Source organism: Clarias gariepinus, chromosome 19 (assembly GCF_024256425.1).
Source record: "Clarias gariepinus isolate MV-2021 ecotype Netherlands chromosome 19, CGAR_prim_01v2, whole genome shotgun sequence".
Classification (NCBI taxonomy): domain Eukaryota; kingdom Metazoa; phylum Chordata; class Actinopteri; order Siluriformes; family Clariidae; genus Clarias; species Clarias gariepinus.
Genome location: NC_071118.1, coordinates 2,572,172 through 2,642,724, shown reverse-complemented (window position 1 = coordinate 2,642,724; position 70,553 = coordinate 2,572,172). Strand labels below are relative to the sequence as shown.

General features: G+C 38.5%; 5 protein-coding genes across 19 annotated transcripts in view; 1 reads left to right on the top strand and 4 right to left on the bottom strand.

Moving 5' to 3' along the window:
- The window catches only part of mntb (MAX network transcriptional repressor b), a 15,500-nt gene extending 11,581 nt beyond the window's left edge, over nt 1–3,919 (top strand). For both annotated transcript variants that reach the window (XM_053479092.1, XM_053479091.1), the window contains 2 exons: nt 1,752–1,944; nt 3,244–3,919. In XM_053479092.1, the coding sequence (XP_053335067.1) occupies nt 1,752–1,944; nt 3,244–3,818 (768 nt within the window). In that variant the 3' untranslated portion in view covers nt 3,819–3,919. The remainder of the gene's footprint in view (nt 1–1,751; nt 1,945–3,243) is intronic.
- Nucleotides 3,920–5,074: 1,155 nt separating this feature from the next.
- On the bottom strand, nt 5,075–11,406 carry LOC128507936 (septin-5-like). Its single transcript, XM_053479096.1, has 10 exons — nt 11,172–11,406; nt 10,940–11,036; nt 10,736–10,844; nt 9,752–9,871; nt 9,111–9,245; nt 8,900–9,017; nt 8,728–8,829; nt 8,472–8,568; nt 7,382–7,544; nt 5,075–6,120 (listed from the first exon to the last, which is right to left on the bottom strand). The coding sequence occupies exons 1-10, from the start codon at nt 11,376–11,378 to the stop codon at nt 5,958–5,960; spliced, it is 1,311 nt and encodes a 436-aa protein (XP_053335071.1). The 5' UTR covers nt 11,379–11,406; the 3' UTR covers nt 5,075–5,957.
- A 2,758-nt stretch (nt 11,407–14,164) lies between these two features.
- On the bottom strand, nt 14,165–18,604 carry LOC128507935 (septin-5-like). 3 transcript variants are annotated; one of them, XM_053479094.1, is made up of 13 exons: nt 18,493–18,604; nt 18,268–18,324; nt 18,116–18,141; nt 17,780–18,016; nt 17,559–17,655; nt 16,960–17,046; nt 16,743–16,866; nt 16,358–16,492; nt 16,041–16,158; nt 15,842–15,943; nt 15,643–15,739; nt 14,840–14,988; nt 14,165–14,723 (listed from the first exon to the last, which is right to left on the bottom strand). In XM_053479094.1, exons 1-13 carry the CDS (start codon nt 18,512–18,514, stop codon nt 14,718–14,720), a joined length of 1,257 nt encoding a protein of 418 aa, XP_053335069.1. In that variant the 5' UTR covers nt 18,515–18,604; the 3' UTR covers nt 14,165–14,717. The 3 variants fall into 3 exon arrangements, with proteins under 3 accessions (XP_053335069.1, XP_053335070.1, XP_053335068.1); XM_053479093.1 differs by lacking the exon at nt 14,165–14,723 and having other exon boundaries at nt 14,807–14,988; XM_053479095.1 differs by lacking the exons at nt 17,780–18,016; nt 18,116–18,141; nt 18,268–18,324; nt 18,493–18,604 and having other exon boundaries at nt 16,960–17,628.
- A 6,268-nt stretch (nt 18,605–24,872) lies between these two features.
- Nucleotides 24,873–35,093, bottom strand: limk1b (LIM domain kinase 1b). Of its 2 annotated transcripts, none has more exons than XM_053478908.1 (15): nt 34,786–35,093; nt 30,977–31,115; nt 30,493–30,602; nt 30,194–30,370; nt 30,003–30,108; nt 28,518–28,699; nt 28,212–28,401; nt 28,035–28,121; nt 27,815–27,946; nt 27,656–27,715; nt 26,648–26,713; nt 26,179–26,350; nt 25,991–26,046; nt 25,744–25,901; nt 24,873–25,606 (listed from the first exon to the last, which is right to left on the bottom strand). In XM_053478908.1, exons 1-15 carry the CDS (start codon nt 34,827–34,829, stop codon nt 25,423–25,425), a joined length of 1,863 nt encoding a protein of 620 aa, XP_053334883.1. In that variant the 5' UTR covers nt 34,830–35,093; the 3' UTR covers nt 24,873–25,422. The 2 variants fall into 2 exon arrangements, with proteins under 2 accessions (XP_053334883.1, XP_053334884.1); XM_053478909.1 differs by lacking the exon at nt 34,786–35,093 and adding an exon at nt 34,156–34,709.
- Nucleotides 35,094–37,383: 2,290 nt separating this feature from the next.
- elnb (elastin b) lies at nt 37,384–68,271 on the bottom strand. 11 transcript variants are annotated; one of them, XM_053479250.1, is made up of 72 exons: nt 68,159–68,271; nt 66,786–67,055; nt 66,656–66,697; nt 66,325–66,528; nt 65,533–65,559; nt 65,303–65,380; nt 64,893–65,198; nt 64,666–64,692; nt 64,324–64,551; nt 63,887–63,913; nt 63,298–63,310; nt 62,921–63,255; nt 62,729–62,815; nt 62,603–62,650; nt 62,468–62,518; nt 62,350–62,382; nt 62,199–62,276; nt 61,854–61,895; nt 61,470–61,724; nt 61,145–61,339; nt 61,029–61,064; nt 60,513–60,884; nt 60,370–60,405; nt 59,906–60,217; nt 59,755–59,784; nt 59,318–59,509; nt 59,180–59,215; nt 58,755–59,036; nt 58,603–58,632; nt 58,058–58,429; nt 57,922–57,951; nt 57,344–57,685; nt 57,207–57,236; nt 56,659–56,970; nt 56,526–56,555; nt 55,920–56,291; nt 55,782–55,811; nt 55,251–55,556; nt 55,132–55,161; nt 54,767–54,952; nt 52,894–52,968; nt 52,483–52,512; nt 52,131–52,382; nt 51,931–51,963; nt 51,551–51,616; nt 51,120–51,197; nt 50,980–51,012; nt 50,749–50,862; nt 50,621–50,674; nt 50,429–50,530; nt 50,208–50,243; nt 50,051–50,074; nt 49,899–49,958; nt 49,676–49,759; nt 49,436–49,462; nt 48,722–48,736; nt 48,530–48,559; nt 48,019–48,066; nt 47,460–47,939; nt 47,202–47,342; nt 46,713–46,763; nt 46,559–46,597; nt 46,406–46,438; nt 46,165–46,326; nt 43,497–43,550; nt 42,659–42,781; nt 42,494–42,553; nt 42,334–42,375; nt 40,731–40,790; nt 40,280–40,336; nt 39,833–39,889; nt 37,384–38,543 (listed from the first exon to the last, which is right to left on the bottom strand). In XM_053479250.1, exons 1-72 carry the CDS (start codon nt 68,232–68,234, stop codon nt 38,497–38,499), a joined length of 8,355 nt encoding a protein of 2,784 aa, XP_053335225.1. In that variant the 5' UTR covers nt 68,235–68,271; the 3' UTR covers nt 37,384–38,496. The 11 variants fall into 11 exon arrangements, with proteins under 11 accessions (XP_053335225.1, XP_053335219.1, XP_053335220.1 ...); XM_053479244.1 differs by having other exon boundaries at nt 62,921–63,310; XM_053479245.1 differs by having other exon boundaries at nt 42,503–42,553; nt 62,921–63,310.
- Nucleotides 68,272–70,553: the final 2,282 nt, after the last annotated feature.

The following is a 70,553-nucleotide window of genomic DNA, read 5'->3' as shown; positions in this document are numbered from 1 at the left end:
TTTTCTCCCCACAAAAGCATGTGACTGGAGTTTAACGTGACTCTCAAATCTTGAAAATGACGAGCATGGATATGATACTAGATATAGAAAAAATACTGTACAAGGGGCGTTCAGGTCAAACCGGGACTTTTAATGGTGCAGGAGACAGTAATGAGTGCATCTTTATTTCTTTAGCTCTGAAACGTGGTTGTTGTTGTTTTTGTGCCTCTGCGAGTCCCTGCCCACCTCGAACCCTGTTTACTTTCGTGTTAGTCCGGTTAGCATGACGTCACTGTTTCAGAAGGAACTATTTCTCGCTGTAGCGTGAGCATTTAACGGATGGGGGGGAAAAAATTTTTCTTCTTGGTTTTGTCTTCTTAGTTGTAGACGTCCTTAGGCTGGGGAACCGTATAATAATTAACGCTCGGGTGGATGATTACTGTAACTGTCGCACTTGTTTGCTAGCCTGTATGTTCCCCTGACTTGTTTTTGTGACCTGATAAGATGACCAAAGGTAATTCTGGGTCACCAGGAAGCATATCCTGCATCGCTCTTCCTTTTATCTCTCCTCAGTTCATGGTTTTTGTTTAGATTCTGAACATTAAAAACAAAATACAACCTCGTGACTTTGAAGTACGAGTGCTTTGTAGTAGTCCGGATTTTAAAATATATTAAGACGATAAACTCTTGGAGAGAGTTTTCTTTTAAGACGCTTATTATGTGGCCTTTTTTTTTTTTTTTTTTTTTTTTTTGAGTATTTGAGGAACGCGCGAGGTTACGACATACAGGAGACGGCACACCCGCTAGCACAAAGCCGACACGCACCTCACACTCGGCTGAGACAGCGATGCGGAACTCTCTCTCTCAAGCGGTCAGGCAGGTTTTCTCCAGACGAGCCGATTGGCTGAAACAAAACGCTTTATTTAATCCCCGAGGGCCACGCCGCTCCACTGAGGATGTTGGGAGGAGGCGGGGCTTCGTCAGGGAAGGAAGAGGAAAAGCAGAATAAACAAAGGAAGCACGTCAGTAACCATATACAGGCTTTACAAAACATGCCTGAAAGAGCTGTGTTATAGGGATTTCGCCACGACCAGAGTTTTTTTAACCCAAATATACAGTATAATGTATGTAATATATTTTATTTGTGCAGCAAAAATCAGCAGATCGACACTATAGGGAGACTGAAGTGTAAAAAGCTTTTTTTTTTTTTAACGGAAGGCTTCAAACACAGTACAGTGATGAGACTCTTGGCTGCAATTAACGTTTGAAAGGTGCAAACATTTTAAAGAAGGCCGTACGTCCCTGAATGACGATCCCAGCCGAGATGGCTCGGAGCACACTGCGCTCGTGAACATTCAGCGAGTGGAACGCCTGATCCATGAACATCAATGGATAACTTTTCACCACACATTACAGGAACCCGGCCACGTCCCCCGTACAGTCCTGACCTCACTCCATGCCGTTTGTTACATGTTTAGCATTAAAGGAGTTCCTGGGAGGCCGACGTTTCAGATGTAAAGCAGAAATCAGAAAACTTTTCTACCTTGATGGTGCTCGAGCACCAGTGGAACATTACGATAAGTGCATTAGTGTAGTGAAGGATGTTTTTACTCTCAGGACTGTGCAAATAAAAGTCCCACTTTGACTCGAACGCTTTTGGTATTCCATGTCTTTTGTGTTGTATAAAAACCAGAAATATCCAGTACAGATGTGGAGTGTGGCGAATATACTGTATATTTTTAAAAACATTATTTTTGTTGTTTTGCATGCAGACCCTCAAGCGTAAGGAGAAAGACTACGAGCACGAGATGGAGAAGCTGGCGAGGGAGAAGATCGCCACTCAGCAGAGACTGGCCGAGCTGAAGAACGAGTTGGGCCAGTGCATGGACGTCGTGGAGATCGACCGCATCCTCAGACAGACGGTCCAGCCCGAAGACGACCAGGCGTCCACGTCGACAGCATCAGGTACTGCGCTTCACATTACCCGTCTGGACGAACATCACCATCTACGCTACGTCTCATTTATTTCAGTCTTAGGGAACGTATTCAGTCTCTTTATTCGTTAAGTAAGGTTGCTTGGATGATTTATTCATTTTTTTCCCCGAGCTGAACTGAACATTTCTGCTAAATTTGGGACCGTTTCTCAACGTCGTTCTCGAGCGCAGGATGAAATGCTAATTGAAAGCGAATTACTAAGCGCCGTTACAGCACATCTGAGTTGCTAATAGTGGCACCTAAACAACTCGGTAAAAAAAAGTGAAGCCTAAAGAGATTTAAGGTGGATTAAATTTCATAGTAAGGCAGCTTAGCCATGTCTTCTTAAGGGTTAAGGCACCGAGTTACTGAGCAGAAGGTCGACGGTTCGAGACCCAGCTCCACCAGGTTGCCACAATTCGGCCCTTAAACAAGGCCCCTAACCCTGTCTGCTCCAGGGGCGCTGTATCCTGGCTGACCCTGCACTCTGACCCCGCACTCTGACCCCAGCGACTCTAGGGTATGTGAAGAAAGAATTTCACTGTGCAGCAACAAATAAAGGCTTAAGCTTCATTTCTGGATTTATACTAGACTGCAGGCGATAAATACAAAGTGACAGTTACACTAAATATTCACTCACTTCAAAGGATAAGCAGTTTAAATTTGTTACATTGTTGTATAATCGGTGCAGTAACTCATCACTAATTATACGCTTTGAACCTAATTGATCAAGCTTCTTTTTACAGAGACGTATATACACACACACACACACACACTGTATCCTCTCTCTTAGGATACAGAAACGTTTCCAAACTACATTTCCCAAATACCATATTCTTTGTGTAAATGCTCCTGTGAAAGATTTTCGATTAGATCTGCTTCCTCGCATCATATCTTTAAAAGGTGGAAATATTAAATCAATAGAAATGTCTTTGTTTTATTTTTTATTATTTTTATTCATCGTGCCAGCTGTTGTAATAATACAGTCGTACCTCGGCATACGAGCTTCCCGCCTTAAGAATTGTAATTTTGCAAGAAGTTTGCCTCGGCATGTGAAGCGTTTTCGGTCAGACGAGCGGCCGAACCAACACCGCGTGCACGACTGAGAGCCGTTTATAACTTGTCTGCGTCAGTAAAAAGCCAACCAAAGTAAATTTTTGTGGTTTAAATTTTTTGGCATTTTGTGCAAGACTGAGCACCATGGGATTTCCAAAATGTTAGACCGGATTATCTGCATTTACCGTTCTAAACCGCCTGCAGATTAACTCCAACACTTTTGTTTTTCTACAGAAGGCGAAGACAACTTCGAACAGGATGCGGAAGACGGCACCCCGTCCTCGTCTCGGCCCTCAGCCCTGAGAGTTCCGCCGGCACCGTCTGAGCCACGCGGGCCTGTCCTTCCTCATCCTCCACCTCCTCCCTCCATCCTCCCCTCCCACATCACCTTCCAGCACAAGCCGAGCGCCCCTTCACAGCCCCAGAACGCAGCCATCGCGCCTCAACCCAGCGTCATCGCGCACGCCTCCGTGTCTCACGCGTCCGTCATCCAGGCGGTCAATCACGTCCTGCCGGCTGCTTCCAAACCTATCGGCCACATAACCGTGCACCCGGTGGCACTTTACCAACAGCCGGTGGCCGTCTCGCAGGCTCCGGTGCTGGGCCACATCACACAGACGCTGGCTCAGCAGCCCCAGAGCCACTGCCACGTTAACGGTGCGGCGGTGGGGCAGCAGGGCGCCGTGATGGGGAAGCCCACGGCTGTAGTGGCCCACCATCACGCGGGTCTCGTCGGGCAGGCTGTGCTAAACCCAGTGACTATGGTGACCGTACCGCAGTTTCCCGTCAGCACACTTAAACTAGCATGAGGTTAGTGTTTATGCGCGTGAATATGTGGTGTGTGTGTGAGAGATCTGTGGCATGTCAAGACCATCCGGATGGTCAGAAGAGCACAGGACGTAGTTATTGGTTTAGCATCACGGACTAGCGTTATCGGTTGTTCACACGGAGTGATGAAGGTGCTCGAAACGGAGCACTCTTCCTGTCCGCCGTTCAGTCCTGCTCCTCTGATTAGCTAACAAACTTGAGGCGCCACTTTCTCACACAAGAATAGAAAAAGGAAAAAAAAACAGATCAGTGAGATTGCATGATTCGGTGCATTATTATCAGAAATACGATCCATTATTGGGCTGATATTTGATAATCCCGAAGTCTAGAAGTGCCTAACCTGTGGTCGAAGTCTAATGGCGCCCTCTGCTGCTTTAAACATGGTCCTGCCGAGCCTTTTTCGGGACTTCTCAACACGTCCTTTCAGCAACGTCAAGCGTAGGGCAGCGGTAACGGGGACGACGGCAGGACGCTCGGCAACGACGGAAGCACTGAAACGCATCGAATCGAGCAGTTCGGCAACAGCCGCGCTTCTTCCAGTACAATATTCCAGTGTCGGTGATGTTTCTCCGCTGTGAAATCTACCACTAAATTCCTTCCCTCGAAGTCTTCTCCCGGACGCGCGCTTCACTTTTCACTTCCGCAGGGACGCGATCTGTCGTGGCGCCTCGAAGTCAGGATGTCGATTATGCTGTATGCGAGAGCTCGTCCTTGGATCCGTTTTTTTTTAATATTTTAAAAAAAGCCTTTTTTTTTCTTTCCCCTGTGTTGAGCGAGCTCACTTTAAGGAGATAAATATCGTTTTTTTTTTTTTTTATTACTCCTAATTTATCTGCCACTTCAACTTCGTGTACGCCGGCGTCAACCTTGTACACGATGCTTGATGATCTTCACAACATCCATGTATCATTTAACACTCGCGTGATACCGTCACTGTGTTGCTATCTTATTATGGTACTTTTTTTGTTCATTCTTTTTTTTCTTTCTTTTTTTTAAATATATTTTTATCTTTATTATCCGCAGTAATCCTATCCTCCAAAAAAAGAAAAATCTCCCAAAAAAATCTGCTAAGGCTAAGGATTCGGCGCTCTGATGTACTGCTGTGTGTCATTGCTACGTACTATCAGATTTAACCAGAACACTGTGATACCCTGCTCTTAATTTACAGTCCACACCTTCTACTTTAAAAACAAAAAAAAGAAAGAAAAGAAAAAAAAAAAAAAGCACACAAGCAAAAGCAAGTCTGAAGCTTAGATTTATTATTATAATTTTTTGGAGTCATGTCCACTTTAGATGTGAAAACTTTTCCCTAAATCTGACGACGGAGAAGAGTGAAGAGGAGAACGATTTCATGCTGTGCTTTATATTCGGGAAAAGAAAAGGAAAAAAAAATTCCTTTTTTGTAAAAAAAAATTAGTAGTATTTTCTTTTATTTTTTAAAAAGAATTGTCTATGTATGTGTGTGTGTATATATATATAAAAGTGATGGATATGCACGCGTTCACATGTACGTGTATGTATTTGAGGATGACACTGTTGCCTGGTTTTGCATGTAGATTGCATTATTAGTTTTCTTTCTTTCTTAGTTTAGCATCAATCCCCTCCTTTATTATTATTATTTTTATTATTATTATTTTTTTTTTTTCGGGACCATGTCTAATACTGTATGATGTGGTGGGGACCATTAGACCTCATTCTAACATTGATATTATATATACATATATAAAAATCTGCATTTTTCCCTATGGAGAAAGTTTAAGTTATATATAAATTTATATATATATATATATATCGCCTGTACATTTTGGGCTGCATTTAAATCTAATTGTCCACCATGAAAGAAAAGCGGTAATATTGAAATATGCTAGGTTAATTAAAAAAATCAAAAACAAAAAACATAATGACTATTCATAATAAATCTTACATTTACAAAACGAGTTGTCCTGTATTATTCGTCATTTACTTTCGCATGCAAATCATCAGGGGTGTCAATTATTATTGTTTTATTTATCTATCTCTATGACTGATCTTCTGTTTCAGTTTCCATGCTGCTGCATCTGCTCTTGCATCCTTTGTAGCATCTCTTGCATTCTTTGGAGCTGCACACACACAAACACACATCAGATTAAAAACCAACTCCATCTACAGGAGTAAAATTCATACCCAAGGTTTCCACGAACATCTCTCACCTCTTCGTCTTTCTGCCAGATGAGACGCTCCGTTTCATCGTCCACAGACACCAGGGGTAAATCTGTCCTGCTGTCTCTCAGGTGGTCACACACACTGCCATGAGCGGAGAAAAAAACAACAACAAAAAAATCCAGTTTGGTCGTAACCCACTGTTTAGTGTCTTGTTTTTTTTTTCTCCAGAGACCTTCATATCCTTGAATTCTACATAAACACATTTTCGCAGGCCTACACAACCATGGCTGCTGATTTCACCCTCGTCGATGGACAAGTCAGGTTTTGTGAGCAAAAAGACTGGAATTTAATTTATTAAAAGGTTATAAGGCGAGTCATTGGGGTGTATAGGAATGGCAAATTTTAATTCTTTCACTGGGTGAAAAAGGACGGGCATGACATCATCAGATTATTAGAAAGTGTTCGGAGCGAACCCTGATTCCTAGGAAGGCGTGTTTAACGCTCACATTTGTTACTCCTTTCCAAAGAATTACGCCCAAGTCTTTGAGTTTTTCCTAAACGTATCTGTTAATGTTCCGGCTGAAATATGACTCGTGCATTGTGCCTTGGATACCTTATGCAGAAGAAAAACCTTCACAGGCATTTCACAGACAGAAAGGTTTTTCAGTAGCTGTCTATTGTGTCTTAGTTTATGATGACATCCTAAATGTTATGTTATAAAAAAAAAAAAAAAAGTTAAAACAACTAAGGGCTAAGGAATTGGCTGTTCGCTGACCTCCATCCATCCATTCATCCATCCATCTAAGAACCTCTGTAGTCCAGCAAGGGACTGATGAGGCCAATGGTGGTTACTATTGTACAGTATTTATTTCCATATTCAGAACCGTGGTAGGACCTCCAGTCAACATTCTCACGCTCACACACACACACACACACACTACAGGCAGTTTGGGAACGCCAGTTAACCTAATCTGCATGTTTTTAGGCTGTGGGAGGAAACTGGAAAACCTGGAGGAAACCCACCAAGCAAAATATATGAAATATAATACAAAAACAAACAAAAAAAAATGAAGGGGACGTGTTCTTCCCCATGTTTTTGCATGATACCTAGACACGAGAGGCCTATGTAGAAGGCCTATCTATCCAAAAGTGATCAACTGGTCAGTTTTCATAGTTGCGTCCATGTAAAAAATGGTTTAGATGATGGTTTCATGGGCTACAAATACTGCAAATATGTCACCCGTATGAACTCGACATGCAATCTTTAATGCAATCTTTGATGCTTTGTGTAAAACTGCAGTATAGGAAAACGAGTGCACATGAAGCATACAGTAACTAAACGACCAGAGTGCAACCGTCTTTAACCTGACACTTGGTGACCTCTTGTGTTTAATGTGCAGACCTGCATTTTCTCTCTCTGACCGCCATGCGGGTCATGTTCCGGATGCACTCCGAGCGGTAGTTCTCGTAATGGGTTTCCTGTGTCGTGTCCTTCAGGTCTTGCATGTGGGTCCGAACCAGCATGTTCCTCAGCTTCAGGAAGTCAGAGTGGGCGGGGTTTTCCACTTAAAAAAAAAAAAAAAGGTACAAACCATCAGCAATATTATGATGAGCATAAGACAATAACATGAGGATGTGATTAAATATTTAATGATTCAACAACTGGAATTAAGTGGAATAGCAATCTGTTATTTATGTCATTATGTGAATGAATCTGTTGAACTGGAAGTGTTAGGGTCACAATTATAATCACATGAATGCAATCATTTTATTTGAGTAAGATTTATATAAATATATTGTCTGTAACCAGAATATGCACAACACAGATCCTTAAATAGTTGCTATATAAACAATTGTTCTGTCGTGTTACAAACAACAATTTTTAAAACCAAGCTTTTTAAAATTATTGTCCTGCATCAAGCAATAAAACACTGAAATGACTGGAAGGGGGTAAAGAATTGTCCAATGCATTAATAAACCCTGGATGGATTGAGCTGAATCGTCAAAATGTGGTGATGAGCAGAAATCAGTGTCCATTAGAAAACCACTTGTTAGTGAAACAAAAATCGGAAAAAGTCAAAAAATTGCCAGGGAGCAGAAAATTTGGAAAAACATCATGTGACTTGATGAGTCCAGATTGACCCTATTCCAGAATGATGGGCGTGTTAGGGTAAGAAGGGAAGGACATGAAGCGATGCTCCCATCATGCATAGTGTCCACTGTACAAGCCTCTGGAGACAGTGTTATGATCTGGGGTTGATCAGTTACTCAGGTCTAGACTCAGTAACGTTATGGGGCAATAAAATGAAGTCAGCTGACGACCTGAATGTACTGAACCACCAGGTCATCACTATTATGTATGGAGTTTTTCTTCTTCCCTGATGGTGCAACCATTTTCCATTTTATTTTACAAATATCTTTAATCTACAGACATGCCAACTTTACAGTTTTATTATATATATAATAAATATATTGTAAAAGCTGTAAAACACCTTCGACAACACCCCAAGGATACGCACGGCCTCGAACTCTCCTGCCTCTGATTTCGACGAATATGTTACTCCCGATGACGGCAAATGGAATACTTTCCTTCAGGGAAAAAAAGCACGAAACACAGCCCTCAAATCAACAACATACAACATAAGGAAAAGAATACAACTATTTCTGTACATTTTACAATCATAAACGTGGCCTTTGATTGACTTAATATATTAACATTTACATAAAAATCTAAATCAATTCGCTCACTTTCAGGTCTTGATCTTGTATTTTGACTTCATCATCCTCGTCTGAGTCACACTCAGGGAACTCGTAGGTGTTGATCCCAAAACTCTCGAGCTCCTCTCGTATCTGCGTAAGGCAAAGGCACTTAAAGCAGCACTGTCATGAATTAAACCTTACAGGCTGGTCACATACGCACCCGTTTTTTCTTTCTAACCAGTTCGAGAGGAGTGAGACAGTCTGCTTTGCCCAGCACAGGCACGAGGTTGACCTTGTGATGCAGAGCCCTCATAAACTCCACGTCAACAGGTCTGAGACTGGAGAAACAATTATAATAAATAGATCATATCATGAACAATCAATCTGGCTTTTTTTTTTTTTTAGTATTTCCATTATTATTTTCTTTTTACCCGTGTCCGTATGGTGAGATGAAATAGAGGCAGCAATGCACCCTGTTGTCCTGAATGTTCTTGCGGTTCAACCCACTCTCGTCTCTGAAGTACTGCTCAAACTGATGATCGACAAAATCCACTACTGGCTTCCAGCTACCAGGCGGATAAAAAAACAAAAAAACAACGATGGTTATAGCTTGCTATACAACACTATGATTCATATGGCCAAAAGTTTGACCTAAAATAGAAAGATTCCAAAAGAATGAAAATATTGCACTAAAAAGTACAATAAAAGTAAAGGTAGAATTTTCAATAAAATTTTATTAAACAGTAAAAAAAAATTAATTGGGCTGGAAATGTACAAATTTACAAAAGTTACAAAATAAATAAGAATTCAAAATATACGTGTATATATGTGAAGTTTAAAAAATAAACAAAAACAAAGAAGGATTGGCCAGAGCAGTTGGCACCATCTTTTTGCTTTGTGCACAAAGACATTGTGATGCTGAAACAAGCTTGGGCCTCTTAGCTAGACAGCAAACAAAGACATTCTACACAATTGTGTGCGACACCGTGGCAACATATGAGAATTGATAGAGAACCACATAGATGTCAAGGTCAGGGGTGCACATACTTTTGGCAGTATTCTGTATCATTACCTCTTTGTGTTGTTGACAGCATCTCCGAAGCCTGGTGTGTCCACAATGGTGAGCTTGAGTTTCACACCTTTCTCCTCTATGCTAATGGTGTGTTTGGTGATTTCCACAGTTTTGGTGATCCTTCAGGTTAAACAGATAAATAATAATAATAATAATATTAATAATAATAATAATAATAATAATAAAAACAGATTAACAAATGTACAAAATATATTATGCATGTAATAAATCTTTCAAATGGAGTACATGGAGTACTAGGAAATGTAAAAAAAAATATTTATATATATATATATATATATATATATATATATATATATATATATATATACATATATATATATTAAATTAAAAAAAAATAATATATATGTATATATATATATTTTTTTTTTACAAGGAATATATATGTGTGTGTGTGTATATATATTTCGTATATGTATATATACAGTATATATAATATTAATAATAATAATAATAATAATAATAAAAACAGATTAACAAATGTACAAAATATATTATGCATGTAATAAATCTTTCAAATGGAATACATGGAGTACTAGGAAATGTTAATATATATATATATATTTTACAAGGAATATATATGTGTGTGTGTGTATATATATTTCGTATATGTATATACTGTGTGTGTGTGGTACCAACTTCTCTGACCACTCTTACTTTGTTTTTGTATATTTTTTAAGTTCATGTACATATGTATATTTTTAATTCTACCTTATGTTGTAACTTAGACAATGCTGTTCTTGTGAGAACTGTTCCAGAGCAGCCGATCTTCTTGCCTTAAAATTACAACTGATTGTTTATGTTGTTCTTATTATTTAATTACATTATTCCATGTGTGTTGTTTTATAGTTTAATGTAGAAATAAATCAACAAACAAAAAACATTGAAATAAAACGTATGTCCAAACTTTTGACTGGTACTGTATATAGTACTGTAGATATTCACTGTGGGTATAAGTCACAAAACTGTGCTCTGCTTCCTGGTGTACCTTCGGCGTTCAGCTGTGTCCTGTCCTTGTAGAGATCTGTCAGGAAAAGGCTGTTGACCAGCGTGGACTTTCCTAACCCAGACTCTCCTGGAGAAAAAAATTAATAAATAAATAAAAAATGTGTAAATAAAATAACATTTTAACTGAGACTTCGTTATAACTTTGCGATGCTGTGAACTTACCGGCTACCATTAGCGTAAAGGCAAAGCCTTTTTTCACAGATTTCCTGTGCACTTGATTGGGAAGTGTTGCAAATCCAACATACTCCTTATCTTGATCCTTAAAAAAAACAATACCAAAGAATAATTACTGTCTAACAGACACACTACAAGTCTGACACAAGCCTCGGCACAGACACTGTTCGAATGTTCTGTCTAAATTCCACAACTCCGTCTCATAGATTTCAAATGATACCTCAGGAGAATCATAATGATCTAGTCTTCTCCAGGGTCTCTTCGATTGTGAAGGACTAAGCGAAGCCTCTTGAGAGCTGGTGGAAGTGAAGTGACAGCGGTGCAGCAGGTCCGGTTCTGAGCCCTGTGGGTTCCTTCCCACCCGGCGCGCGAATGTGGGTGTTCCAGGGGTGTGAGGACGGGTTCTGCCATCCGAGTCCCTCTCCATAATATGTGCTTCCCGGCTGGGAAAGGTGCGTCCTGCAGTTGGGGGCAAATCCATCATGGCATACACCAGCTCTGCATCTTCTGGCTCCTCGGTAGATAAATTGGACACCTGATAGATGCACACAAGTCAAGTCAAGTCAATTAGGCTTAATCATCATTTCAATCATATGCAGTGCATAATCAGTACACAGTGAAATGAAACAACGTTCCTCCAGGACCAAGGTGCTACATAAGTAATATTGAGATAAGAATTTGGATTTTGCATCGTATACTTCAAATGCTTTACTGTAACAGACTGCAAAGTTCTTAAAAATGCAACAACCTCAGCAGCAACCTCATTTCCCCTCTCGTCTATTCCAACCACTCAGCATTCAGGATCAGAAGTATACTAATCACAGGCTTGATCATCTATCATCATCATCTGCACCAGTTTCTGACTGGGTCAGGCTCGGTTAGAGTTTTTATGCTTGGATGATTTGTGGATAAACAAACAAAAGCATTCATCTGAAACTGCTCAGGTACAGGGACTGGACTGAAAACGAGAGACAAAAACCTAAAAGCGGTGTTACAGTATGCGTGACGATGAATAAGTGAGAGTATATATAGTTAAAAAAAAAAAAAAACACTATACAGTATATAGTGTATTCACACGTCTAAAATTTGCATAAGAATGTTTAGACAAATCAGATTTAGCTAGAACAATATCACATAAAACAAACAAAAAAAAGGAAACCTCTACGGCAATAGTTAAAACAAAGTGTGTGCGTACATTCCCAACCTTTTATTAAACACATCTTGGTTCATGCTTATGAATACATATTGTTTGCTCATAACGTCAAAATGTCTCGTGTATTCTTTTTTTTCTGAAATAGATAAATGCACTAGATGTATATACTGTATATTAAAGTAACTCTTAACTCTCAGTCCTGTAAGCTGTGCGTGTTCATTCTGTCGCTTCTGATTAGCGAGCAGCCGCTGTAGCAGGATTACATCCTCACTTACGCTAATTCTCTGAGCTGCTTAGAGACATTGAAGGCTCTTTATATTTGCTCACATCCACAGCAACAAAAAAAATGATCACATTTGTGTTTTAAACTGCTTCCATACCTCAGCTTCTAATCCGAGTGCATGCAAAAAGAGGGACGAGATGACTGTTAAAGCACGAAAGAAATATCATTCTAAAGTCTATGTAGGTCTAAGCAACATGCACCAACCTAACTGATTTATTGTTTTTATATACTCTGCAGTATTTACGACATGTTAAATTCTCGACAGCTAAAATCTTCTTGGAATAATTATGTAGGCACGTTTGTAGAATCTTTTAAGAATGCATGTTAACATTAATGTTACAAAAGACAACAAAGGAATGAATATTTCTCACCGTGTTGTTTAAACATTGCCCTGATGAAACGATCAGTGCTCGGCTTTTGGTAATCTGTCCTGGAAACCCAATAAAGACCAAAGACTTTGGCGTCCTCTTTGTGCCCGTCAATGTCTCTGTCCTCCTCAGTGGGCTTGTGCTTCTCCGTAGGGATTAAACAAGCTTGAGATTCTCTGTACGCTTTACATGTTTTAAACATGACAAAACTCTGTTCCTTTGTGTGTGTGTGTTAATTAAGCTCTTTCAGTGTTTAATTATGTTTAGCTGCTGGTATTAATTCCACTCTAGGGATTGTGATGTGATTCAACCTATTAATTTGACTACCGAGTTCATCAAAACGTATTACAAAACCGATCTCAGATGATACGATTACTGATGAATTCTGACTGACAGTCAAAAGGTGCTGATTAATTTTTTTTTTATAAAGCCAGAGCAGTGTCAAACACAACATAAAACATTTAGATTGTTACATTAATGCGCTTATTTATATTAATGCATTTTTTTTTTAATATGCCATTTTTCCCACATGGACTTCTTGTAATCTAAGGGTAAAAAAAATTGTCATTTAAAACATCGCAAAACGTTTTTATTTAGAGACCTTTATAAAAAGAGTCTCCAGTTAGCTCTGTAAGTCAGTGCTTTGTTACACTCAATACTAAATTGTCTCCTGAAGCGTCGTTACCACTGAATGTGTTGGCAAGTTGCTGTAGTGTATGTGGAATAAAACACTTCGGGACATGCAGTTATGGGAAAATAATCCATGTTACAATGGACTTTCTCAACTTGATCTGAAGGTAGACACAGCGTATGGACAAAACACAATTTTATTAACTCATAAAAGCTCTTGACAGATTTGTATTATTTGAATACTGTACATTTAGCCATCGCTGACGCAATAGAAACAGTGAATGGTCAAGAATAGATAACGACAAATTTAACAAATAACAACATATTTATGTGAACATGTACACAAAGGTGGGTAGAGTAGCTAAAATTGTACTCAAGTAAGAGTAGCTGTACTTAAAGAAAATATTACTCAAGTAGAAGTAAGACGTAATCATCCAGAATATTACTCAAGTAAGAGTAAAAAAGGATTCGGTGAAAAGATACTCAAATACTGAGTAACTGTTTTAATCGCAATGTCCGATTTTTTTTTTTTTTTTTTTTAGAAATTATGTAAGCAGCCAGACAAAATTATAAAATATTGAACAAATTCTGACATTTCCAAATAAATGAAATAAAATTAATAAAATAAATGAATTAAATATCAATACAATACAAAATAGCAAATTAAGGAATAAGAAACAAATTTCTTAATCTCACTTTTTTTTAACAACATATCGCTTTTGAAATAAATACCTACTGTAGGTAACATATGTATGTTTGAACGATGTACTGTACACAACAAACGTAAGAAACTTATATTTTTTATTTTCTAGTTTATTTACTAATTATATATTTTAACATTGCAACATTAAATAAAACAGCTAAACTAACTGGGACATGTTTTCCCACTATGCAGCAAATGTGTGTGTGGTCATGTGACTGCATGTGGTTGTGGTTATTGTGGCTGATTGGTCAAACGGAGTCATGTGATTATTGTTGTTACATCTGATTAGTGAAACACAGTCATGTGGTAGATCCACCGGCTGCATTTCTCGGACAAAAACAAAGAAAATCTAATGTGTCGAATAAATGGTTAGAAAAGTAACGAGTCGAATGTAGCGGAGTAAGAGTAGCGTTTCTTCTTCGCAAATCTACTCAAGTGAAAGTAAAAAGTATTGTGCAGTAAAACTACCCAGAAAACTACAATTCTTGAAAAAGTTACTCAAGTAAATGTACAGTAACTCGTTACTACCCACCTCCGCATGTACAGTATAGCAAAAATTCAAACACTTCCAAACAAAAAAGGGTTGTAAAATGTTCATTGTGGATTCTTCAACAACACCCATCATAAACTCAATCCTAAATACACACAAAGAAATGAAATAAATAAATAAATAAACAAACATGATAACTACATAACCTCTTTAAAAGAGAACCAAACGCTAAAGGCAGCTTCTGCGAGCATCGCTTCCTACCAGATTAGCAGCGTTTTCTTTCTGGCATAAGATCTGAGTTCGGTAATTCTCATACAGTGTATCCGCAGTCGTGTCTTTCAGGTCATGCATGTGTGTATGTACCAGCATGCTTCTCAGACGCACGAAGTCACAGTGAGCGGGGTTCTCGACTGAAAGGCAAAGCAATTTAGTTGGGAAAAAAGGACATTCTATGAGATATGTCATTTAAGGTGATTTGAGGTTGTCTATTCTGTTTCGATCAATCTCTGGTGTGTCTTCATGTACATCGATCAGTCATATAATTACAACAAAAAACATAATGCCAAGTATTGTTGGCAATCAGGATGTTGGCAGATTTTTTGGTTGCTGTGGGTCGTGGGGTGGGGGCTGTATGGGTCAGACTTGTTTGTTTGGTGCTCAACCGAATTGAGAACTGGGGGGTTTGGATCCTTGGGCTCTTTGCATGCTGGGCCCCGTGTGGTACAGGCTGTGGTTCACTGGTTGTTCTGGTGCCTTTCTATCGTAACCAGCATTGACTTTTTTGAAGTGCTACATTGGTTTTTCTGTGGGATCGGATCAGACGGGCTAGCTTGTGCTCCCCACAGGTATAAAGGTTCCTCAGGTGCCCATTATAAAGTGGTATATAATGCATATAATGTAAAAGTGTTAAGGTCATGTGATGTTAATGTTATGGCCGATTAAGGTGGGTTTGGGCAGTTTCCAAAGAAATTCTAGTGTGGTTCAACAGTAAGAAAGCAATTCAGGCATGAATGCGACAAAGTTTTGTTTTACATACTGTAGCTGATCAATCCAGCAGCACATACCTTCGACAACACCCCACGGATAAACACGGGCTCGAACCTTTCTGCCGTTGTGCTCCACTATCAGGTTGCTCCCGATTACTGCGAACGGTATGCTTCTCTGAAAGAGCACAATGAGAATGAACGACTATACATGGCCTTTTGCGGTGCATCACATATACTGTATGTTATTACAATGTATGATATGTTTTCTTTCATGTACCTTTATTTCAAAGTCGTGTTTTTTACGAAGCTCATTGTCGTCCGAGTCACATTCTGGGAAGTCGTAGATCTCGATCTCGTGTCTATCAATCTCTTCCAAAATCTGAAGAAAAAAAAAAACAAGATGTAATGTTAATTATTATAATTCCTCATAAGTAACATTCTAGAGTCTTTTACGAGGAATCTGAAATTGCTCTCACCCTGGTTTTCATTTGATGAATCTCGGAGCGGGTAAGGCAGTCTGCTTTAGCCAGCACGGGCACTAAGTTGACCTTCTTATGAAGTGCCTTCATGAACTCTACATCAATCAGTCTAAGGCTGAAACAACAAATAAACGAAAAAAAAACCTTGTTCATTTTTTCCTTTAATCATGCTGAAAAACAGGTGAAAAGGTAATGAATCTTAAATCTAATCTAAGGTACAAAGCAAAATTATGACCATCTTGTTTTAAAAGAAAATTTATACATATTACATAGTGGTCCATTGGTTTTAAAAAAAAAAACTCAAAGATTGTTACCCGTGTCCACTAGATGAGATAAAATACAGGCAGCAATGCACCCGTGTGTCATGAATGTTCTTTCGGTTTAAACTGTTCTCCGCCTGTCTGTACTGCTCAAACTGCTGGTCAATATAATCTACCACAGGTTTCCAGCTAAGGGCACAAGCACAAAACATTTATCTCCTTTATGTTTCTATCCTCTATATTTTGTACCCGTAAAAGAACGATAAAATTAAAAGTTCAATTAATATTAATATCTTTAAGCCGTCCAAATAAGCTTTGTTGACAAAATTTATCTTTTCAAAAGCTCATTTATTTTGTAAGTGGATTAATAATCATCACATTAATAAAGTGCAATCATCACTCACATACTTCATACACTTGTACATGATGTAGCTGCTACCTGTTAGTGTTGTCGAGAGCATCTCCGAAACCTGGAGTGTCCACAATGTTGAGCCATAGCTTGACCCCATTTTCAACGATTTCTACACTCTTCTTGGTAATTCGTACGGTCTTATTTATTCTTTCTGTGCACACACAAAATGTCTTTCTGATCAGTCTGTAGGCGAAACTGCAGCAAAAATGCAGATAAATTAAATTAGCATTTTGATCAAGCCCACCTTGAGCATCGTAAAGACACCGTTCCTTGTACAGGTCTGTAAGAAAGAGGCTGTTGATAAGAGTGGACTTGCCCAAACCAGACTCACCTGCGACCATAAAATAAGAGCAATCCATCAGTTTATTCAGAACAAGCAAAAACGCTCGCTCATATAAACACAGCTAGACACTCAAGTCACTGAAATAACATATTTTTCTCATTATGTTTGAGGTACCTATTAACTACCAGGTGTTCCTCACTCACTCGTCATCTATATTGCTTGATACCTCGGTGCCGCCCCAGGTGTTCCTATTAAATGTTTAATTTGAACCCTTTCTCCAGCTGCAAGTACAATATTGATGTGTGTCTTCGGGGGCTGATATAAAGCACTATTGTGAGTGTTATGTAACAAGGAAATGCAGAAGTAGTTTAAAAAAGAATCCCGAAGCATTCATGAAGTGAATCCGGATCTACTGGCTTGATTTTGGGAGATGGCCACAGTGGAAACACATTTTGACACAGACTTGAGGAACAGCCTCACTGATGCGACTAGGTGACCTTGAAGCTTTGAGGCGAGCCATGTTTATTTGTACAGTGGTATATATTTTTATTTTATCTTACCTACTACCATTAGTGTGAAATCAAATCCCTTTTTCACTGCTTTTCTACAGACTTGGCATGGCAGTGAAGAAAAGCCGACAAGGTCTGTCCCTTGGACCTTGGAAGCACAATAGAGATATGAATAACAACATATTTAAAAGCACACTTAAAACTATTACCAAAATGCACACTGTTAAAAAAAATAATGTAATTTCTGTGAATTTCTATTTACATCCTGGTACCTTTAATGTGTTACATGGATGAGAGCATCCACAAGAAGTATATAACATCGGACTTGTGCTATCTTCAGACGGGTCCACCTGATGGACGCACTTGTACATAGGCAAGGGGGACACATAACAAAGTATGCCCGTGGACTGAGTCTCAGGGTCACGTTCCGTGTCTTGTTTGGTTTCATCAGAAGGAAGGTCTTGGCAGGTGCTTTCTTCACTCCTGTCTTGTAATGAAGTGTTAGTACACTGGAATAAAAGTATTTAGTGTTTAGATTAAACACACGGGTGAAGTTTTAGTGAAGGTTAAGTATGTAAAAATAGGTGCGTGAATTCTCCTGTACTCACCACAAACTTATGTACTAACTCAGCATCTATAGAGAGAAAGGAATGAAAACGATCAGTATGAAATTTAGTGTAAAAACATTCCCAACCAACTATTAAATAAAAAAATATATTTTAGTTCATTTTAAAATGCTTAAAATGCTGTATTATACCACCTGTAATGTCTAGCTTGTAGCTAAATCCTGGAAGAGTTCCCTCTTCATCCTCTGTGGCTATAAGAACAAACAAAAAACAGTTACTTAACTATTTATACAGTAAAGAAGCTAGCCTGATTAGTCCATTAATTGTTGCAAAATTAGATTAATAATATTTAAGGACTAATTACACCAATACAGTAATTGGATTAAAAATACAGCTAGGTCCTATGGTTATCTACTCACATTTTCTATCTGTTGGCTCCATATTACCACATCAGTATTCTAGATCGATTATAGATCAGATCAGAAATGAAATAATATACAATGTAACAAAGTGAACACTTCCTGCTTTGAAATAAAGACGTGTTCTAGTGTTTATCGACACAATGTTACATTTACCCCCCGGCCACGAGATCAAAGCTGGACGTAATAATTTCCGTGTGTGACACTGTTGTCATGGCAACGTTGACAGCCGGCGAGCTTTTGATGTTTAACGTCACAAAGTTCAGCTGTTTAAACTTATTCAAACTGAAACCCCCTCGCGCAGTGAGCGCGAGACTCACTCATCTTCCTTCGCGCGTTTCCCGCCAATTTCTCACGCTTTTATCCATTCTCACAGTCTGTACATCCCTATAATGCCCCCCCCCTCCCCCACACATATATTACATCATTATCTTTTGATGATCACATATTTTATTACTATTATTACTGGACATTCATAAGGTCACTTTCTGAAATAAAATAATAACTAAATATGAATGTTTTTAATCAGTATATGTTTATGCAATCGTTTTGATGTACAGCTTGTATATTGTTTATTTCATAATAAAATCCGTGTCATAATTTATATATGATGTTGTAACGATAAATAACAAATTTATTTACAATATTTCTTTAGTGTAAACATTTTTTGATTTAAGTTACACACCCGTGCAAAATAAATGTGCCACAAAGTAATATATTTAAAGTAATATTATATAACCATTTTCATTAATAGGCTTGCTGGCTATCACGTGACTTGGGCTCATTATAATAGTAATATAATATTTGATAATAATAAACATATAAATTTATGTTGTATGATCATATTTAATGACAAAAAACATAAACCCATGTTGTAATATATTTAAAAATAATAAACATATATTTATATTGTAATGTCATATTTGATAATAATAATGAAAAAATCAGGCTGTAATATAATATGTGATGATAATAATAATAAACATACACCTTTATGTTGTAATATCATATTTGATTGCGATTGTGTAGGATGGGGGATCCGTGGCATAACACCTGCAGGCAGGCAAGTGTCAGGTGTCTGTCTGATTACAGAGCACAGGTGGAGGAGCGGTGGGAGAGCAGGTAGGGCGAAATGACTCCCAGAGCTGAGAGAGATCAGTAATGAACACCACTGCACCACTGAGACAAACACTGCACCCAGTGCTGATACAGAAACACAGCCAGTATAAAACCCCATGCATTAAGAGTCACCATGTCCTTAATGTCTGCACTGATGATGATAAACAAAGACAGGAAAACACACAAGAACTGGCACCTGATGAAGCCCAGGAAACTGCAGTGAGGTTGAGGAGTAAAAGAAACCATCAACACAATGAAAAATGCGCAGTCAGTAAACGCAAGAACGCAGGAGAGTAAAGGAGCATAGTGCTGCACAGCGCACACGCACACACACACACACATGCAGGAGCACATAAACCTTATTTTTTACTCCTGACTAGAGGAGAAAAGAAACAATAACAGATAATAAACAATTTTCTTCAATTCATAAAACCCAGCAATAAACAAGTCCACAGACTCTGAACAATTTGTTAAAGGCAAGACACTATACACAGTTAAGTCTGTATAGTAAAGTATAAAAGTCTCTCTCTCTCTCTCTCTCTCTCACTGTGTCTCTCTCTCTCTCTCATTACCAATGTCTGATCCACTTTTATGGATTTTTCTATCATACAATTTAAAATATGTATTTTAACACATGGCCCAAGTTTTCTCACTGCTCCTATACCCTCTCTTTGTTCCATGGGTCCTGCATGACTGCTGCGTTTTTCATAATATTGCGTGTTTTGTTATATTCTCTCCAAATTCGGGTTTATTAGCCCCTGAGAGTTCTTATGGATATAAATAGTGCTACATTGTTTTGTGCATGAGTCAATTCCATGTAAATATTGTCATTTTCTCTGTCCTCTGTGTAAATAACTTTACTGCCCTCAGGGGGAAAGTGTTTGCAGGAACTGGGTGTGGGACTGACTACCCAGGGGCCCAGTGACAGGAGGGCCCTCGTAATTCTGTAAGGAAAAGTAAGAGATATGGATCAGGAAAGGAAGGGGCTCAGTGAGACTGATTATGTAAAGGGTTTACGCACAGAGCATGTAAGTGGTTTGGCTGGGGTTTAGGGCAAGTGATAACCCGTCTAGAAGCCTCGCTGGAGTCGACTCTTGCTGATTCTTTCTGAAATGAAATAAAGAGCATTAGTCTATCATTATAAGGTTAGAGAATACAGATGAATTTGACTTATTTTCAAGTTTTTTTTTTTATTAAAAACTTGGTGATCAAATTGTATTTTTTTAATATGGTTTTGTGCATAGTTTTTCTAGTTTTATGTAAAATATATATAATAAATTTTTATTTTTATTTATTTATTTATTTGATCGGGGACAATGCACAAACAACATTAGTCTAAAATAAGAAGAGATGTCATGTGCCAGGTTATAGCAAAAATGCTAATTTCCACCCGCAGTCCCTGGACAGGTTGTTGTTACACTTACAAAAGCTTATTAAATGTATACAGAAAAATACATAGAAACTCATAAAAGCACTTTCTATCATCATTCAATTCACTCACTCACAATTTACAGCATTCATATCACAATCATTTAGTGCATACAAATTTGCTTTGATAATAACCACTGTTTGGTCAGGCGTGTAAAAGTACAATAATTTGTGCATGAAATAATTTCATTTGGAAGAGTGTTCCAAAGGCCTACTGCTTTATAGGAGAAAGATTGTTGACCATATGCAGTTTTGCATCTTGTAACGCTGCACTCTCCTCTAACTGTCGACCGTGTGGTTCTAGAAATTCTCTCCGAATTTAGTGTGAAAAATTTTTTCAAAGGGGGAGCAGCAATGTTATGGATTATTTTAAACAAAGCAGAAATTTGATTATATTTAATAAGATTTTCGAAGCTCAAAAAATTATATTTACTTTGTACTTTACAATGATGATATAATCGAGATTTTTTATCATGAATTTTTATGGCCCTTTTATATAATGATTCAAGTGGTTTTAACGATGTTTTACACGCCTGAGACCAACTAGACATGCAATACTAGTATATAAAATAAATATATATTTAAAATCGTAAGCTTGAAATTCAATGTAGGGCTTGAAGATGAATTTTAAATACTTTAAAATGATACAAAAAATGAAAGAAAAGCCGTAATTGTCAAATTCTTTAGACATATTAGCGAAATATAATTGTTTGACATCTGGAAGAAAAAGTGCAAACTGACGGATGGATGTATGAATATGAGGATGGATGGATGAGTCGATAAATGGATAGATTTTTTTAAACAATCTTACTTTCACTTTATCCGAATGTAGACACACTGTATGAATAAAAACAATGTTATTAACTCAAATATGCTCACAGATTGTATGTATTATATGCACACATAAATTCATTACTGACTCAATAAAGCAGTGAATTTTGAAAGTTTAAGGAAAATCAATAAAGCCAACAACATCATTAAATAACACATTTATGTGAACATGTCTAGTATAAACACATGGAACAAACAAAGTGGAGTTGTAAAATGATCTTTTTAGGTCCTTCAATACCATAAATCATAAATTCAATCCTAAATAAGCAAAAACAAATAAATAAATAAACACATTGACTATATACATTGTCTATAATGAACCAAAACCTAAAGGCAAGTTTTAACAAGTACATATAATATAAGAGATATGATTTAAGGATGTATATCCTGTTTTGATCAAACCCTGGTATTTTTCATCCCTTATGTATCCTTAGCCCTAGCTCTGACATGACTCCACAAGACCTTTTTGGAGATACTCTTTGGTGTCTGGCGCCAGAATGTTGGCGGTGGGTCTTTTGGGTTCTGTGGATTGTGGGGCCTCTGTGGATCAGACGTGTTGTCTGGCGCAACCCATGGACAGCCTTGGGCTCTTTGCATGAGCTTTACAAAAGCTCCTCTGTCTCTAATGTCTCTAATTTATTTCCTAAGTGGATTGATAAAGTGTAATCATCGCTCTACTTTATACAGTTAAACATTATGTAGCTGCTACCTCTTAGTGTTGTCGAGAGCATCTTAGAAACCTGGAGTATAGACAATGTTGAGCCATAGCTTGACCCCATATCCAACAATTTCTACACTCTTCTTGGTACTTTCTACAGTCTTATTCATTCTTTCTGTGCAACCCGTTGGCAGCCTTGGGCTCTTCGCATGAGGTTTACAAAAGCTCTTCTGTCTCTAATGCCATTTATTTCCTAAGTAGATTAATAAAGTGAAATCATCACTCTACTTCATGCAGTTGTCCATTATGTAGCTGCTATCTGTTAGTGTTGTCACAAGCATCTCAGAAACCTGGTAACACAATCTCCTGATCTTCCACGCTCCTGAGTGGAACTTATTGTTGCAGTGGCAACAACTCTCAAGCTGTGGTCCCTGAGATAACATTTTCCCCATTCTATAGTGTGATGTGAAGATGAACTAAAGTTCTTGACCTGTAGTTACATGATTTTATGAACTGTGCTGCAGCAAACACAAATGGTTGATAAGTTAATTACTAGGTGTAATTGGTTGACTATAGCTATTAAATACCAGGTTTTCCTATTTTAAAAGATGTGTAGTTTGACCCTGAAGCGAGACATGTTTACTACAATATAGGAATATATTCAACTATTCTTACCTACTACTGTTGGTGTGAACTCAAATCTCTTTTTCACTTCTTCCCGACACAGTCCTTCCCTCGGTCCTTGGAAGCAGAACAGAGAGTTGAATAACAACACACTGAAAACTATCGCCCGGATACACACCGTGGGATCTGGACACAACTGCGTGTCATTTCTGTTAAATTTGTTTGCATACTGTTAGCCCATAATCGCACGCAATCGCAGATGACGACTCATCGTGCATGTCCAGCTATTTTGTCTAAAAACTAACCATACGCTTTATCCTGCATGGCTCAGGTTTTGTATATTTTAGTGTTGCAGGGTTAAAGGGAAAAAACAAATGCATGTGTCTATATGGGTTTTTATTCCGGTTGGTACAACTGACATTTAAAATATATGACCAAACAAAAAAAATAAAACAACCTTACAAACCAGCCCAAGCACCTACTGTACATGCCCTCCAGCACAGAATGTGGGCCCTGTACATAAGCGCTCTCATTGGGACCCTTTCCATTCTTGATCCATATCTCTCATATTACAATTTCAGAATTAGAAAAGTCTTCCCATCATTAGGGCCCTGGGTATTCAGAATAACAATCTAATGACACCCCTACAATGATGCCCCTGATTGCTGTAAAATTATTTACACACAGGACAGAGAAAACTGCAATATTTGCATTGAAAGAAATGCAATATTACTTTATATTCATAAGTGCTCTCAGGGCCTCACAAACCTGATTAGGTGGGAATACAACAAAACACATGCAATATGATGTGAAATGCAGCAGTCATGCGGAAGTGGTGGAATAAAGAGAATGCATGAGAGTACGTGGGAACATGGACCATGCAGAAGGAAATAAAAAAAGAGGAAAATCAAGATATTATAAACAGCATGATAAAAAAGTCCATCAAAGTTTATCAGCCGCTGGGACCGAGGAGAAATTCCCCCAGATTAGCATGCATTTGAGGGAGAGAGAGTGAGAGAGAGAGAGAGAGAGATCAAAGTTTCAAAAAGTGCTTTACTGGCATGACAAATATGGACGTTAGCCTTTGAGCGTTCTTATGGATATAAAAAGTTTTATAAGATATTTTATTAGATTGTTAATATGGTTCCCTTTATTATCCCTTCTTTTGAGTGTGATTGATGCCTTCACACAGCTGTACTGTAAATGTGTGTTAATTTCACCATTGGATTATGTGAATATTATTTGGTTAATAAATGGATGGATGAGTGGACACATGGATGGGAGAGAATGGGTTAATTAATGAATAGGAGGATAAGAGCGTAGATGGATAAAAGGATGGATACCAGTATGTGTAACCCGGGTTATTATTATTCTTTTATTATTATTTATTTATTGTTTTATTATTATTATTATTATTTTAAATCAAATTTTAAATCATTTGAAAAGTTTTATAGCTATTATTTTCTATTTCATTTTATGATTATCTTCTTTTCTTTTATGTAAAGCACTTTAAATTACCATTGTGTATGAAATGTGCTATACAAAAAAACGTGCCTTGCCTTAAAAAGTTCTGATCATTTCTGCATTTTTGTACAATCCAATTAATTTATTTTAGTTTTACTGTTTTGTCAGAATAAAAAGGTTTTTCTCCCAACCAGCAACTGTTTCGGCTGAGTAGTTTTTTTAGTTTGAGGTAAGCATTTTACACAAAAAACAGTAAAGGCGCATATTTAAAAAAAAAAAACTGGTTTTATTTTTACATCCTGAAAATTTTCAGAAAAATTTATCCACTGTATAAGTTTAGGAGAGGTAAAAAAAAAAATACTGCACTTAACTTACTGTGTCTGTAGAAATAACTACACATTGCTTATATAAATAAATTATGTGTAGATCTCAGCCAACTTTAAAAACTAAAGTAAAACCTGTACAATATCAGCCAGTTTGTACCTGGTTTTATGCAATAATTCACATTTTTATAAATTACTTAATACAATACCCAGAGAAAGATTCTGTAAAATCTCCAGTATTTCCCTTAGCTTGATCAGCATTTCTTAGACAACTTGGTAAATTTGTTCACTTACTACGTTCCATATCACTATGGCTACAGGCTCCTTTAATAATGCTAAATTCAATTGCTACAAGTATTTTTGAAAAATGGCCACAGGATTGTTCTGAAATGACCACATCCATGAGCGAATTGTCCATTCACAGCTTTGTTCTTGGCTTCTCCACGGGTTCCTCCAGCACAGGAACGAATCATACCCTGAGCATCACTCCTGATCCGACACTCGCGTTTCTTTTTGTCCAGACTGGAAACCATTTTCATGCTGAAATTCGTTATGGGCTGTCCAAAAAGCTTTCTGCACCTTATCCAGTTCTGACATTAGAGGAAGTCTGATGTCCAGATGCATCAGCAAGCTTTGTAGCCATTCTTCTAGCTTTACAAATGAGGGCCTAGAACAGAAAGTAAAAAAAAACATATATATATATATATATATATATATATATATATATATATACAGTATGGTAATCTATGGTATGGTAATCAGCTCATCTGTGTTTTGCAGAAGTGAAAGAGATCATAACCGAACCGTTTTTCAGATTCTGTGTCACAGCAAAGAGTTGCAAGTGGAAAGAAGGCTGACGGACATTCTGCAGGATGGTAGCTCTTTAGAAATTCTTTGACGCCTAGTCCGAATTCCATAGTGCGGGGGAGATAGTCTGGATCAGCGTACACTCTGCCAATAATCTTTTGCAAGGGAACAAACGTATGTTTACACTATGGTATGTGTTTAAAAGAAAATAGTACAATCTAATGAATATTGTAGGATTGGTTACCTCACAGAGAATGATTCCAAAGGAGAAGATATCAACACGTTCATCATAGCTAATGCCTTAAAGAGAAGAAGGAGAAGAAGAAGAAGAGCACTCATATGAAATCCATAGAACCCATCATAGAACTCATCATCAAGATCATGAGGACTCTGTGGATGTTCTGGTCTGTTTGGTTTGTCACAGTGGCTCACCTCGGATCATCTCAGGTGCCATCCAGTAGGGGTTCCCCACTATTGTATACCTTTTTTTCCTATGTGATTTACTTATTTTCGATGCTTGCTCAGGAGAAGATGACTTTGTCTGAGGTTTTTCCTCTTTCAGGAGTCGGGCCAACCCGAAGTCTGCCACTACGACAGAACCGTTCTGTAGACGTTAAATAAGACTATAATGTTGGACATATCGGCTATACAATGTAATCAGTTAACAGTAAGTATTGGTTGCTAAGCAACCAATAATGCACAATGAGTAGGGTATCTTATGCATTTTATACAAAGACAAATTGGCTTATTGCATTAAAACAACATGCATTGATCTTAAATTGAGTTATTGAGATAAGTTCAAAGGTATTTAATCAGATTTTTTTTTCAGATGCACTGAACTAATCTCTTTTAGAATTTTTTTAATTCCAGAAGGAGCCTCATAATTGTTCTGTATCCTCACCTCTCTGACAAGGCAGTTGTGTGAGTTCAGATCTCGATGGATCACATTCATGGAATGCAGGTAGGCCTAGACGAAGAAAACAAGATGGTTTGCACCGATAAGTTGATTCCAATGAGCTTTGTCACCGCTCAAGCAGTAAAGAAACCTGTTTTTATTTTACATGATATTTTTAAATAAATGTTTCCAGGGAAAACTCTTTATATGATACATTAATGTTTTACTACATTCATTCCTGGACTGTAAATATTTTTTCATTTGCATGCATCTTAACCAGAACTAATGTTAAATCAATTTCAGCTCTGGTTAAACATGTAAATTTAATGAATGAATGAATAAATTAATTAATTAATTAATGAAATATCACATAAAATTCTTTTTGGGACTGTAAAGTTAAACATTTTTATTTAATTTAATCTTATATGGAGACACATAAGAATTAGAAGTATTGGAAGAGAAGTGCATAAAAAAAAAATCAATTAATCACATGACGTTCTTGTATCAGCCGTGGTTCTTTTTCAGATATTAAAATGAGCGCTAGGGAGATGTTTAAGTACACCTTTTTTAAACATTTGGAAAAGTTTGGGGAAAATTTGCATATGAAAATACTATACTTTGAATAATTACAACAATTACACTTGCATTTATTGTAATTTATTATAGTTACAAACTAAATAAATTTGGCTTATGTAGGTCTACACGTTACTCTAGCATATACTGTATCTTTACCGGGTAAACAGCTTTAATTGGTAAAGGTTTGAGTTAATTAATGATTTTAATGATTTTAATGATGATACATTTCTATGCAACATGTTGATTGTTTCTTAAAGTTAAGGCATCAAAATATGTTAGAAATATGGAGAATAAATTCCCAATCGGTTTGCCAAAATTCCTAGTGATGTCCATGTTTTCCCAAATTGTCACACATACAGTGTATTCACATTACAGTATATTGCTATAATCAAAAATAAACACAAGCACATGAATCTGTATTTAACACAAAGTGCTTACCATTCCTGCAGAAATGTCCTTTGCATAGCTTACTCTCAGTTTCCATGGATGATCACTGCTCTGTTGGACAGGTGATAATACACATACTGTACACATGATTTTGATTTTTTTTTTTTTTTCAAAAAAAGATTTTAAATAAAGAAATCATGGATTAGATACCATTTTCTGTATGGTTTCCCTAAGAGTTCCTCCTTGCACGAACTCCGAGATGAAGTTTAATCTCTTGTCTTTGTAAAGAACTCCAATAAACTTCAGGACGTTTGGATGATCCAGACAGCGCATCACTTTTACCTAGAACGCGAGTAAATCATGTTACACTCAGTGTTGAGAAATGATTCCTCAAAATCCTTAAACATCAAACAACAATTACTGTTCAAACCTCCTTGAGAAACGTTGACTGAGTCTCTTCATCGTAACGAAGAAGTTCCTTCATCACCATGACCTCGTCTGTTTGCTGATGTACCACCTGAAGAGAAGAAGAAAATCTTCAAATGTTGAATGTCACTTTATCTTTCAGGCTCTTTGTCGTAATTCAGTGTAACTGCTTCCTCTTTACCTTGATGGCTTGTCCGAAGCAGCCCTTGCCAAGAACCTCCCCGTATATGAGGTCTGAGGGACGGAAAATGCGCTCTGTTTTGTCAACTGAATCGACACGCAACGATTCGGAACGGTTAATGTTTCTTCTGTGAGAGAGCAGCGGCAGGTGGCCGTGTGAACATGGGCTTTTTTCAATGCTGCAACTGCGCCTACACAGAAACAAAGCGACCTCAGAGATTATAATAATAAAAAATTGTCCTAATTTTTAAATAAATGATCATTTTGAGAGATCAGGGTTTGAGAGTTTGCTTGTTATAATCCCTACATAACGTGTTTGGAGCGATGGCGGGTGCCGAGGTTGTGAGACGGGACGAAGTCCAATTTCCCTGGTTGGTCTGCTTCCTCGTCCAACAGACTAGTTTGATCCTGCTGACCTGGAAGGTCATCAGGGTTGTGCTCAACAGTAAGTTTCAGGCAGTGCTCGAGGTCATGGATCAGCGAGTCAATCTGTTGAAGAATAAAATGTCATGCATTATCATGTCTGAAGAACAAAACAAAATAATGTGTAATGTTATACAGTCACAATATATAATATTTGACAGGCTGGTCTAATTTTACAATAAGCTCTGAGTTAGAATGTGGCCTCTATTTACTGTATGGCTTATTGCATCCATATTATAGCAGCCATAAACATTTGAAAAGTTGGACAGCAAAATGAGACAACTTTATTTTTGCAGTTCTGAGAAAGCATGCTTCTTTCAAGAGAAGCAAGAAGCATTGTAAACCGATAGGAAATATATTGTGCACGGTTTCTTTGATTCACAAGAGGAATAAAACGTTTTGCTTTTATATATTAGAATATTGGATGATGTTGCAAATCGCTATAAATCCACTTCCCATAGACTTGTCACAACGGATGAAACTCACCTGCAGTTGTACTTTTTGTATTTGCTAATTTAGCACCTTAGTACTGAAACAACATTAAAGAGTTTTAATGTAAAATTATACATTCTTGCTTTGAATTTTTTTTTTTAGTAAGGGTTGTGACAGGGGAAAAAGCGTTGTTGTATACAAAACCTTTCTAATTACAAAAATCGTTTACGATCATAAGTGACATTAAAAACAGTACTTAAGTTTACAGCAGAATCAGTTCAGTTTCTGTTTCACTTCATAAGTGCCTTATCACAGTATAGGAATGCACTGTATAAGGTCTGTTTGATCCCCTAAGGTTATAAAAAGGTCTAGACTGGAGAACCAGACACAGCGAACACAACAGCTTACAACACGCATCACATGCATCTTCTTTTTTTTTTACAGACAACTTGTTATGACTGTAGAAAAGAATTCGCCTAAAATGAGTAAAACTCAGAAATAAAATGGTATTTGTCTCATTCTGCAGTCGAAATGTTAATTTATCCTCTCAACAGCTTTGTTAAAATAAGAACGAAAACAACATCAAACGAAAAAAAAAAAAACAGCTGTTACTGAAAACCACAAGCACCCTGTTGTGAAGACATTTCTGCTTCAGCTTGTACTTCTGACTTTTGTGCAAAGTGCTAAGGACTGGTAAAATAAATAGAGAAAAAAAACTCACAATTTTAACAACGGCATGAATCATTGAATCAAGCATCCATGATACAACTCTGTGTGTTAAAGAACCCTGAGTACAGTATATTAGAACCAGCAAATTTACCTAAATTACTCTCTGAGTCTTCCTGTTTTGAGAAGATATTTCTGCCCAATCAGAACAAAGAGGCTCAACAGCACTGTGTGGAATAAGACGTATCACATTCTGTATATAATATCTTACCTCATCCAGTGGAATGTTTTGGACGGAAATTCCGTTGATTTCAAGAACAGTGTCTCCAACGTGAATCATTTCCTTCATTTCGGGGCTGGTCTTTGACTTATCGAACCTGGAAAGGGTGGACGAGGCAGAGTGAGTCGAGATGGTCGGAAATGGCTGGTTAAAAGCTGGCGCTGTGTAACATGCAGACTCACTGAGATACTTTGATAATGGGAGTGTTTCCGTTGACGGGGCACTGATCCGCGCTGAACGAGAGACCTTTCCTGCTTTCTGCTGAAGGAGGAAATGACACCAACGCCACGGTGTGAGGAAGCCTGGAGCATCCTGCCCCGGGATGCCTCGCTGATACACGATGATAAAAACAGTGCTCACTAAAGAGGAGGCAAATATTTATTTTTGAAGCAAATATAAATGTCGAATCTGTATTCATATCACACCAACACACAATGCACAAAATCAATTTCTATACAACGTGTCTTTATTCCAAACAAACCAGTATAATTTGGAATGGTCCACTAAAGTGTATGAATCCCCATCTCCAATGAACGTGCTGCATTGTTCACAGATGAAACATTCGGAGTGATATTTGCGCTCTCCCGCCACCTACAGAAAAAAAAGAGGCAGCTTTTTATTAATGAAAATAATAATAATAAAAAAAAAAAACATCCCTAAGCCAAACACAATGAAAGAAAGGATGTAGAGGTCAGGCATTAGAGAAGGGTGGTGGTGGTGACATCAGCACTTGAAATATGAGCTGGATCTCTATAGTGAATGAAAGGAAGCGAGTATGACAAAGAGTATAAAGGTCTCTCTTTCATTCGAGCTCAGTTAGGGAGGTAAATGAATGATTCTGACGTAATATTACAGAGAAATGTATACAGTCATTATTAAACTAATTTGATTTGTCCTAAACAATCTTGGGAGGATGTCATTTATTAAACTTTCATAGCTGAACTAGGCGTATATAATGTTCTTACCATAATGACACCGGTAGTGATGATCTCTGAGCATCCACAACACCGTTCTCCGAAGCGGGCCCAGTAGTCCTTTTTGCAGAAATACTGTCCATCTCGTTCATAGTACCAGTGAGAGAGTGCACAGTTACACTCGCAGCACCTTCATGTGGTGACACAAGACAGGGCGTGAATCAGCAGATGCTTTTGTTGGTGCAGGACAGCATTAATAATGACATCACCTCGAACAGACTAGCAGTTCAACCGTTTCACATTGCAGGTGTTTATCCTGTCCCCAGTGCACTAACATCATTAACCAGGGTTAACAGATTTTAGCAAAATATCAAAAATGTCCAAACCTAGAGCCAAAACTGTGGGAGGCAAGGTAATCCCGTGATTTCTCTCAATTGAGATGATTATGGCTTACACCTCATAAAAAAATCCCCAAAACAATCTTAGAAAATTAGAATATTGTGAAAAGGTTCAATATTTTAGGTTTAAAGTGTCCCACTCTAATCGGCTAACTAAGCCATAACACCTGCAAAGGGGTCCTGAGCCTTTAAATGGTCTCTCAGTCTGGTTCCGTAAGAAGCACAATCATGGGAAAAACTGCTGACCTGACAGTTGTGCAGAAAACCATCACTGACATCCTCCGTAAGAAGAGAAAGCCTCAAAAGGTAATTGCAAAAAAAGGGTGGATGTTCCCAAAGTGCTGTATCAACGCACATTGATAGAAAGTTATTTGGAAGGGAAAAGTGTGAAGGAAAAGGTGCACAAGCAGCAGGGATGACCGCAGCCTGGAGAGGATTGTCAGGAAAAGGCCATTCAAAAGTGCTGGGGACTTTTAGAAGGAGTGAAGGACATCAATCAACATCAGAAGCGTCTTACATAGGCTAAAGAAAATAAGAACTGGTCTGTTGTTCAGTGGTCTAAAGTCCTCTTTTCTGATAAGAGCAACTTTTGCATCTCATTTGGAAACAAAGGACCCAGAGTCTGGAGGACGAATGGAGAGGCACATGTTATCTGCTGATGTTGGTCCACTAAGTTCAGGGTCCACGCAGCGTCTACCAGGAGATTTTGGATCACTTCACGCTTCCTTCCACGGACGAGCTTTATGGGATGCTGACTTCATTTTCCAGCAGGACTTGGCACCTGCCCACACTGCCAAAAGCACCAAAACCTGGTTTTGAACTGAACCCCATAGAGAATCTATGGTGCATTGCCAAGAGAAAGATGAGAGACATAAGACCGAACAATGCAGAAGAGCTGAAGGCCGCTATTGAGGCATCCTGGTCTTCCATAACACCTCAGCAGTGCCACAGGCTGATAGCTTCCATGCCACGCCGCATTGAGGCAGTAATTGCTGCAAAAGGGGCCCAAACCAAGTACTGAGTACAAACGCATACTTATACTTTTCATAGGTCCGATATGTTCTCTGTACAATCCTTGTTTTATTGATTGCATGTAATATTCTAATTTTTTGAGATTGTGGATTTGGGGTTTTCATGAGCTGTAAGCCATAATCATCTCAATTATGTCAAATCTTGACTTGAACTATCTTGCTTTGCATGTAATGAGTCTATCTCATATGTTAGTTTCACCTTATAAGTTGCATTACTAAAATAAATGAAATAAAACAATAAAATAATAAATAAAATGCACTTTTGCATGATATTCAAATTTTTCGAGTTTCACCTGTATGTATGTAACATTATAAGTAACATCTATCGGCACCTAAAACACATATAAACATTATAAACATTCAATTTGAAAGAAAACACAATAGGTAAACACTAACACAACCACAACAACATCAACGACAAAAGCTATCAGGTAACGATCTGAACAGTAGAGATGTGAAATTGTGATTAGTTGAGTTTAAATATAATCAGGGTGTGTCTTGTGCTATGTCTCACTTATGTCATGTGTCACTTGTCATAGTTTGTGGTATATATCTTATAGCAAAAAAGTTTGGAATATCATAGACATACTGTTCATGCTTACTTTTTTACTTTGTTTGTAGAAACGTATTTGATTTTTTTTAACTGGTTATTTCCTATAAAACTATTTTAAAAGCACCCACCCAGCTAATAGTCCTTAAAGATCACAGCATTTAGTCATTATTTGTTTTGCTGTTGTTTTTTTTTTAAATAAAAAATATTGGACTCAGGATTGAATAGGCAATAGGAAGAATTGAATTTTAGTTTAATTTAACCAGCTACCCAAACACGACTGAGCTAAAAATGGGTCACAGAGCCAAAGGTGGTTCAGGCGGTTAAAGATGTGGGTTACTGTGTTACTGATCGGAAGGGCGGGGGTTTTAAGCCTCAGCATCGCTCGATTGCCGCTCGTGAGCTCTTGAGCAAGGCACTGAAACCTATCTGCTCCAGGGGTGCTGTATCCTGGCTGACTACTGGGATATGTGACAAGAATTATTTGACTACGCTGTTGTGTATATGTGACAAATAATTGAATTATTATCATTATTATTATTAGAGAAATAGCACAGATACACATGCTCATGTGTTTTATAGTTGTTTTCAGTTGTTTCTATAACCTAAAAAAACATACATTGATAAAATTGACCTTTTATAAAAGTTATGATAACTTTTTGTTCTACCTGCCATATCAGAAAACCTACATACACAGTTAGAAGTCTGAAGCCTCCAAGTTAACACACCGGCAAGGTTTCCACATAAGCACATAAATATATATTTTTTAAGGTCATTGACCTATACTGTGTTGTCCTCGCCTTCACTAATTGTCCTCTCCACTACCTCTCACCACTAAAAGTGTCCATAGATTATTGAGCATGGGGCAGCATGAGCCCTTCCCCAGTGGGCCTCCCATTTTGACCGCGTGATAAAGAGATATAGATTTGATAATACCTCTATAGAACTAAATAAGACATCAAGCGCATTATAAAACAATTGTGTGACATCTAGAACGCTGAACAAATCACTGGTCATTAACATTTCCATGGAATCTTAAAAGCCCGAAAGTGTACGATCTCATATTGTTACTACGCTGCTATTACTGAAGAAGCTCCAGACACAATTATATATAGTTAAGATATTTAACTTCGACATCATCACATCATATGTCTCATATATGATAATCTCTGACCATTTACTGGTGAAAAAACGAAACAACAGTTGACACCACCAGAGGAAGTTTACCAAACTCTGCAGAGGAAATTTCACCTTCTCATTGATATTCCTTTCATCTCTCACCCAAACCCAGCCCGACACAGAAACTTTCAAAACCTCTTCAGTGCATCAATGTGCTTCCGCTCACAGTAGATTGAAAACAGACCGCGCTCTTTCTTCTTGTTGTAATCTCGGGTTAAATGTCACCGGTCTCCTCCCATGTGTAGTTCTCTCACATAAATGTTCCCCAAAATAGCCGTTTTCCGGGGGGAAAAAAACAAAACCAGAAAACAGCTTTGTTCAAGAGAACTAGAATGACCCACCATCCCAGTGTGTGATTAGATAGTATCTCTGGTCTGTGTCATGTTTTTGTGTCGCAGTGGGAGTCTTTTGGAAAAAGAGGTGGAGAGACGACAGAGAGCGAGAGACAAGCTGGATCTGATTCGTGTGTTCCACGCAAAAACATGCAAAGGGAATGTACAGTCTGGTAAACAAGGCGTCTAGGTCGAAGTTTAGAATAATGTACAGCATTAACAGGATGTGACTTGAAGAACTGAATATGTAAACCATTTCCTGTTACACAACATGAATTAACTGCAAAATGACTAAGGTCTGTATAAGAACATGCCTCAGCTGAATGATTTCTCAATTGACAGATTTTGATAGAGTTGTGAGTCAACCTACCTTGCACTTATTCTTCTCAGGTATCGCTTGTCCTGCTGAGACATGTGTTTCAGTAGTATGAACAGGTTAGTGCGCTCTCTCTCTCTCTCTCTCTCTCTCTCTCGCTCTCTCTCACTCTCTCTCTCGTTCACACGACATGAAGAGGGGAAGTAGAGTAAGTGGGAGGAGAGGAAGCACCAGCTGCACGGAAATACTCGCTCTACCGTTCCAAATGCATCTGAAATGCACACACCAGATAAGAGTTAACCTTCTCGTTCATATGCGAGGAGGACCTATTAAGCAGTGAGCACTGTGATGATCCTCTGTGGCTGTCCCTAACTTTAGCCGTATGTCAGACTGCTCTGGTCAGCAGTTAAAGGGGGAGGATAAAGTTACACTCCCACCTGATAGATGATATCCTGCAGAGAGAGAGAGAGAGAGAGAGAGAAGGAGCATGCAGAGACCTGCCCATATACCACCAGATTATCTCCTTCTGTGTGTCTGAAAGAAAGAAATGAACTCGAATTCCACTCCAGATGGAACATGTTTAACACTCTACTGGTTGCTTCGTAATTGTCATTAACATGCAAACAATATAATATAAAGACATACAGTACGATCTAGAAGTGCATGTGCTATGCTTTTTGTTATTTTGCAATGCCTTTATTTTTTCTAAAGCAACATGGTTTTTATTCTTTTTTTTTATTATTATTATTATAATTACTGTATGTCATTTTACAAATGTTCCTGTTCATCCGTATTCATTACATTTCATTTATAATTCAGTCTAGGGAAATTCTTCACTTCTTTTTTTTTTTTTTTTACCAAACTTATACTTCTGATTATTTATTTGTTTATTTGTTTGTTTGTTTTGGTGTAGCATGTAAATAAACAATAAAGGTTCTTAAATGGAGGGTGATTTTTTTTTATATAAAATTAAATGTTCTTAAAATGGAGTGTTTGGAGTATATGTTGGCACGATAGCGTAGCATAGTGGTTAACACTTGCACCTTCAGGGTCCAGGTTCGATTCCCACCTAAAGTTTGTGTGCATTGAGTTTGCACATTCTCCCCCACATTCTCTGTGGGTTTCCTGCCACAGTCCAAGGACATGCAGATTAGGCTAACTGGTGTTCCCAAATTGCCCGTAGTGTGTGTGAGTGTGTGTGTGGCGTGTGATGAATTTGCACCCTGTCCAGGGTGTACCCCGCTTTGTTCGACCATGCTAACCAGTAAGCTACTGTGTCTATTAAAGAAACATTACCCAGAAATTCTGATTAGTTTCCTCAAATGATCACATCCACATGGATGCACATTGTTGAAATAAATCAGTTGAAATGATAAATAAGTGAAATTGAATCTTCTGGCTGATCAATTAATCAAATTTTGGCTTCCAATGATTATAAAAACAATATGATTATGATAAGATGACTATTAATGTGCCACATTAGATCCATTTCAGTGATGTTCTTGTACTGTGTTATGAATTCAGCACATACACTTGCTTTTGTCTTTCGGCCCTCATTGAAAAACCAAAGTCAGTCTTAGCCAGACTGTGGCATTCATCTTTTTTTTTATTTTTAATGTTTTGTTTTTATAGGGCCCTTCTTTCATTTTTTTCACAGTCTTAAGTTTAATAATAATTGGTTTGTTTTCAACTCTGTATGTTTTTTTCCCTTCCCTTTTTACTCTTTTTGATGTTTTTATGTTTTATTTCCCTTTCTTTGCAAACAAAACCTAGACTTTCAGCTCCTTGTTTTTCTTTCTTGTTTCTGTCTCTTTTTCTTTCTCTTCTTGTTTCTTTTCCCCCTGATTTAAAAATACTGGTGTCTTGCCTAGTACATACAGATAACTGCACATTTACTGTTCATCTGTTGAGAAACCAGTTTGTTAACATGTAAGGCTGGCTTGGAGTTGGGGGAAGGTGGTGTGTGTGTGTGTGGGGGGGGGGGGTATAGGGGTGTGTGTAAGGGGTTTAAAATTTTTGGTTGTAGAAGTGTACCTTGTATGACTTTGTATGTTATGTTTCAGTTTAAAAACTTTCAACTATTGCTGAAAAACTTTTTATGGTTGAAAAAAACTTTTTCAATACTTTTATTGTTCAATAAATGAACAATAGTTCCAAAGTCAGTGAGTAATCATGTTAAATAATGATTATACCAGTATTTCCCAAAAATAATCATATTAAGGATTTTTGCCATAATCGAGCATAATTGAGCTTTGTTGTTGTTGTTGTTGTTGTTGGAAAGTGCCATACATTTAACCTAAACTTTAGAAATTTAGAGAAACCTGTTTTTCTACCAGTGATTTCAGCAGATCAGATAAGCTGAAAATCTCTAAAAAAAAAAAACACAGGTTATTCCTAAACAGCTGTGCTGATTTTATGAAGGAAACCTGTTTTTAGTTTGTATAATCTTTTTTTCTTGTTGAGGACAAAAGTGTAGGTGTTTTTTCGCCTGGTTTTGATGTTTAATCACCTCCACAACATAGAGTCTTGAACATTTTGGCCCACATTATGATACTGCCCTTTTTTCTGAAATAATGCAAGTCCTTATGTTGAACCGTTAACAAACCAAGTCCGAAGTCACAATGTGGAACAAAATCCATTATTAAATTTCCTATCTTTAATATCCTTTATTTTGTTATTTAGTTTAAAACAAAAAATATATATAAAATACATCACATGAAAAGAGTTGTATAGGATTTCCAAGGTTTAAATCGAAAGGTAAACATTGCAAACCTGCTGGTAATGAATAAGATTCGGTAAATGAACCATCATTCCCATTATCTCAGGTTTCTTTTTGAAATACTGATACATGATTCACAAATGTAAACAAACAAAGAAACAAACAAAAAAAATGGTGAGAAATCACACAAACTCGGACACTGCTAAGGATAAATGCGTAAGGATAAAAAATAAAAAAAATCCAAAATACAATGAATTAATTTAATGAAATGTAAGTGAAAGAAAGAAAATTTCAGATCTCACTATTTCAAAAGCTAGATGAGAACTACCGTAATATCCTGAGGTGTCATGAACTTGCATTCCTCAGTACTTTGATCACATGCTTCCTACAGCAGAACGTACCGTTTGTTCAATACAATGTAAATGCACATGGCAAACACACCGACATCTATGAGGAGCGTGCCTTAATAGAAAAAAACAATATATATATGGCACCATGGAAAAAAAATAATAAAAAAAAGAGAGAAAAGCAAGTGTTAAATTAGGTGATGAGGTGGCCTGAACCACTTAGCTTAAAGACAACTTGATATTACTATCACAGTTTGTCCGTTACAGTACATAGCAGCAACATCTCCCCATACAGCATGACTAAATATGCAGTTATGGAAGTGAAAGTGAAGGCTGACAGGCTGAGGTGTAGCCAGGGAGTCCTGGTGTTTTTGTGTTGCCTGGGAAAACGTCTAGCTAATGTAATGTATAGTGAGGTTGCAGTGAACTTGCCGAACCCTTGGGTACTGGAACGAAGCCTGCCTTTTAAGTGTGTGTGAAATAAACTTGGGGTTTACGGGGCAAGTGCATACTGCCTCCGACCTGGGATCAAAGCTACAGTATGTACAGAGTAACGCTGCACGTTTGTCTTGTGTCACGAGGTGCACTTTGAGCGGGAAGATGTTTATTTTTCTCCTGCTGGAAATGAAAAAGTACATCCGAAATTATGTTTTGCAGTAGCACCACTTGGTCATGAGGTCACTTCTCGTTGCAGGGCTCTCATTTCCTCCTCCTCCCGCAGTATTTACCTTGGCACCCAGCACCTCCTGTATTCACAGAAACAAAGGCCAAAGTGAACACTTCCTTTAGGTGAAGGCATAATATGCTAAAATAATATAAGGCCTTGTTTCTTCATATCTGGCTTCCAAAAAGGGGGACTTTCTTGTGGTTTAAAAAGTAGTCTTTCAATCACATGTCAATGCAGTCAATGCATAAACTCGAGAGAGAAAAAAATGTATATATATATATATATATATATATATACACATACACATTTTTGGGTAGATCTGACCCCAAATCCTAGATCTCAACAATGTTGAAGCAATGAGGGATCAAATTGACAGAGAACAAATCAAAAGGCAGCCAACACCTAAAGAAGATCTTTTGAAAGTCCTTCAAGAAGCCTGGAGACATGAAGTCTATTCCTAAAGACTTCTTCATAAAAGCCTAAACAAATTTCTCCTTTAAAATAAATTATGAGGGATATAACCCCACCATCACCACTGTTGGGCTTCTGAACAAGGCCCTTAACCCTTAACTGCTCAGATGAATGATGAGATAAGGGTGTCTGCCAAATGTCACAGTAAGATTTTATAAATTTGTTTTGTTGATATTGATCAATTTGTCCAATAAATGCAGGCATACAAAGATAAATATCAAATATGAGATGTTATTAAATCATTAGAATTGTTATATACTGTAGGATAAAACGTACTTTCAGTAACAAAAAAAAAAGCTTTTTTTTTGTATAATTAGCTAGTTCGGTCGCATGTCCTACCACCCAGAGACTGCATCATTTTGGAAATGATGTCATGGGTAAACAAATTCAAATGACTCGATTGTCACATGACTGCACCAGGTTGTCTTGCCAAATATTGACTTCAAAGCTCATACCAAATCTCTTTGTGTTATATGGTACACTGTATTTACATGTATGTTTGCACATATTGCAAAAAAAAAAAAATCACTGCATCTATTGTCTCATTTTATTAGCGAGATATAAAACAATTAGGTGTGGCTTAAAACCATGTATAATAAATATTCTACATTTAGAAATGCTGTACTATTGTTCGCATGGCACACACATTAGGGATGTTTTGAGATACACAAGGTGGCAGTATTTGAACACTGAAATCACTATTAGTTAAGTGTAAAAAAAAAAAAAACTTTTTTTGGCAGGATTCTGAAGCTGAGAGCACATTGTAGTACTAACATGTTTTTTTTCTCCCTCTCTTTTATTCCTGTAGAACTATAAATAGCACAATTTGATAAGAGGCACATTTCGAACATGCATGTATGTACAGTATATACATAGTATATTTGACTTGTACTATACCTCTGTAGCCTCCAGCACCTAGAGCACCCTGGAGAGCCGCATATTTGGCTGCTTTATCTGTAATAATAATATTAATGATTGTTTAATTTAATAAAGGAGTAACAAAGTATGAAAAAAGTTTATTAGACCCAACAGAGCAGGAATGACTGGTGCTAAATTTATTGGCATGGTGAACAGTTTTGCATGTACTTTACTTTGCAAACATCTGGTCCTAATTGGTCACCTTGTTTGTGCGTCTATCACAACATTAAATCATTGATATAGTTATAAAATGTTGTTAAACATTGAAAGAAAAATCTTTACTATAACAACAGTCTACTATTTTATTATTATTTTTTTACTTTTTTAGTTATAAAATGATGTCATTGACTCCTAACTGAGAAGTTATTTTGTTCAAAATGAGCATTACTTGTGTAAAGTAAATGTGTAAAGTGTAACTGGGCCTACATTGTTGAGGTGTAAGTGGTGCACTTCCAGCTCCTCCTGGTCCAACTCCACCATAACCTGGTATAAAAGAAAATTTATATTACAATTACTGTATGTATGCCTATAGTGGTCTTGTTGTTGTTGTTGTTGTTGTTGTTTACAATCATTATTAATTTACCACCCACAAAGTATGGTATATAACTAGTCTCAGTACCATCCCAGTACATCTTTTTACACTGTTGCACCGCACATGCTGCACTAGGTTGCATAACACGCTCTTTTGAAGGCGCTCATCGGTCATAAGTAACCTTCCAAAGCTGGCTAATGTCCATGTGATTGACAGAGGAGAAAGAGTACTGTATCTCCTCCCACACAGAGAGAAGAGACTCCCAAAGGGCTCGATCCCCAGCCAGGCCATCGCCAGTATTTAAATAATGTGGATCTCTCAAGGAAAACAACAGAGCTGCATTACCTGGGATCGGCTGCTGGTAGCCGCCCGCACCAGCGCCACCGTATCCGGGCACTCCACCACCTGCAGGGGTAGAAACTCATTCAATTTTACTTCATTACCATTCATACATATTATTTTTGTATGTTTATAGAAAAGAAAAGAAAAATAAAGAAAAAAAATATTCTTCTCCTCTCTTAGTGTTTAATGTGTTCATACTAATCTGAAATTGCTCTTCTCTTATCCACTTAATGAATGTACGCTCTATGGCTCAGTTTAGCAACCAATAATTTTTTATTAATGATAAGTTTATCAGCTTATCCTTAAAAAAAATAAAGAATGAACTAAACGAGACAAGTTTTTTTTTGCAGTGACCTTCTCGTGCGACCCAATGTAGTATAGCAACGTGTGTGCATTTGTTCACAATAGAACATTTCCAGAATGTCTAAGATAAGTTGTAGGCTAAAATAAAGTGCCCCCTTTCCTCTCATAAAGTCCATGTAAAAAACATTATAAACGGTCTCATATTAACTAGCTACAGTTTATGTTCTGTAAACAAGTTAGCCTATTTTCTTTTTTAATGCCAGGATAGACGAGGATTGATTCTAGTACTTAACAAAATTAGCTAGGCAGCTAATTCTCATTTTAGCTAATGGTACATACAGGTTATTTACAGGCCATTTAATTAATATGGGCCAAGCACTATGACATCACCCCCATGACGCCCTAGCGTGTAAAGGGCCTTCTTGTTCTTGTTGTTCCAAGAACTCATAAGTTGGAATCTGCTGAGATCAGACACACAGTACTTGCATGTACATTTGCATGTAAAACCTTTTACACATTTAGATTGTTTAGCTCATTGAGCTGAACATCTTTCACTGTACCTATCACAGGCTCTATTCAATAGGAAATCCATGCAAAAAAAACCAAATGGAATTTGATATACAGTACTCCTCCAGCGGGATTTATATGGTCACCACCAAACTGAGCCTGTATGATCCCAGGGTATTGAGGATGCAAAATTGCAAAGGAATTTTTGCTATCTTAACCAGTTCAGCTGTGGAAATGCCTTTAACTTGTGCTTAAATGTAGATAATACCTTCCTAAGTGACATCATATTGAGTGGCATCACACTGACTAACATCATAATGTGATGCTTTTTTTCCAACCTCCAGGGCGTTTTGAAGGTCTTAAAGATGCTCAAAAAGCACATGGGCTGTGTAAGGCACCCAGGCAGCGATGGCACAGGTGCTTGTGCCTGTTAGTCCCATTTTTTACTTGTTTTACTAGTAAACTATTACATAACGTTACTTAATGTTTCATGCAAAACCACATATTGTATTTGCCTCTTTTTTAAATAACTTTTTATACTTCTTAAATGCTTTATAAATAAAATTAAATTTTACTTAAAAACATTTAATCAGTTTAAAACATTCTTACATTTTACACTTTTTAACACCGAAGTACATTTCAAGTACATTGTTGGCTGGATACTTCCCCTTTTAACAGGAACTTAGTTTTACTTTTACTTAAGAATAGTTTCTCAGCATGTTTATTTACCCCTAATGAGAGAGCACACTCATATTCCATCTATGGCTATGAGAACATCATAAGAATCCTGTCCTACCTGGCAGGTAACCTCGACCCCCCAAGGCACCGGTGCCATACCCTGTCGAAAAAAAATAGAAGAAGCAAAATGTATGAAACAGTAAAAGGGTTAATCAGAGGTTTCAGGGGAAAATTACTTAAAAATGTATCTGAAATGTGTTTCATTAATATTGGGGCACCTGATTTACCAGGCTTCCCAAATCCAGCTCCTAGTCCAGCACCGCCTGGGTAGATCTGACCTGAAAACAAAAGATTGTGATGTCTTGTTGTTTAAAATGGTGGTTTTACTGATTTAGGGCCTGAACAGTTCATAAAGCTTTACAATATACTGCCACCAACTCCACCTGGGACACCAAGTCCTCCTCCTATGCCTCCTAGCCCTCCACCTACACCACCAGGACCTCCTCCTAAAGCCCCACCTGTACCTCCAAGTCCTAGGCCTCCCGCTCCACCTAAACTGCCAAGTCCTTCAAAAACACAGGAACATGTTACTGAGTACATAATAATAGTTCTGATCATTTAGCTTGAATTATCCACTGTATTTATTTGGTTCATTTCTGTAGGTCAATATGCGAAGCGCGAAGTATTTATTTTATGAAATCAACAGTGATGTACTTGTAGTCACATTCACACTGACATCAATAGAAATACCTAGAATATTGTGGGTGTGGGTGTGTGTAAAAATCTTAAATTGACCCATGGGGAAAATTTTTTTTTTTTTTCATTTATTTATTTTTTTGTTGTTGTTTTTAATTGAACTCTTTAGATTAAGTCTTGGATTGAGTCTAATATACCACCGTACTATCAGTGAGTAACTGCTTCATATGCAGGAGGTCATTTAGTGCAATCAGACCTAAACAAAATGAAATATGACATAGTACCTCAAATTTTCAATACCATTTCCATGTGTTTAAAACTGTAGACCTGTTTATAGAATTTAGTATTTAAAAGACGAGTAGTAGTGAGTTAGTCTTTGTAAGAGTGTCATTTATTTCCACGTCACACATGCATGTCACACAACAAGCATATAAGGAACACCAAGCTACCTTTCTTTTTAAATTTCCACTTTAATTCATCCATATTCAAATTCATACAGCAAATAGTTTCAGAGTGAATATATTATTGACCACAGACAAACTTGAATCACCAACACAACTGTATGGCTATTCAAACAAACAGCACCTGATTTGCCAGGTTTCCCAGCTCTTAGTCCCGCCCCGGCCGGGTAGCCCAAACCTGTAAAATAAGAACACAGAGCTTTCATCATGCTGATCTGACAATATTAATACTGTATAGCAGAATAGTTCATTCATATAGTTAACAATGTAGTAAGATAACAGAATAGTTAGAATAGTTTTTATTTATTAATAATAAAATTCTCAATTCTATTTTTGCTATAGTTTGTTTTTAAGGTCAAGGCGATGATGAAGCACTGAACCATGTGACATGCCAGGACTCATCTAAAGATGTTGGTTCCCTGCCTTTTGGTGCTACCATGTCTAATATTTAAATACAAGAAACACACACACACAAACAGTTCATGCTTAATATTTTTATTGATCATTTTTAAAAGTCATAGCAGGGATTGTTTCTACTCGGCTCCTCCCTCTTTACCCCGCTTTCTTTCATGTACCTGTTCATTGGGAAGTGAGCACTTTTCCTCCAAGTCCTTCTCGCAGACACCCTGCTTAGTTTTCTCTTGTTCCTGGTTCTGGGGCTTTCATTCGAAATCTTTCCTCCAGCTGTACAGATCTCCGTCGCCCATTCTGCATTCCTCTTCCATTCCATTGACATGACCATCACATGTCAACTTAACTCATTTTTTTGTCTCTCAAAAGCCTCTTTTCCTCTCTCCGGCCTCAATCACCTTCTCCCGCTCCTCCTCTGTAAACTCCTCCTGATCCGTAGAGAAAGCATCAATCTTGATTGTTTTTCATCTCGAGTCTGTTGTCTCAATCCTCCATTTCCTGCTGCTATTGCTTTTGCTTAGAAGCTACAATGGACTCCAGCTCTGTCACCATCTTCATCAATGAAAGCCTATGTTCCACTGTTTTTTTTCTTCCTTATCCTGCTGTCTGTCTCCTTTTACTCACTCATTCACTATACCACTTATGCCAGAGGAATCATGGCACAAGGCAGGGTTTGCCCTGGATGGGTTGCCAGTTCATGGCAGGGCACAAGCACACACAGACTCACTTTAAAAAAGAAAAAACTCTGCATGTTATAGGACCGTGGAAGGTACCCGAAGTACCCGGAGGAAACCCACCGAACACATGGAGAACATGCAAACTTCATACATACAGAGTTAAGGAGGGAATCAAACCCTCAACCCTGGAAGTGTCAGGCCAGAGTGCTAACCACTACACCCCAATGCTGCCTTTGTCGCCCCTTCTTGGCAGCACGACCATATCCTTAACTTCTTATATATATATATATATATAAATGTTTTGTTAATAAACTCTGCTGCCATCTCTTCTCTATTTTCACTAGTATATTAGTGGAACAGCGCCCTCTATATGTTATGTGATAAATGTGCTATGAAACACTGTATTGCACTTTTAGTTTGGACTAAGTTCAGGCCTGAAAAAAAGGTTTTATAGGTTCACATTGTTCTGAAACTGCTCAGGTACAGGAACTGGAATAAATATGAGAGACAAAAAAAAGTCCTTTGGGGAGTCTGGATAACTATTCCTCAAGACTACACTAAAATGCAAGAATGTCTGCGGCTTTTAAAGGAAAATATAAAGAGTATATATAAAGTAAAGAGCTCAGGGGTGTCAAGACTTTTGCATAGTACTGTATGTGCATGTGTGTATCAGTTAACTGTAATCTTTATAATTACATACTAAATCATACTAGGCACTCTAAAGGTTTATCTGGATACATTTCTGGCTGTTAATGGGGCAATGTATGCTGTCTAAAATACTCCTACTACTATAACTACTAATAATAATTAGTAATAACTAATAATAATAATAATAATAATAATAATAAGGATGTCTCATTTGGCTTCTTCAAATATCTTTCTCGTACTAAGTCATTTTTAGCAATACAGCTTGTTTAATATAGCTCCGGCTGAGCTCATACTGTAGCTACTGAAACCGCGGCTCAGACTGCGGAGTTCCTACAGCAACAGGACACACAACAGGTAGGGAGTAGGGATGCTGAAACTGTAGAGTAGCGTGAGGATTGGGCAGCCAAGTGATGTCACAGGTGTTTCTAACCAAATGTACCGTTAGACCGAGTCATCATCAACAAAAACAGGTATAAACCCATAGCTATTTAAACCCCGCATCAGCATCTCCCGTGAGAGTAAAAGGCAGATGTAGAGGCCAGATCAGCGTGTTGACCACAGACTCCGTTCGCAGGTAATGGTAGCACATCCACATGTTACAACTATATCTTTTGTTACAAGTACTTTTTACTTTTACTCCACTACATCCTCCAAGAAATATTTGTACCCCCTTAAGAACGGTACTTTAATTAGTACTTAACTATCCTCCTGCCTGGCAACAAGTGTTTGAAATAAGACGCGGAACTTGTTTCAGTAAAGGCTGTACAAATTAAGGTTTTAATAGGTGCCAGGTGAAATTCTTCCAACCCATAACTGATCAGATTCTTTAGAGAAGCGTTGTGCATAAAACTCCCAGAACATTTGGAGTTTCTAAAATATTCAAACCACCATGCCTGGCAGCAACATCTACACCATGATGACAGGATCACAATGTTGATGTTTGATGTGAGCACTATCAGGGACTCTTGAAAGGTTTAACTAGATAAATGCATTCATGAGAAAGGGTATGCATGGCTGCTGAGTGTAATGTAGATCGACTGTTACATTAATATCTACCTCCTCCTTGACCACCCAGGCCACCTCCAACTGCACCAGGTCCTCCACCAATGCTTCCTTGACCTCCACCAACTCCTCCTAGACCAGTGCCAACACCTCCAGGAACTCCTCCAGCTCCTCCTGGGCCTCCCAGTCCACCCTGTGTTCCAGTTCCCCAGTAGCCTGAGGACAACAAAAAAAAAATTCCAAATCTTTGCCTGGTTTACACTTCTGAAATAAGGTAAATCTGCTAGTGGCGTACTTTTGGCTGGCTTTCCAGGTCCGTATCCAGGACCTGTATGTAAAAAACATGGTCAGAGTACAAATTATATTACATTTATAGATAGTAAAATGCAGGCTACATTTCTTAAATATTTATTATTGAATTGAGGAGATAAAAGGAAAAACAGCTCACCTTTGCTACCTACAGCAGCTCCGCTTGGAAATCTTATACCTGGAAAATATAAAATATCATTCCACATAAAGCATTTTTAGATGCAGAAATAGCTTCATTTTGGAATTTTAATTAAATGAATTCATAGAAAAGTCTTTTTTTTTTAGATAGATACCATTTACTGGAAGAAGGCTGCTGGTACCTAAACCTCCCACCGTACCATAACCTAAAATCAGCAAAATAGCTTTTAAAAAGAATCATGCAAAGAAACAAGCTAGGTCAAGGGTGACAAACACACGGCCCATGCGGTGGAACTGGCCTGATACTGATACAAACTCAGCCCACTAAACTGAAATCATGTTGAAGACAATACTTTTCTGAGCTAAATTACATATAGTATAACCACAATTTGTAGTTCTCTGTAATTGATTCCAGTCTATTCGTCTACTCTGTAGATGATATATGTTCAATCTGTTTATAAAAGTCGATAAGCGGCAATACAATTTACACATTTGAGATTATTTGTTGATAATCACTAAAATAGCAACCACATTTTTGTTACTGAACAGTATTGTGTCCTGTTACATAAAATGAGTTTGACACCCTGGAGCTAGATTATTAATTTTTTCATATTTGATATGTGTAGTTTTGCCAGATATTTGACCTCCAGTTCCTGCTCCTGTGCCTCCTGGCAATAGACTGCTGCTTCCAGGTAAAAAGCCAGTTCCTGTTGTTACTCCAGGCCCTATCACTCCACCTGGGCCTCCAGTGCCAGCAAGGAGTCCTCCACCTGTACTAATGTATCCTAAAACAGAACCATTAGGTATGAAAAGCATTGCATGAACAGGCATTATTTTAGGTGTATATTGAATTAAGTTTTATATTTAATTTTGTTCTTGATGTTTAAAATATGCATGAGTACCTTTGGGGGGCTTAACTGTTCCGCCTGCAGGACTGGTACTCAATCCATCTCGTCCTCCTCCAACTCCACCTGGTCCTCCTCCAACTCCACCTGGCCCACCTCCAACTCCACCTGGAACTCCTCCAACTCCACCTGGCCCACCTCCAACTCCGCCTGGCCCACCTCCAACTCCACCTGGACCTCCTCCAACTCCACCTGGACCTCCTCCAACTCCGCCTGGCCCTCCTCCAACTCCACCTGGCCCTCCTCCAACTCCGCCTGGCCCTCCTCCAATTATGGTTGGACCTCCTCCAACTCCACCTGGCCCTCCTCCAACTCCACCTGGCCCTCCTCCAACTGCACCTCGACTCCCATCCACTCCGCCTGGCCCTCCGCCAACTCCGCCTAGGCCACCTTCAACTCCACCAACTCCAATGCTAGTTCCCCTTGTCTCATCGATAATTCTACCCGGAGTATCGCCACGCCCAGGTATGACACCACCTCCAGCAAATACAGAAACAATAATGTTACAATGCAACATTACAAACTTCTCAACCATGTTTAAGTTGACTGGGAATACCTGGCGGTTTCAGAGGTTTGGCTCCTGGTAGAACATCGCCTAATCTGCCTGCAAAAGATCACATCAAACCACATCTTATAAGATGTCCTGAACACAGATTTCTTTTAAACAAAATGAGTGCCTGTGCATAGCTGTGTATGTACGGATAGGTGGGACATAATTCACTTTGTATTAATGTTAAAACTATATTTTCACTAAATTTATTATTATTATCTGAGATTAACAATGAGAAATACTGTATGACTATATAAATTTATTGTTTTTGAGATTCAAAAGGATTCACACAGACTCAAGGAGGCTAAAGTTAGGTTTATTTGATTATAGCATGGCATGTTAGTAGAACCAAGACCTGTTCCATCACCACCGATAGCAATAACAATGCCAAAACCTCTGGCAACATTTACCTAGTTATTACCTGCTATTAAGACCAAGACCAATCCCCAAATCAAATCCTGATTAAGAGACCAAACAGTAATGTGAGTTGAGTTGAATATTTATTAGCAGTACATACCACCTGATGGCTGAAGTTGACCAATGTCACCTGGAAAGAAAAAAAAGTTAGAATAGAATATCATGTAATAACTGCATTGATTATTGTTATATCAAATTGTAAAAATGTAGAGCCACATGCATTTCATTCACTGCATCTCCAGATGGAGACACAGTAACATGTAAGGGTTATTTCTCGCTCAAATCTACTCACCGATTCTTGTTCCAGCTATTAAAACACAACAAAAACATAAAATCAACACAAAGCAAACATATACTTGTGCATGTAAGGATACAGTTCTGTGCAAAAGTCTTTAACCAGCCCTCATTTCTGCATATGTTACTTCCAAAATGTTATTTAATGACGTTTTGTGGAATAGTTCTCCAGGCTTCCTTGAGCAACTTTTTTGTCTCTTATTTTTAGTCCTGGGCATTTTCGGAGGAATGTTTTGATTTGTTCAGCCAGACAGTGACTTAATGAATCATTTAAGCATGAAAACCATCTAACTTAAGACATGAACCAATGAGAAACAGGCACAGATGATGACAGATGATCAGGCCAGTGATTAGTATACTGGGGATGCTGAATGCTGAGCGGTTGGAACAGACGAGAGGGGAAATGAGGTCGCTGCTGAGGTGGTTACATAAACAACTCATTTTTAAATTGCATCTTTAGAGACTTTGCAGACTGTCACACTGAAGCAGTTGTTCCCTTCTCTTCAATTTAATCCACATCATTTAATTGAATTTAATATGAAGAAATAAGTGGTGGCTCCAGACATTTGCACTGTACCATATATTTGATATATAAAAGTTTTTTACATGTCAGAGATTATAGTGTGTGATTGCCCTAAACTACAGTATATACAGTACGTAAGTGTAAAAGTTTAATTAACTTTCATTTTTTTCAGGTATAAGGAAGCCTTACTTTCTGGTATCGGCCCTCCTGTTCCACCTAATAAGTGAAATAAAGAAATTTTAAAAAATTAGAAATGAGAAAACACTGGTTATTACCACAATATGATAATATCTCGCTCAGGTATTATATGAGGTTGCTCCAATGTAAGCATGGAAATAAATACAGCTTGGCTTTGCTCAATGTTAGCAATTACCAACAAAAACTAGTCATGAATAAGAAAAATGATGTTCTAAACATTCAAAGTCATACCTGGTTTACTGCCAGCTAGAATGGGTATTCCTGTCCCAGTAACTCCATCAAGTCCATCCCCATCGATAGGGCCAACACTAACGCCTTCATTTAATAAAATAAATAAGTAGGTCATCACCTACAGAGCTTCATTTGGAAATCAGAACTTTAAATTGAACTAGCAAACATGAACTGCTTTCTAACCATACAATATTTAGATGACTGTAACAATTTTAATCTTTACCTTCACCTAGAACACCACCAACAGAGTTTCCAGATCCCTCTATGACTCCGCCAGTTTCCCCTAAATAATTGAATTGAGGCATTTTAAGTTGCATTTTTATTGGATATAAGAAGAAAGGTATTAGAAAAGACATTGGGGAAAAAATTACATACCCAACTTAGGGGCCTTTGTAGCACCTGTGTTCAAAATAAAGACACATTTCTTTATTACAATTCTAAAAAGCCACTCAAGCTGAAGTCTCAGTACCACTCAACACATGCACCAACAAGCACCAAAACTGTCCCGGATGTCAGCAGATTTATTACTAACCTGGTCCTTCTGTAGTGTCATTACCGGTCCTGAAACCTGAACCAGCAGGATGCAGGGGAAAAACCAGCAAAGAAAGAGTTATAGCATTCTGCACCTCAGTATATCATTTATGTCTAGGTTCTTAAACTGTACTTTCTTTCCAATTTATGTATTTCCTTTTTGTTTTTTTTATTCCTTCCTTACTGACATTAATCGAATTAATCTTTCAATAAACATATTACCTCCATCATCATCTGTTATGGTCCTCTGACCTGTGGATGGTGTTGGTACACTCCCTGGAGCTCCTGTTCCTCCTATTGCTCCTCCTATGATGCCTGGAACATCTAGGGTCAGATTTAAAGCATATTCTTGGTTGGTTTCCTAGTCAGAGTATGTTGATCAACTCAACAAACAGGAGAAAAACACCAACGCACCATATTTGTCTGCCTTGCTTCCAGTCACTGGTACCCCTCCTGCCCCACCAACGGCTAAAAATTAAAAAAATTATCAAACTACAACCCTGTTTTACTTGTCTAACAATCTTATAAAAGCTGTTTATTACCTGCACCAGTTGCAATTCCACTCCCTACTCCAGTCGCTGTGGTTCCTGCTCCAACAACACCAGGCACTGACCCGGCTCCACCTAACACAGTCCCAGTTCCAAAACCAGGTTGACCTATTAGGAAAGCAAGCAATACTTCAGAGATACCAAATAAAACATATGCAATAAGACTCTATCATGTTAATCAGTCTTTTAAAAAGCTCTAGAGGTCCTGTAAAAACTGGTTCTTACCATATTTAGGTGGTTTACCCCCTGGTCCGTATCCTTCATATTGTAAAAAAAAAAAAAAAAAATTATAATAATTAGATCTCATAAAAAATACAAAACATGAACACGCTCACTACTACGGTAGTTTGCAAACAGAAACTTACCTCCATAGCTTCCAAGGCCAGTGCCTGGTCCACTGCCAGGAACTGCACCAGGAACTGCACCTCCAAAGCCCCCTGGCACTGCTCAGTAAGTCATAAGGAAAAAAAATTCCATCCTGATTACAAGTTACCTTTATAAGATTGCTAACAGGAATTTGGGTAAGCTGTCACTGCAGAAGTTTTGCTGCATATTTAAGAAGATTTCACAACCTTGCATTTGCTTTAAAATGACTTAAAATTGTGTTGTTTGGTAAAGTTGGTGCATAAAGTGCAAAAGCACCACTTAAGTACCTTTTTACTCTTGGCAAAGTTTTTGTATTAAGTCATTATTTTTCACAGTAGTTTTCTTTCACTACAGGCTTTGGATTCTAAACAACATACACAGGTTTTAGTGTGAAAAGGCAAAAAAGGAAACTGGGGGATGTCTTGCTCACCAGCCTGTCCAGTGCCAAGTACTCCTCCTGTTCCACTGCCAAGTGCTCCTCCTGCTCCTAATTGCCCTGCCACCCCAGGTATACCCAAGAATGAATAAAACATTGTAAGCTTCTTGATCATTCTGACAGAATGTGCCAACATTTATGAACTTGTAATGCCATTGGAAAATCTTTGTTATAGCAAGAAAAAAATAGAAGTGATTAAGTAAAGGACTTTGGGGGCATAGAAGCTTAAACATTTTTTTCACCAAACCAAACTTTTTCTATAGATCATTTACTAATAACTTTGAGAAACAACATCAGTGTACATGAGCGCCAAATTTAAAAGTTCGTACATTGCACAGGGTCAGTTTTGCAATTAATTCAGTTTAAAAACATACCGTATTTAGCAGCTTTTGAACCTGGTCCATATCCTACAAGAAATGAAACATGTTACCTTCAATTGAAAATGTTTTTAGGAACAACTAAGGTTGGTGTGTGCATTTAAAACTAATAAACTATCCTGTTTATGACACAAGGATATAAATAATAAATAAAATTGGTAATACATGTATAACAATTGATGCATTAGCTCCAGTACCTGTACCATAGCCACTAGGTACTCCACCAGGACCATATCCCCCAGGTACTCCACCAGGACCATATCCCCCAGGTACTCCACCAGGCCCATAGCCTCCAGCTGGTACACCTCCAGTTCCTACTCCACCTCCTGGTGCCACTCCAGCACCAAGACCACCAGCTGGTACTCCTGGCCCTAATCCACCACCAGCCACCCCTCCCAATCCTCCAGGTAATCCTGCTCCTGCAGTCCCACCGGTCCCCCCTGGGAATCCTTTTGGGGCAACAAGAAATTAAATGTGCATGACATTTTCAGGACAAGGATTCAGCTGGATGTTTCCAACTAGATTTATGCATTGTTTAATGTGCCTTACCATATTTGCGAGCTTTGGCTCCAGCATACCCTGAAAGAAAATCGATGCAAAATTAAATCACATAGACACAACACAGAGATTGGGATTACATGTATATAATAAACAAAACAAAGTAAAAATAAATGTACATTTACAAAAATAACATTAGCAAAAATAAGTAAATGTTTGGTGTAGTTGTGATGTCTAATTAACAATTACTTTTAAATTTTAATCATCTTGTATGCTATTATTATATGTTATACATACTATTCTGATGTATTTACATTTGGATTCAAGGCATTTAGCAGATACCCTTTTTTAGAAAAAAAAATCATCATACTATTTGATCAGGCCAGGGTCTACCCCATAACTATAGGATACAATAGAAGAAATGTCCAGGGTACTGAAATATTTCTACATAAGATCATTTACCTCCAGGTCCAAGGCCAGCACCTGCCACACCTCCAGGTCCAAGGCCAGCACCAGGTACACTTCCAGCTCCAAGGCCTGTGGAATTTTAATCAGAATACTAATTAGGTGCCACTTCTAATCCAGAGCCGCCAGATAGTTATACCTAATCTCCATCCACTACAGCCAACGGGATGGAATAACTATCCAATCAATCGATTGCCTCTGTGATGGCAATAACAAAATATCTATGCATAGGTTAATACAGTGGGGCAAAAAAGTGTTTAGCCAGCCACCAATTGTGCAAGTTCTCCCATTTATAAAAATGAAAGAGGCCTGTAATTTTCATTAGGTATACCATAAGAGACAATATAAGAAAACAACTCCAGAAAATTACATAGTATGATTTTTAATGAATTAATTAGTAAATTCTTTGGTAAAATAAGTATTTGGTCACCTACAAACAAGCAAGATTTCTGGCTCTCACCGACCTTCTTCTTTAAGAGGCTCTTCTGTCCTCCACTCTTTACCTGTATTAATGGCATCTGTTTAAACTCGTTATCAGTATAAAAGACACCTGTCCACAACCTCAAACAGTCTCACTCCAAACTCCATTATGGCCAAGACCAAAAAGTTGTCAGAGGACACCAGAAACAAAATTGTAGACCTGCACCAGGCTGGGAAGACTGAATCTGCAATAGGTAAGCAGCCTGGTGGGAAGAAATCAACTGTGGGAGCAATTATTAAAGAATTAAAGACATACAAGACCACTGATAATCTTCCTCGATCTGGGGCTCCATGCAAGATCTCACTCTGTGGGGTCAAAATGATCACAAGAACCGTGAGCAAAAATCCCAGAACCACACGGGGAGAGATCTTGCATGGAGCCCCAGATTGAGGGAGATTGTCAGTGGTCTTGTATGCCTTCCATTTCCTACTGCGCTGCCAGGGACTCAAATCTGCTTAAGCCAGTACATGTCCAGGCCCGTTTGCTAGAGAGCATTTGGATGATCCAGAAGAGGATTGGGAGAATGTCATATGGTCAGATGAAACCAAAATAGAACTTTTTGGTAAAAACTCAATTTGTCGTGTTTGGAGGAGAAAGAATTCTAAGTTGCATCCAAAGAACACCATACCTATTGTGAAGCATGGGGGTGGAAACATCATGCTTTGGGGCTGTTTTTCTGCAAAGGAACCAGGACGACTGATCCGCGTAAAGGAAAGAATGAGCGGGGCCATGTATCGTGAGATTTTGAGTGAAAACCTCCTTCCATCAGCAAGGGCATTGAAGATGAAATGTGGCAGGTTCTTACAGCATGACAATGATCCCAAACACACCGTCCGGGCAACGAGGGAGTGGCTTCGTAAGAAGCATCTCAAAGTCCTGGAGTGGCCTAGCCAGTCTCCAGATCTCAACCCCATAGAAAATCTTTAGAGGGAGTTGAAAGTCCGTTTTGCCCAGCGACAGCCCCAAAATATCACTGTTCTAGAGGAGATCTGCATGGAGGAATGGGCCAAAATACCAGCAACAGTGCGTGAAAACCTTGTAAAGACATTGACCTCTGTCACTGTAAAGTGTATATAACAAAGTATTGAGATGAAATTTTGTTATTGACCAAATACTTATTTTCCACCATAATTTGCAAATAAATTCTATAAAAATCCTACAATGTGATTTTCTGGATTTTTTCTTATTTTGTATCTCATAGTTGAGGTATACCTATGATAAAAATTACAGGCCTCTCTCATCTTTTTAAGTGGGAGAACGTGCACAATTGATGGCTGACTAAATACTTATTTGCCCCACTATATATGCAACATAACAGTTGAAATAATAGAAAGTCCCACATTAAAATAGTTAATTTAAGAGTTATTAATATGAAGTATTGATTGGTACCGCCAGTTCCAGTAGCAGGTCCAAGTCCTCCACCCAGGAGCCCTCCAACTCCTCCAGCCGGCAATAGAGCTCCTCCAAGTCCACTGCCTCCCAGACCACCAGTTGCAAGTCCCCCTGGTAATCCTCCTGGCAATCCACCTGGCAATCCCCCAGCACCCAAAGCCCCACCAGGTCCTCCAAGCTGAGCTAATGAACAGAATAATAGATTAAACGATCAATTACATTTCTTGTAGACAACATTGTGTGGTTTCAGTGAATTTTTTGGGCTAAAAACTCTAGTGACATTGGTTACATAAGCATTGTGCCTTAATCTAATAAATAATAAACATACATTAATTTATACATATAATTAATAGACCGCTTACCATATTTTCGTGCTTTGGCTCCAGCATATCCTAAAATTTGTAAAAGAAACTGGTCTCATTACTCAGAAACAACTCAGTCTCATTTACAGTATATGATGCAACAACATATAACAAGTTACCTCCAGGTCCAACTCCAGAGGCTGGAATTCCTCCAGCTCCAACACCTGAAACTGGAAGTCCACCAGCTCCAAGTCCAGCCCCAGGAAGCGCACCAGCTCCAAGTCCAGACCCAGAAAGTCTCCCAGATCCCAGACCAGACCCAGGAAGTCCACCGGCTCCCAGACCAGAGCCAGGAAGTCCGCCAACTCCCAGAATAGACCCAGGAAGTCCACCAGCTCCCAGTCCCATTCGTGGAACCCCACCAGTTCCAAGTCCTCCTGGCAATCCTCCAGCACCTAAGGCCCCACCAGGACCTCCAAGCTGAGCTACAGAAGCATCAATAGTAGAAAGAGAAATCAAATGTTTTATTGAACAAGCTCATACATTTTCTTGTGGATCAAATTAAATTAAGGACATCAATACATGTGATTTGTATTACTGGCTACATGAACAATATGCTTTAAAAGGTATGAATATGTCCATGTTGACTTTTGGACATTATCAATACAAAATGTACTTGAATTCATGAACATTATTAATTTGACTTTTACCATATTTTCGTGCTTTCACAGCAGCATAATCTGAAATTGATAAAAGAAACATTCATCACTTATATAAAATAAAAAGTAATATATGTATGTTTTAGTATATATAATGTAACAATATTAACATTGCATGTAACAAGTTACCTCCAGGACTAACTCCAACACCAGAGCTAGGAAGTCCTCCAGGGCCAAGCCCAGAGCCAGGAAGTCCACCAGGGCCAAGCCCAGAGCCAGGAAGTCCACCAGATCCAAGCACAGACCCAGGAAGTGCACCAGCTCCCAGACTAGAACCAGGAAGTGCACCAGCTCCCAGACCAGACCCAAGAGATCCCCCAGCTCCCAGACCAGACCCAGGAAGTCCACCAGCTCCCAGACCAGACCCAGGAAGTCCACCAACTCCCAGACCAGACCCAGGAAGTCGTCCACCTCCCAGTCCCAAGCTAGGAACCCCACCAGTTCCAAGTCCTCCTGGCAATCCTCCAGCACTCAAACCCCTACCAGGTCCTCCAAGCTGAGCTATAGAATAATTGACAATAGAAACAGAACTTAAAAGAGTTTTTTTTAACAACTTTGTAAATTTCTGTGTGCATCAAGTGGCATTAAAGACATCAATAAATGTTTTTAGTTTCACTGATTAAATGAACACACTGCTTCAAATAGTATGAATATGACCATATTGACTTTTAATTATTTTCTTTAATTATTTCAGAATGTACGTAGATTTGTGTACGTTATTAATGTGACTTTTACCATATTTTCGTGCTTTGGCAGCAGCATAATCTAAAATTGGTAAAAGAAAAGATATATCACTTCTCAAAAATGAAAACAAATACATATTATAATATATAATGCAACAATATTTAAACTGCATATAACAAGTTACCTCCAGCACCAGCTCCAAGTCCAGATCCAGGGAGTCCACCAGCTCCAAGCCCAGACCCAGGAAGTCCACCAGCTCCAAGTCCAGAGCCAGGAAGTCCACCAGCTCCCAAACCAGAGCCAGGAAGTCCACCAGCTCCCAGACCAGACACAGGAAGTCCACCAGCTCCAAGTCCAGATCCAGGAAGTCTCCCGGCTCCCAGACCAGATCCAGGAAGTCCGCCAGCTCCCAGTCCCGAGCCAGAAAGCGCACCAGTTCCAAGTCCTCCTGGCAGTCCTCCAGCACCTAAAGCCCCACCAGGACCTCCAAGCTGAGCTACAGAAGCATTGATTGTAGAAAAATAACTTAAATGGGGTTTTTTTTGTAACAATCTTATACATTTCCTTGTAGATCAAGTGAATTTAAGGAGATCATTAAATGTTTTGGTATTATTAGTTAAACAAACACTTTGCTTTAAACTGTATAAATATGACCATATTGCCTTTTAAATATTATCTTTAATCATTGCAGAATGTATATAGATTCATGTACATTATTAAAGTGACTTTTACCATATTTTCGTGCTTTGGCGGCAGCATAATCTGAAATTGGTAAAAGAAACATGTATCACTTCACAAAAATGAAAACTAATACATAACTTAATATACAGTATAATGCAACAATATTCAGGTTACATGTAACAAGTTACCTCCAGAGCCAACTCCAACACCAGAGCCAGGAAGTCCACCAGCTCCTAGACCAGACACAGGAAGTCCACCAGCTCCAAGTCCAGACCCAGGAAGTCTCCCAGCTCCTAGACCAGAGCCAGGAAGTCCACCAGCTCCCAAACCAGACACAGGAAGTCCACCAGCTCCAAGTCCAGAGCCAGGAAGTCCACCAGCTCCCAAACCAGACACAGGAAGTCCACCAGCTCCAAGTCCAGACCCAGGAAGTCCACCAGCTCCAAGTCCCAGGCCAGGAAGCACACCAGTTCCAAGTCCTCCTGGCAATCCTCCAGCACCTAAAGCCCCACCAGGACCTCCAAGCTGAGCTACAGAAGCATAGATTGTAGAAACAGAACTTAAAGGTTTTTTTTTTGTAACAACCTTATACATTTCCTTGAAGATTACGTTAATTAAAAAGCATCAATAAATGTTTTTGGTATTTTTGGTTGAAAAAACACTGTTCCTTAAAAGGTATGAATATGACCATATTGACTTTTGGACACTATCTTATATTATTACAGATTGTAAGTAGATTCATGTACATTATTAATGTGACTTTTACCATATTTTCGTGCTTTGGCAGCAGCATAATCTGAAATTGGTAAAAGAAAGATGTATTGTATCACTTTTCAAAAATGAAACTAACTCATAATGTAATATATAATGCAACAATATTTAAACTGCATATAACAAGTTACCTCCAGGACCAACTCCAACACCAGAGCCAGGGAGTCCACCAGCTCCAAGTCCAGACCCAGGGAGTCCTCCAGCTCCAAGCCCAGACCCAGGAAGTCCGCCAGCTCCAAAACCAGACCCAGGAAGTCCACCAGCTCCTAGACCAGAGCCAGGAAGTCCACCAGCTCCCAAACTAGACCCAGGAAGTCTATCGGCTCCAAGTCCAGACCCAGGAAGTCTCCCACCTCCCAGACCAGAGACAGGAAGTCCACCAGCTCCCAGACCAGACCCAGGAAGTCCACCAGCACCCAGTCCCGAGCCGGGAAGCGCACCAGTTCCAAGTCCTCCTGGCAATCCTCCAGCACCTAAAGCCCCACCAGGACCTCCAAGCTGAGCTACAGAAGCATTGATTGGAGATCAAGTGAATTTAAAGACATCAATAATTGTTTTGGTATTATTAGGTGAAAAACCACCATGAAAAAAGGTATGAATATGACCATATTGACTTTAATCTTTAATCTTTGAAGAATATACATAGATTCATGTACATAATTAATGTAACTTTTACCATATTTTCTTGCTTTGGCAGCAGCATAATCTGAAATTGGTAAAAAATAAATAAATAAAACTATATCACTTCTCAAGATAAAAAAAAATGTATACAGTGCAACAATTGACATTGCATCGTTGCCCAGTGCATCATTGCATGTTACAAGTTACCTCCAGGACCAACTCCCAGACCAGAGCCAGGAAGTGCACCAGCTCCAAGTCCAGAGCTAGGAAGTCCAGCAGCTCCAATTCCAGTGCCAGGAACTGCACCAGCTCCCAGTCCAGACCCGGGAAGTCCACCAGCTCCAAGTCCAGACCCAGGTAGTCCACCAGCTCCAAGTCCAGACCCAGGTAGTCCACCAGCTCCAAGTCCAGACCCAGGAAGTCTACCAGTTCCAAGACCTCCTGGCAATCCTCCAGCACCTAAGGCCCCACCAGGACCTCCAAGCTGAGCTAAGGATTGTATCGAACAAACGTATAGATTTCTTTGTGGATTAAGTAAAATGAAGGACATAAATAAATGTGTTTGTATTATTGGTTAAATGAACGCATTATCTATAATCATTGCAGAATTTACATAGATACATGAAATTTACCATATTTTCGTGCTTTGGCGGCGGCATAATCTGAAACTGGTAAAAGAAACATGTATCACTTCTCTAAAATAAAAAAGAATATACATATATTTTAGTATGTATAATGCAACAATATTCACATTAAATGTAATAAGGTACCTCCAGGACTAACTCCAACACCAGAGCCAGGAAGTCCACCAGCTCCAAGTCCAGACCCAGGAAGTCTCCCCGCTCCTAGACCAGATCCAGGAAGTCCACCAGCTCCCAGTCCCGAGCCAGGAAGTGCACCAGTTCCAAGTCCTCCTGGCAATCCTCCAGCACCTAAAGCCCCACCAGGACCTCCAAGCTGTGCTACAGAAGCATTGATTGTAGAAACAGAATTCAAAGCGTTTTTGTTTTTGTAACAATCTTATACATTTCCTGTAGATCAAGTGAATTTTATCGACATCAATAAATGTTTTCATATTATTGGTTACACAAACACTATGCTTTAAATAGTATGAATATGACCATATTGACTTTTAAATATTATCCTTAATCACTTCTTTAATCACTGAAGAATTTACATTTATGAACATTATTATTGTGACTTTTACCATATTTTCGTGCTTTAGCAGCAGCATAATCTGAAATTGGTAAAAAAAAAAAAAAAAAGAATACATTAATAAAAAAAAACATGTATCACATTTCAAAACTGAAAAATTAGGTATACAATGAACCCTATTGACATTGCGTGTAACAAGTTACCTCCAGGACCAACTCCCAGACCGGAGCCAGGAAGTCCACCAGCTGCAAGTCCAGAGCCAGGAAGTCCACCAGCTCCAAGTCCAGACCCAGGAAGTCCACCAGCTCCCAGTCCAGACCCAGGAAGTCCACCAGCTCCAAGTCCAGACCCAGGAAGTCCACCAGCTCCAAGTCCAGATCCAGGAAGTCCACCAGCTCCGAGTCCAGACCCAGGAAGTGCACCAGCTCCCAGTCCCGAGCCAGGAAGTTGACCAGTCCCAAGACCTCCTGGAAATCCTCCAGCACCTAAGGCCCCACCAGGACCTCCAAGCTGGGCTAAGGATTAAATTGAACAACCTTATAGCCTTGTTTGTGAATTAAGTAAAATTAAGGACATTAAGGACTAAAGTGTTTGGTATTTTTGTTTAAAATCAGAGATTATCTATAATCATTGCAGAATGTACAGTACATAGATTCATGAAATTTACCATATTTTCGTGCTTTGGCGGCAGCATAATCTGAAACTGGTAAAAGAAACATGTATCACTTCTCTAAAATAAAAAATAATATACATATACAGTATTATAGTATGTATGATGCAACAATATTCACGTTGCATGTAACAAGGTACCTCCAGGACCAACTCCCAGACCGGTGCCAGGAAGTCTACCAGCACCAAGTCCAGAGCTAGGAAGTCCACCAGCTCCAAGTCCGGACCCAGGAAGTGCACCAGCTCCTAGTCCAGACCCAGGAAGTCCACCAGCTCCAAGTCCGGACCCAGGAAGTGCACCAGCTCCAAGTCCGGACCCAGGAAGTGCACCAGCTCCCAATCCAGACCCAGGAAGTCCACCAGCTCCCACTCCAGACCCAGGAAGTGCACCAGCTCCAAGTCCAGACCCAGGAAGTGCACCAGCTCCCAGTCCCAAGCCAGAAAGCCCACCAGTCCCAAGACCCCCTGGCAATCCTCCAGCACCTAAGGCCCCACCAGGACCACCAAGCTGAGCTAAGGATTGTATTGAACAACCTTATAGACTTCTTTGTGGATTAGGTAAAATTAAGAACATAAATAAATGTGTTTGGAATTATTGGTTAAATTAACGCATTATCTATAATCATTGCAGAATGTACATAGATTCATGGACTTTACCATATTTTCGTGCTTTGGCAGCAGCATAATCTGAAACTGGTAAAAGAAACATAAATTACTTCTCTAAAGTAAAAATAATATATGTATATTTTAGTATGTATGAGGCAACATGTTACCTCCAGGACTAACTCCAACACCAGAGCCAGGAAGTCGCCCAACTCCAAGTCCAGACCCTGGAAGTCCACCAGCTCCCAGACCAGATCCAGGAAGTCCACCAACTCCCAGACCAGAGCCTGGAAGTCCACCAGTCCCAAGCCCAGATCCAGGAAGAGCACCAGTTCCAAGTCCAGGTAGGCCACCTACACCGATACCTGAGGTGTAAAAATTTAGTAAGTACTCTTTGTAAAATATGTCACACACAGATAATAACAATCTCACACAATAATACTTAAAGACAATTTACATTATCTCGATATCAAACCACAAATACCATTAGCTTACCTCCTGGGTAGATACCAGCACCACTGGGATATAAGCTTCCAGAACCAGCACCAACACCAGGTACACCACCTACACCAGGTACTGCACCAGGTACACCACCTGCTCCAGGAACACCACCTGTTCCAGGAACAACACCAGGTATACCACCTACACCAGGTGCAGCACCAGGTACACCTCCTGCTCCAGTTACAGCACCTGCTCCAGGAACAGCCCCAGGTACACCACCTATTCCAGTTCCTAAACCAAGCCCAGCTGCTGTAGGAGACATTAACTATTAACCTACAGTATTACATACTAATTACTGTATAAACATGTCAACACACGATGTGGCCAAAAGTATTTGGCACCTTACCATCGTACCTCAGCTTCAAGATCTAAACTTACCATATTTAGCAGCTTTAGCCTGAGACTTAGCTGAGCCAGGTCCTGAAGGAATAAAGAATAAAAATTATAGAACCTCAATTGGTTATACAATTTTATAAAACATGTGGCATTTATATAGTTCTGATGTGGATTACAGAATTATGCAATTAGAAGACAATCTGTAAAAGGTAAGACTCAAGCATCAGAGCTTATTAAATGTTCTCTTTTGTTGATTGTGTATTGTTTCAATGCAGTGTTCCTGATTCTGCATCCACTATGATCCATGATTTGTAGATCAGCAAAATAAAATTGCTTAACAACAAACATCTAAAAAAGACTGGCTACTTTTTTTATGCACAATAATACCTCCAGACTTTGGTGAAATAAGAGGGTATCCACGAAACACTCCTGGCAACTGTTGTCCAGGAAAGCTCCCACGACCACCTGTTAAATATTTTATTTTATTAAGTTATATTAAGGTCTATTGTTTAAATGCATTGTATGTTCTTAGACTCACCATTGGCCCCAAGTCCACCTTGACCAAGCTGAGCTACAAATGAAGATAAATGATAGAAAATAAAAGATAGATACAGAAGCAAATGATTGATGCTATTTACAGGTGAGTTATAGCTCACCAGTCTGAGATCCAGTAGCTACACCTGGCAGAACTCCTTGGCCACCGAAACCTGCATAGAAAATGTTGGTCAAAATATTTGATTGTTATGAAAGTAAATTTTCTATGTGTCATTAAGTGCTTCATCAGTATTTACCTTGTCCAGGAACAATACCACCCTGATACAACCCAGGAACACTAATGCCTAATTTAACATAGAAAACAGTTATGCATTTGTAAATTCTAATATGATGTCAATGAATAAGTGGTAGAACTGCATTACCTGGTACTGGTGCCTTCCCTGTCTTGCCAAGTTTGCGGCCAGGGCCTGTTCCAGTACCTGGTAATCCGGTTTGTGGCAAAATAGGTGCTAAAGAGAGAACATTACAAAAATACATTTATTTATAAGTATTTACAGTATTTCTATTAAAAAATAAAATGTATATATTTTTAAAAACATTACTTTGGGACTTACCTCCACCAGGACCAAACCCGGCTCCGCCAGGACCAATTCCAGCTCCACCAGGGCCAACTCCAGCTCCACCAGGACCAAACCCAGCTCCACCAGGAACAACTCCAGCTCCACCAGGACCAACCCCAGCTCCACCAGGGCCAACTCCAGCTCCACCAGGACCAACTCCAGCTCCACCAGGACCAACCCCAGCTCCACCAGGGCCAAATCCAGCTCCACCAGGGCCAAATCCAACTCCACCAGGACCAAATCCAGCTCCACCAGGGCCAAATCCAGCTCCACCAGGGCCAAATCCAACTCCACCAGGACCAATGCCAGCTCCACCAGGACCAAATCCAGCTCCACCAGGACCAAATCCAGCTCCACCAGGACCAAATCCGACTCCACCAGGACCTATTCCGCCAGGTCATGTTGTAGATTTTATTTTTAACTAAATTTCCAGATTTCCTTTTTTTTCAATATTCAACACTAGTAACCTTTCCTATGGAACCTGCCTTTAGGATAACGTAACATAATTGTTGATGGCTGCATGAATTTATGCCGTGTCTCTTCCTACCTCCTTGTTTCCTAAGCAATACAATTCTTTTTTTTTTATTTAATGATGTGGCCACGCTAACCGTCTCTTAAACCAATCATAGGAAATACAGGAAGGGGCCACATTTACCCACATTACCCACATTACAGGTACTGTAGGTATCATACTAAATGTTTGTTTGACTTTGACTGGGGTTATAAATAACGCACAATGTTAAAGCAGTTCCTTTTTATACAGCATGCTCTTTTGTTAAATAACATGCCTTACATTAAAAACACTGGTACAGTACTGACGTATTTTTGTACTGTATACCACCATTAACTTGCATTGAAATTAAATCTTATTCGTATACATAACTTTATATCGCATGCCATTTTTAGCAACCCACTTTATTTTTTATTTTTTTATATATATTTTTATATTTATAATCTCACCTAGTTTTCTGGATTTTCCACCAAGTCCTGTGGAAATGTATAAAGTAAAAAAAACATATTTAATCATTAAACAGTATTTGTAATGGTATCACAATTTACAGTAATTCCCCACATGTTTTATACCTGGTAATAATCATAATAAAACAACTCAAAATAGTTGGACCACTATACGCCACCAGAATGTACTTTGGCTAGATTCTACAAGTTGCTGCAACTGTACTATAGGGACAGAAAACTGTTGCCCCAAATGATCCCTAAATTGGTGTTTGGATAATGGTGATGAATGCACAAAATGCTATCATGCAGGTAAAAAATTTTCCACAGGTGTTTAATTAAAACAGGGTTTAGGGTTAAATCTAATAAACTCTTCCTGGTCCAACCCCTGGAGAGCCATGGGTCTCCTTTCTACATATCAGAGATAAATTAAGGCTTCTTACCTACTCCTACTCCACCAGGACCATAACCTATGCCAACTCCACCAGGACCAACTCCACCTGGTCCAACTCCACCTGGCCCAACTCCTCCTGGTCCAACTTCTCCTGTACCAATTCCACCTGGACCAACTCCACCTGGAACAATTCCTCCTGGGCCAACTCCACCTGGTCCTACTCCTCCTGGAACAGTCCCTCCTGGACCAACTCCAATGCCAAGTCCACCCAAACCTCCTAAAGAAGAAAATTTGCAAATGTGCATTTAGGCCTAAACATTTATTTTCTTCACCTATTATAAGTCCTCATGAAGAAAAATTAACAATATTATATTAATTAAAAAGTATTCACCCTGTTTTGGAGGTTTCCTACCGATGCCTAAAAAAAGATATGGTACATTGCATTGTCATCTTTAAATATGCTACTCTTATCAGGATTATAGAACTGATTAATTATACAATAATGTTTCCACAATGTGAATCCACCTTTATTAGAACAAGTAAACCAAATACATGCCAGCAAAATGACCCATAGCAAAATGCACTCTGCATATTCACAAATAAATTAAGGCTCCTTACCTACTCCTACTCCACTTGGACCATAACCTGGGCCAACACCACCAGGACCAACTCCTCCTGGACCAACTCCACCAGGACCAACTCCTCCTGGACCAACTCCACCAGGACCAACTCCACCTGGGCCAACTCCACCTGGGCCAACTCCTCCTGGACCAACTCCTCCTGGACCAACTCCACCAGGACCAACTCCACCTGGGCCAACTCCACCTGGGCCAACTCCTCCTGGACCAACTCCACCTGGGCCAACTCCTCCTGGACCTACTCCTCCTGGACCAATTCCAACCCCGACACCCCTTCCTCCGTAAGCTGGTAAACAAGATGCCAAAATTTCTCTTTCATCATAGAAAAGTATTGACTTTCAATTTATGGACTTTTAGTGTTATAAAAAAATAAATAAAAAATTAACTCACCAGGCCCTGCACCTGCAGGCACAATTCCACCACCGCCAAGAGCACCAGTTCCAATTCCCTGAGCACCATATCCTGCCCCTACATTATTCATTACATTATTTAAATTGCTGCAAATATTAACAAATAATTAATTCTGAAAATTATTAATTAGAAGAGTTAATGTCTTGAATAGTCTATGTAAGAAAATATTATGTATATAATTACTATAGAATGGCTGATTACAGTCTCACCTGTTTTTGGAGGCTTGCCAGCAGCTCCTGTTTAAAAAAAAAAAAAAAAGCAATAAAATATTTGTAGCAATGGACAATGAAACATATTAAGAAGAAATTATATGTGTCATATGACAATAAGAATAGATGTTGTCTGGAGTTGGAGCTTTAAAATCAAATGTTCTGATTCGGGTCCATTTGACCTTCTTTGGGAAATAAAATACCAATGTTTATATAGTGTAATTGTAAATCTTATTATATTAACAAATATTATTTATGGTTGACAGAATTATGCATATTTAATGTTAACGTTAGTAGTTCTAGTAATGTGCGCCCTACTCAGGTTACATTACAATCTAAATACAAATCTCATAAAATACAAATAACAATGCAGCAATTTACATTTTTTTTAAGCTATTGCTTATAAGCTGCACATCATTTAATTATATTATTAGCATCTACTACTGTTCATGGTTATCACAACAGATGTTTTGTTTTATTATTTTTTTTTTAAGTATGTTAACATTTAATCATCCCTGACTCAGTCTGAGCTCTTTGGATGTGACAAATATGAGAACAGAACTTCCAGGAGCAGTAGACCCTGATTCATGGACCCTTGGACCAGATCTTTGAAATTAAAAGTACCAAGATGACTACTAAAAGATTCAGAGGCAGACAGTGTAATTTAGTACAGTATGTCTCCCTAAACATGTTTGGGTGTTTTAGACAGATGTACATAACAGAGTTTCTACATTAAAATTTTACTTTAGATATTACTTTTTTCTGTAATGATCCAATAGAATTTTCACAAACCTGCTCCAAGTGCTCCAGTTCCCAAACCACCACCGCCTAGTCCACCAGTTCCAAAACCTCCAGTGAGTGGTCCACCTGTTCCAGGACCTGTACCAAAACCACCTGGTCCTACTCCTCCTGCACCAGTTCCGGGAACAAATGCTCCAGTTCCAAGTCCTGTCCCACCAGTGCCAGTACCAAATAAGGTTCCCAATGCACCAGGACCTACATCATAATAATAAGAAAAAATGCTTGGACTGTTTTGATATTACTTTGTAATTTTTTTTATATATATTATATTTAAGAAATAGTGTGTGGCTGTAAAGTTTAAAGAATGTAGGATGGTACTCACTGGCTGTTTTCCCTGGTTTGTAGCCAAGAAACCTCCCTGGTACTAAAAACATTGAAATGGAGGAAAGCATAATATTTAGCTTAAAAAAATGTGACATATTTTGTGTTTGTTAAGAGGACATATCTACCACCTCCTGCTCCAGGACTGGTGCCAACTCCCAGTCCAGTTCCCAGTCCACCTCCAGGACCAGCACCAAGACCACCCCCTGGAAGAGCTCCGGTCCCTAGACCTCCAGGACCGAATCCTGTGCCAGTGCCTCCCCCAGGTCTAATTCCAGTACCAAGTCCAGCTCCAAGACCTCCGCCTGGCCCAACTCCAGCACCTTGTCCAAAACCAGGTCCAATACCAGCTCCTACTCCAGGCCCGGCTCCTCCTCCTCCTGCAGCCGGTATGTAGACTCCTGCAACAGGGGACAAGAACCTTTCAATGGCATAATTACAAAATTATTTAAAGTGATGAATGAATGAGAACTGAAAATGCAGGGAGTGTATACGTTTCAAATTTATGAGTTCAAAGAGTTAAAAAGCTGGAACATATTACACACTTGCAAAGCGAAGGATTCATTCAGATCCCATAAGGATGCTGGAGTAACAGCACAGGGTAGTAACCCATTATCACAGTTACAGTTAATCAAATTAGGTAAAAAAATTTATATAGCATTAATTTATGGGTCTACAACGTTAGAATTTAAGTCAATGGAAACATGGCTTTTTGTAGGTTTTATGTTATTAAAGGAAAAAGTTTGGTTAAGTGAGAGTCATTAAGTGGTTCCTTGGATAGCTAATAGTTTATAGCATCCAAAAAAGGGTAAATTACAGATGTAATTGGTAAATTTTCTAAGTGAGGGACATTATGCTCCTCCAGCCAGGAAACCTAAAGAATCCTCAAGATATGTAAACATTCTTATTTCTAATAGAGTATGATACAAGGAGAACAGTACATTTCTGTTGTTTGTTACTAGATGTCGATTGCGTAATTGAATTTTATTTCATATAATTGAGATATTTTTGTTTATGAGCACATGCGGTGAAATAAAAAATGTGAATGAATGAAGTGTTTAAATCTGATTTATATGTGTGATGTACTATAAGCTACATCAAAATATGAACCTGTAAATAAATGATTAAAGGTGGCTTCTTCCTTTCGTTCTGCACTGGAAGCAAAGTACAAAGATTTTACATGGTTTTAAGATCCAAGAACTCAGTCAAAATTACTTGAAATATACCTTAAACAGCTTTAGTTTAGTGAGTTACATTAAAAAGTGCAAAGATATCGTTTCCGTTTACTGGGGTTACATGCCTTAAAAGCCGTCAGTCCCAAGAACATTTCCCTAAGAGCCCATAAAATCGAGGTAGATTACGTCAGTTTCTACCTGCTTACAAATACATACAATCTAATTATAAATGTTACAGTAGATCACTGTCCATACTAGTGATCGGAGGATGTTGCTTTTTAGAGCATCAGGAATGTTTCAGAGATGCCTGTATCAGAAAGCCATCTTACCTCCTTGAAGTGAGGGTCTACACAGAGCCAGCAGGAGAAATCCATGAAAGAGCAGAAGAGCCTTGCCCTTCGCCATCCTGCTCTGCAATACCCCTTTCCTTTAGCAACCTGGGGGTTTTATTCCCCCTCAAAGCTCACAGCTGTACATGCATGCCTTGAAAAAGGAGGGAAATTGAAGTGGGATGTACTCGAGATGGGGGGTTGGACAAAGGTAAGGGCATGATTCATAAGCAGTTACTACACCCAACACTGTATCTGTGCACATTTGATTTTTTTTTTCTTCTTCTATCTCCTCCATCTCTGAGGCCCCACAATGATTTGTGCTTGGGAAACTGCACTTTGCTGAAAAGAAAAAAAACGGGACGGAGAGAGACGAGAGGTAAAAGATGTAAGAGACAGTAACATCTCATCTCATCCCATCCCATCTCATCCCACTAAACCAAAATCGGATATTTTTACCCCTCTAAGAATTTTTTTTACATCACTGCTTTAAATATGTAAAAAATAATAATAATAATTTAACAGGTCTAGACGCTCTTATGCTACTTTATTCAATTCAATTCAATTCAATTTTATTTATAGCGCTTTTAACAATGGTCATTGTCTCAAAGCAGCTTCACAAAAATGAAAGAAATTCATAAAAAAATAATAATAAAAAAAAAATAGTATAATAGTTTATAATAGTTAATACTTTAATTCTGTGCAATGTATTATAAATTAAAAAATCTTAACAGGTGCAGTCCCATTTGCAGTGATTGTAGGGATTTTCCTTGAAATCTATTGCTTTCTCTGTTTTTTTTTTTTTAGTTAAGTTTAATTTTTTTCGGTGACTTAGCTTTCCTTCTTTGGACTGGGAACCTAATGCCAGAACACAAGCTGTGTTTTTAGACTGTTGGCAAGAGTAAAGATTAGGTCATTCCTGCACTGATAGACATTTTGAAATTGAACGTAAAAACCGCATATATGCATAAAGAGAGAGAGAGAGAGAGAGAGAGAGAGAGAATGTACTGTATGTTGGTGAGGAACAAGATCGAAATACATGTCTAGCGTTTTTGCGCTTGTGGGGGCATTTAACTGGGCCTAACTTAACTGGGCCTTTTTTTTTACAAAAAAAAAACAGGCTAAAAGTTTTGTGTGTGTGTGTGTGTATAATTGTTATTATTATTTTTTCATTAATATATACAATATATAGTTTTTTTTAGGTTTGTAATTCATTTCATTGACATAACTATAATAAAAATTATTTCAATGAAACATCTTTAAAAAAAATAATAATTTTTTTAAATAAAATTTATACAAACCACATGCAAAGGAAATGTTAGCCATGTTCCTTATTAAAGAGTCTAATGTGCAACAAAAATAAGCTAACCTGAGCAGTAATGATGTAAGTATTTACAAGTCGATCACAAGATGTTTTTTTCACAAGGCTTTTTTTGTTCTGTAGTCCAATGCAAACTAGCAAATAGCGTAATTGCAGACGTGTGAAATTTAGAAATTTACAAAGATACCTCTGTTCATTTCAATTGACTAGTTGCATTGGTAACATGCACATCATCAACAGCCTGGATTCGGGAAAAAATCATACAAAACTACCAATGACAGTTCTTATCCTTATAGACGTTAAAAATCACCCTGGCATCCATTTCCAGCCTGATTTAAAACAGGACGTCTGGCTGGGGGTGAGAACTGATAGGTTAAGTCAGTAAGTTATTTGACATCGTCTGAAACGACTTCGCCAACGTCTAATTTGCATTTAATAAAGCGGTGGATTTGCAACAGAGTAGGGCTGAAGTTTGCACAATGCTGTAATACCTTAACACAAAACAGTGTAATACCTTAATTGGACATGAAAGTTTGCTTTTATTGCCTTTGCGTGAAACATGATTGAAACCATTTTTACGTACAGATTGATGGAGTAGCATAGTTATGCGATGAAATAATTGTAGTGTTAAAAAGAAAAAAAAATAGAGGGAAAGGGTCTACGGAGGAGATATACATTTCTCTCTCAGGCTGATAAGCTGCAGCGTGCATGTGGAGACAAGGAAAACAAAACAGAAAAAGAAGTCTGGAAATGAAGCCAAAGCTGTAAAACCCATCATGAAACGATTATAAATTTGATTAAAAGGTGCAATATGTCTGTAGTTATTCTACTGTATTCAGCGATGAGTAGTTTCATTCAAATTAACCTTACATATTGTCAAAGCACTACATAAAATAACATGGAGAAAGCTGTAGTTTTTCGAATGGGGACATTTGGTCCCCAAATCGATAGGTAAACATGCCTCCTTACACACACACACACACACACACAGTTTGGCATGGTGTGCCCAGTGCCCAGTCTGGGCTTTGCCAGCTCAGAGAGGCATATCACTGTTATGAATAAAACTGTTGATTG

What these genes read in the sequence shown, in the direction of transcription:
- LOC128507936 (XM_053479096.1), bottom strand. Translation starts at nt 11,378, where the DNA reads ATGGAGAGGGACTCGGATGGCAGAACCCGTCCTCACACCCCTGGAACA. An exon ending in ATCATTATGATTCTCCTGAG is followed by an intron (nt 11,037 to 11,171) that starts GTATCATTTGAA and finishes GTTTTTTTTAAG; the next exon opens with GATCAAGATAAGGAGTATGT. An exon ending in GTCAGAGAGAGAAAATGCAG is followed by an intron (nt 6,121 to 7,381) that starts GTCTGCACATTA and finishes CGCTCATGGCAG; the next exon opens with TGTGTGTGACCACCTGAGAG.
- LOC128507935 (XM_053479093.1), bottom strand. Translation starts at nt 18,514, where the DNA reads ATGGAGCCAACAGATAGAAAAT. An exon ending in CTACAAGCTAGACATTACAG is followed by an intron (nt 18,142 to 18,267) that starts GTGGTATAATAC and finishes TTCTCTCTATAG; the next exon opens with ATGCTGAGTTAGTACATAAG. An exon ending in ATCCATGTAACACATTAAAG is followed by an intron (nt 17,656 to 17,779) that starts GTACCAGGATGT and finishes TGTGCTTCCAAG; the next exon opens with GTCCAAGGGACAGACCTTGT.
- limk1b (XM_053478908.1), bottom strand. Translation starts at nt 34,829, where the DNA reads ATGTCTCAGCAGGACAAGCGATACCTGAGAAGAATAAGTGCAAG. An exon ending in TCACTACCGGTGTCATTATG is followed by an intron (nt 30,603 to 30,976) that starts GTAAGAACATTA and finishes TTTTTTCTGTAG; the next exon opens with GTGGCGGGAGAGCGCAAATA. An exon ending in GGCACCTGAGATGATCCGAG is followed by an intron (nt 26,047 to 26,178) that starts GTGAGCCACTGT and finishes CTTCTCTTTAAG; the next exon opens with GCATTAGCTATGATGAACGT.
- elnb (XM_053479244.1), bottom strand. Translation starts at nt 68,234, where the DNA reads ATGGCGAAGGGCAAGGCTCTTCTGCTCTTTCATGGATTTCTCCTGCTG. An exon ending in TGGTATTGTTCCTGGACAAG is followed by an intron (nt 62,519 to 62,602) that starts GTAAATACTGAT and finishes TTTTCTATGCAG; the next exon opens with GTTTCGGTGGCCAAGGAGTT. An exon ending in CCTGGGTGGTCAAGGAGGAG is followed by an intron (nt 43,551 to 46,164) that starts GTAGATATTAAT and finishes CTTATTTTACAG; the next exon opens with GTTTGGGCTACCCGGCCGGG.